This window comes from Silurus meridionalis, chromosome 2, assembly GCF_014805685.1.
Source record: "Silurus meridionalis isolate SWU-2019-XX chromosome 2, ASM1480568v1, whole genome shotgun sequence".
NCBI classification, from domain to species: Eukaryota; Metazoa; Chordata; class Actinopteri; order Siluriformes; family Siluridae; genus Silurus; species Silurus meridionalis.
The window spans coordinates 25,413,215-25,485,303 of record NC_060885.1 but is presented as its reverse complement, the minus strand read 5'-3'; the positions used below and the strand labels follow the sequence as shown (position 1 = coordinate 25,485,303).

At 36.8% G+C, this 72,089-nt stretch overlaps 5 protein-coding genes and 1 long non-coding RNA gene across 9 annotated transcripts in view; 4 read left to right on the top strand and 2 right to left on the bottom strand.

The window, feature by feature from the left end:
- Positions 1–765, top strand: part of mrpl14 (mitochondrial ribosomal protein L14) — a 2,380-nt gene extending 1,615 nt beyond the window's left edge. The window contains exon 3 of the mRNA XM_046874399.1: positions 59–765. Within this exon, the coding sequence (XP_046730355.1) occupies positions 59–425 (367 nt within the window). The 3' untranslated portion in view covers positions 426–765. The remainder of the gene's footprint in view (positions 1–58) is intronic.
- Positions 766–4,311: 3,546 nt separating this feature from the next.
- mgme1 (mitochondrial genome maintenance exonuclease 1) lies at positions 4,312–6,946 on the top strand. The gene is made up of 4 exons (XM_046873510.1): positions 4,312–4,888; positions 5,081–5,303; positions 6,180–6,312; positions 6,410–6,946. Exons 1-4 carry the CDS (start codon positions 4,396–4,398, stop codon positions 6,560–6,562), a joined length of 1,002 nt encoding a protein of 333 aa, XP_046729466.1. The 5' UTR covers positions 4,312–4,395; the 3' UTR covers positions 6,563–6,946.
- A 5,422-nt stretch (positions 6,947–12,368) lies between these two features.
- On the bottom strand, positions 12,369–30,213 carry slc29a3 (solute carrier family 29 member 3). Of its 2 annotated transcripts, XM_046833960.1 has the most exons (7): positions 30,027–30,213; positions 20,465–20,516; positions 17,845–18,148; positions 17,400–17,482; positions 16,759–16,985; positions 15,963–16,125; positions 12,369–13,793 (listed from the first exon to the last, which is right to left on the bottom strand). In XM_046833960.1, the coding sequence occupies exons 3-7, from the start codon at positions 18,079–18,081 to the stop codon at positions 13,154–13,156; spliced, it is 1,350 nt and encodes a 449-aa protein (XP_046689916.1). In that variant the 5' UTR covers positions 18,082–18,148; positions 20,465–20,516; positions 30,027–30,213; the 3' UTR covers positions 12,369–13,153. The 2 variants fall into 2 exon arrangements, with proteins under 2 accessions (XP_046689916.1, XP_046689922.1); XM_046833966.1 differs by lacking the exon at positions 20,465–20,516.
- Positions 30,214–39,273: 9,060 nt separating this feature from the next.
- Positions 39,274–41,115, bottom strand: LOC124375553. Its single transcript, XR_006923708.1, has 3 exons — positions 40,377–41,115; positions 39,502–39,599; positions 39,274–39,359 (listed from the first exon to the last, which is right to left on the bottom strand). It is a non-coding gene; the product is annotated as an uncharacterized LOC124375553 (long non-coding RNA).
- A 6,529-nt stretch (positions 41,116–47,644) lies between these two features.
- On the top strand, positions 47,645–65,448 carry kifc1 (kinesin family member C1). 3 transcript variants are annotated; one of them, XM_046833533.1, is made up of 17 exons: positions 47,645–47,778; positions 47,977–48,072; positions 48,762–48,839; positions 48,984–49,074; positions 49,310–49,363; positions 49,606–49,644; positions 49,769–49,958; positions 50,039–50,204; positions 50,401–50,568; positions 57,178–57,297; positions 57,598–57,882; positions 58,038–58,202; positions 61,090–61,228; positions 63,808–63,947; positions 64,043–64,116; positions 64,907–64,982; positions 65,092–65,448. In XM_046833533.1, exons 2-17 carry the CDS (start codon positions 48,061–48,063, stop codon positions 65,134–65,136), a joined length of 1,842 nt encoding a protein of 613 aa, XP_046689489.1. In that variant the 5' UTR covers positions 47,645–47,778; positions 47,977–48,060; the 3' UTR covers positions 65,137–65,448. The 3 variants fall into 3 exon arrangements, with proteins under 3 accessions (XP_046689489.1, XP_046689498.1, XP_046689509.1); XM_046833542.1 differs by having other exon boundaries at positions 47,697–47,778; positions 47,999–48,072; XM_046833553.1 differs by having other exon boundaries at positions 47,716–47,778; positions 48,030–48,072.
- A 3,248-nt stretch (positions 65,449–68,696) lies between these two features.
- Positions 68,697–72,089, top strand: part of cfl1l (cofilin 1 (non-muscle), like) — a 4,098-nt gene continuing 705 nt past the window's right edge. The window contains exons 1-3 of the mRNA XM_046838098.1: positions 68,697–68,846; positions 69,552–69,850; positions 71,183–71,259. Coding sequence (XP_046694054.1) covers positions 68,844–68,846; positions 69,552–69,850; positions 71,183–71,259 — 379 coding nt within the window. The 5' untranslated portion in view covers positions 68,697–68,843. The remainder of the gene's footprint in view (positions 68,847–69,551; positions 69,851–71,182; positions 71,260–72,089) is intronic.

Sequence of the window (72,089 nt, the reverse complement as noted above, 5' to 3'; positions counted from 1 at the left end):
TATGAAATATTTGAAAGTAAATCAGAAGATTTTAAAATTTGACATTCCGTCTCTTCAGTGTTTCAACAGTTGTGGCAGCTATTCAGAAGCTGACAAGAGTACGGGTGGTCGACAACAGCAGCCTTGGAAACACCCCATATCACCGTGCCCCTAGAGTCATTCATGTATACACCAAAAATGGATTTGGCAAAGTGGGTGACACTGTACTTTTGGCCATTAAAGGACAGAAAAAGAAAGCACTGATTGTGGGTCACAAGATGCCTGGACCAAGAATGTCACCGAGGTTTGATTCAAACAATGTTGTTTTAATTGAAGAAAATGGGAACCCAACAGGAACACGGATTAAAGCTCCTATACCTACACAGCTACGCAAACTGGAGGGTGATTACTCTAAATTACTAGCTATTGCACAACGCTTTGTGTAGGTAGGGTTACTGAGCTGCATGTTTGTCTGAGAGGACCATTTGCTACTAACTGGAGACAAAAAAACAAAAAAAATTATAACTTTGCAAATCAACAACACCTAATAAAATATAATTTAATAATATAGAAAAAAAATCTGTTTTGATTGTAAATTATTAGCATGTATGTTTTTATTTTTATACAATTGCTCTTGGATTTAACAGTTCCGTATGGTATTTGTGAGGTTGCCTGAGGCAATGTTGTGCTGGCTGTTTTCATATATTTCCATCATATTCTGTTTTGTTAAGGAGCTAGTGGAATTTTACAGTTCTTTGCAAAAATAAATAAATCTGAATAAATTCAGTTCTGTTATTATTAACTCCAACAGGAATTGGCATACAAACTTTTGTTTCCACTATTTATTTCATACATGAGCATAAATAATTATGTTTAGGTCAACTTTATTTGTATAGTACTTTTCAATAATGGACATTGCCACAAAGCAGCTTTAGAGATGGAGGTTATGCAATTAAAATGTAGATTTTAGAATGTATATTTTAAGTTTATCCCTAATTGTTTAGCCAGTGGTGACTGGCAAGGAAAAACTTCCTTAGAAGAAACCTTGAGAGGAACCAGACTCAGAAGGGAACCCATCCTCATCTGAGTGGCACCGAATGCCCATATTAAATAAACAGTGTGCTCCATTTATCTTATTTCCACTGAATATAATGTTATGTGTGGTAACCACCAATAAAAATGAATATTACATCACATACCAATATTTCATATCAACTGCACATAAAACGATTTTATTATAGAAGCCCAGATCGATCGGTTAATTTCTGGTTTTCTGAACATCATCATCAGCATGAATACAAAAAAGGTTTCTTAGGGGTGTGTGATGACACTGACAAAACTGTTTGGGATTCATCAGATTTTATGATGCAATTTAAGAAAATGTTACTAAAAAGAAAAAACCCCACAGGTCTACTGTCCATACTTTTACTGTTTAACTGAGTAATAAATAAAACTTCTAAAAAATAGATAACTAACAAACATTTGAGTAGATATTTAATTCTGATGGTTATTGAAGCTGAAGTGATTAAAAAGCCAATGTTTGAATGTAATTCCTTCTAACCGCTATCTTATAGATGCGCACTATTCTGTACCAATGTCTTGAACTCAGCACATTTTAAATAGGAAATAAAAACTTTTTTTTAATTACTTACGAAATTGCTGAATTTAACCAGACTGGTTTTAATGACAATATGCTAAAGTAATGGAAAGTTATTAGCATGTACATAATTTTTCTTATATTTTCTGACCAAAAGGTGACACACGGTAAGTTCTGTAACAGCGGTTGCCAAATGGCCCGAGCCCCAAATGGCCAATAGTTCAGTTGGATGACATTCGATTCCATATTACAAGATGCAAAAATTCATTTCCATGATTTAAAAACAAATTATAAAATTCTGTTAAAGATACACACAATTTTCAAATCTAATTGAAATAGACAATTCAAATAGAATCACTAAAGCAAGCAGACAGTATGTATTATATGTCCACGTTTGTAAAATGAAAAGAGTGATGTGTGATACCACTTATTTTCTTTTCAGTCTGAACAGTAGTTTTTATTAATACTTATACCAATACAAATATTCTTGAAAGCCATCATTATTAATATTATTTAGACTACAATGGACCGCACTTCTGTTTCATTGTTTTAAAAAGTCCCCTGTTGTTTCTTGATGAACTGATGAACTCTTCTGCTTTTGAGAAAAGTCTCTAAGATATATAATATTAAAAAGTACACTCTAAAGCTTTTAATAGTCAGGAAATTATTAAGTAGTAAAGAGTTTGGCTGATGACATTAGAGCAGGGGTGTCAAACTCAAATTCACAGTGGGCCAAAATTAAAAACTGGTCGTGGGCCAAACCCAATATTTATTGAAAAAATTACTGCAATTGTGCATGTTTTCTCTCTAGATGTGTAATGTTAAACCTTTTCATATGGAAACAAACTTTAGTTTTGCATAAACATTAAAATTGGAACAACCTAAGCTTAAAATTATAAACACATGAGAAATTAAACTTGAAATAAAACACAAATCAGTGGTATTCATTTCTTATTATGTCTCTCTCTCTCTCTATGGACTTTCAAATCCCTTTATAATGTAAATCTTTTTTCACAGGCCAACAACAAAACCAAAAATAATAATTTCCTTCAATTAAAAAAAGCAATCTTTCAACGATTAACAGTCTATGCCTTGGAGTAAGAAAAGTGCATAAAGACATCATTCATTCATTGGTTGAAGACAGATACCTGCATCTCTTCTTAGATGCAAGTGCATCATGTCTGGGTTGAGGCTCTGAGCTGAGGAAATCCTCAGGATTGAGTGAAAGTGATCATCAGAGAGACTCCTGAGTGGTGTTTTGATCATCTTCATTAAAGAGAACAGTTGCTCACATAGATATGTGCTGCAGAACACAGAGAGTGTTTGAGCAGCTTGGACACAGAGTTGGAGCAGTGTGTCGGGGAGGAAACATGGAAACTGTGCAGCACACACAGAGTCGTACTTTGACTTGAGCGTGTCTCTACACTGGAGTTCAATCAGCTCCATTTGGAGGTTGGTTGGTGCGCTTTCCACGTCAACCACAAACGGATTACTGAGCAGTTCAAATCTGCATTTCTGTGCTTCAAAGTCGGTAAATCACAGGGTAAATTCAGCGAGTTTTTCAGCGATCTCGACTGACGCGCCAACGCACTAACAAAGCATTCTGGGATTTGTAGTATTAGCTGTATATGCGCTTTATACTGGCGGGCAGCTCTAATACACATTTGATATGACCTCGCAGGCCAAATATAATTACACCCCTGCATTAGAGCATGAATGAGCAGTGTTGGGGGTAACGCTACAAGTAACGTGCGTTACGTAATAATATTTTCCTGGAGTAACGAGTAAAGTAGCGCGTTACTTTATAAATTTACACATTAATATCTGAGTTACTTTTTTAAAAAAGTAATGCGAGTTACTTTTCAGTTAAAATGGAAATGGAGACAGAATTATAGAAAACTTTTGCCGACTTTCCACCACTGCAGCTCTATGGACTGCTCAGAATAAAAGTTTTCCGTGGGAGACACATGTACGATGCCAAGTGCAGTCCACACCCTTAACCTTATATACACTAACGATAGTTACATTCCTGACGGCGAAGGCAGATTGCAAAGCAGTGTACAGAAGAGTGCGATTGGTGTGTTCAGCCTTGTGGTCAAAATTTAGTTGATCATCTTATTGTTCTCTTAGAAGTTATTAAGCATTTTAAATGTTTAAGAAATGTCTTTTGCCCTAATATAACTTATTTCTTAATGACAATGATCTATATTACACCTGTAAGGCGTGAAAGAAATACAAGTAACGCAAAAGTTACGCAAAAGTAATATAACGCGTTACTTTCCATAAAAAGTAACTAAGTAACGTAATTAGTTACTTTTTTTTGGGGAGTAACTCAATATTGTAACGCATTACTTGAATGAGTAGTTACTTGTTCATTAGGAACTGGTGTTCCTAATAAAGTGCACCGTGAGGATAAAACTTGTAGCAGTATATGTTATTGTTGGTATGTCCGTTAAAATATTTACTTTACGTTTTAAATACATAGGCTTTTCTATGATACTAAAAGTAATTTATTTCATGATTGCCGTAAAATAATAAAATATTTACATGGGTTATTGTAAATTAATGTTTGGGGCGGAACATTTGTTTATACAAGTTGTAGAGAGAGACCACATTTTACAGTTACACAGCGTCATTGTGGGAAATGGTGTTTCAAAAGTGGAAGTGAGTGTATTTTGGCTTAATTTTAAACTACATGTCCCGACCCCTTCATTAATCAAATGGAATTTGTGAGTAGTGAAATTTGTTAGATTGGTAATAAATGTAATAGCTCTGGGCGGTATAAGTGGACGTAGTATTTCGCTAAAACGGGAGCCAAAATGCGGGCTTGCAGACTGTGGCTGCAGCCGTGTGGTTTGAGCGCTTTGCTCTCTGGACGCTCGTTTTTCTCCTCCCCTGGCTTGCGCGCGCGTAAGAAGAGCAGTCACTACAGGGATGTCGACTCTGAACACTATTCCTCGCTGGTGAAAGCGGTGGTGTCTATGAGAACCAGCTCTCAGACTCCAGAAAGTATTGAAAACGAAGATCAGTGGCTTTACGGAGCGATCGTGAAATGTAAGCCTCGGGAATGCAGAGCGCTGAGAAACCCGTGGCCTCTGTTGAACGATGTAAAACGTGTCCCTGATGCAGAGAACGTGGAGGGAATCATGACTCAGATAAGATTACACAGAGCTTCAGATCACGCCTCTATACCAAGTGTAACAAAAATACTCCAAAAGACAATGTCAGCCCAGCAAGTATTTTATTTGGAGAGATGGAAGAGAAGGAAGATTGCTGAACTTGGTGTGGAAGGTTTCAAAGAATACAGCAACAGTAGGTTTTCCACCATGGTGTCATCTGCATATTTTATTTTTGTGCCCAAGTAAAGCTGGAACCAGGAATTATCGAAGTGCCAGGAAGTTTGATCTTTGCCTGAATTTGATGGAACCACTCGTTTCTCTTTCAGTAGCAAAGCGAATGTTGTCTATTGTGTCTTTATTTGTGTGTGTTTTTTTTATTTTTTAGATCTTTTCACACAGGGGAAAGTGTTGCATGAAGCTGTTGAAGAAATTTTAACTGGAGAAAAATCCCTAACTGAATACCACGAATGTCTGGAAAACGTCTCTGGATATTTAGGAAGTCTCAGTTATGTGTTGGAGGACATTACAGGAGTCAAAGCCATCGAGAGTGTTGTGCACCATCGGCCCCTGCAGTACCTGGGCATTGTTGATTGTGTTGCCATGTACAAGTGAGAATCAGTTGTTTCAGTCCGGTAGTTTTAAAACTGTAAACATCACTGGATTACAGGTGAAAAAATACATTTCCAGTGGCTATTTTGATTCATTATTTTTAATGGTTATTGCCAAGCAAAATTACACTGCCTGATAAAAAGTCACTTTCATTTTTAATGGCATAATATTGATAATCTGATGTGAACATTAATGTCTATCCAGTTGCTTTAATTTCTTGCCAAGATCTTTTAATTATGATGAGTCTCAGACTGTTGCATAATTTTGTTTCAGAGATTCTCACTAGGGTTACCTTTTTCTACAGGTTTGTACTGTAGGCACTAGGCATTACTTCATATTCTTCTTACCCTGATGTACTTATAACCTGAAACAGGGTAAATCTGGACAGTGACACTGAAGTGGTCTTCTTAGGGCTGCAGTTTAGTCTTTTTGGCAGTTTTAGCAATATCCTTAGTTGTTTCTTTGATTCGTTTTGATGCAGGGCGTTAATTATTTCATCCTTCTAAAACAGTAAAATAATTTCCACAACCACAGTATTTGTCTTCCATCATGTTCGTTAAAGAAATGAGAAGCTACTCACTGCATCAATTAGGGTTAAATAACTTATTGCTAGCTAAAACATAAATTGCTTCAGTAATTATTCCGTAAAAGCCAAGGTGGTAACTTTTTCAGTATATTTTATAGAACACAAATGTCCATAATCCTACCATGAAAAGAAATAGATATGATTGTAACATTAATAAAAAAGGAATTATGTACTATGTAAACTATAAACATTAAACTATGTAAAGTATGACCATGAAATAAACTACACAGCCCTTTTGCTCATTCTATATATTTTGGCTATAACAACTAAAAATGTTCTTAATATACAGGAATTCCCTGTGTGCCATAGAATGGAAGACATCAGAAAAACCAAAGCCTTTACTTTACAACACATATGACAACCCCTTGCAGGTGGCTGCCTACATTGGAGCCTTAAACAGTGATACTAACTATAACTACCAGGTATGTTAATTCATATTTTTGTGAAATATTGTGAAATATTTCCCCCTCATTTGAATGTGCTGATAGTTATGTTCTAAATGTTTTTCTCCATCTGTAGGTGGACAGTGGATTAATTGTTGTTGCCTACAAAGATGGCTCACCAGCCCACTGTCACTTCCTGAATGCAGACCAAGTAGTACAGTACTGGAATAAATGGCTTTTCAGACTGGAGGAATATATGGAGCATGATATGTCAACCAGTTCTAGCTAATAGATCAGAAGCAACGGTGTTCTGTTGCAAAAAATGGTTTACAGACTCCATGGAAAGAAGTGTTTTATTTGATCAACACCTGTCTGGAGTTGTTTTTTTTTTATCTCCACAGATGCTTTATAAAATACTTTATTTACGTATTTTATATAATTTCTGCTATACATTAAAGTAATACTTGAACTAGTTTTTATTGAATGTTGTGGCTAATTTTGTGCAGCAGGAATGATCTCTGATTTATTGCTGGCATGTGGTTTCATCTCAAATAATGTAGTTATATGACCTCCTTTCTTGGCAATCATTTGTCATATTCATAAGCTCTAATTTTAGAATAGTGTTTTTATTTGTTGCATTGTTTGCATTTTAAATAAAATAAAATAAAAAACTTTTTTTCCCCCCCAGCAAGTTACTTGGTCCATAGATACCTATAGAAATGTAGGTAACAAAGTGGTAAAAGAAAATCCTGCCAAAAGAATTTTCTGGAAAGAAATAATATTAATAAATAAAACATTAATTACTGATCATTTTAATTCATATAGAATCATTAGTGATTAATGTGCTGCCTTGCTATTCTGTTTAAGTTAGTACAGACGTTTTAGAAAGATCAAGCAGCAGAGAAACACATGGAAACAATTAGGAAATATTTCATGTTTTCATCTTGGAACAGGGGAACATTTATCTGTAAGACACTTTTAGTGATTCTTCCCATTATAGCATTCTGCATTCTGAGATCATTTTCTTATCACCATAACAGTGCATATGTGCAAAATTATAGTCTTACTGTCAGTTCAGATCAATTTGGTTATTCTTCTCTGTTCTCCTCTGTCAGCAGTGTTTCAGCCCAGCCTACAGACCCTCTGTACACGGTCTATATACATTCACTATCCAGTTTATTTATTTACTAATTTGTGCAATTATTTAGTCAGTCATTTGGCAGCCTCGCCATGTATAAAAGCATTTGGGTACAAGCCAGCAGCTTCTGACAATATTCACATGAACCATCAGACAAGGAAAAACTATGATCTTTGTGACTGTGTTGGTGACATTATTGGTTCCCGGGTGTTTGTTTAGAGTATGAACTTGTGATCTGGGGTTTTCACACATACCCCAATCTCTAGAATTTAGTCAGAAAGCTGCAATAAAAAAAAGACTCCAGTGAGCAGCAGCAGTTCTACAGATGGAAATGCTTTGTTGATGAGGGAGGTCATCAGTAATTCACATAACAAATCGGTAAAATTGTGGTGAGCAGAGCACCCTGCTTTGTGTCGAGTACAGCCTGCAAGCCTGATAACTGATAACTATCGCAGACGGAGTTGTCCGCATTACCTGACATGGTACGTCCCACCTCGGTTTTGCCACGCTTTCCTGTGGTAACTCAGTGATAATATGACCATTAAACTTCAGGGATTGTAGAGAATTTCCTCTGTAAACACTGCTACAGCTTTTTCATCCTGTTTTCTACATGGGGATCATTGAGTATTTGCTAGACATATGGAACATAGTCCAGATAGACAGATAGTATTGATCTTAATCAACCTTAGTGATGTCACTAGTGATGTTCCAACACATTAAGTTTTTCCCAGAGAAAAGAAAAATACAGAAATACTTAGTTTGTAACCAAATTAACATAAATTTTGATCAGTAGTGTGATTTTATATGTAATACCCACTCATAATGATCACAATTTGATCCAATACTTACATTCAGTTAAATATAGTCACAGTAAAACGGTCTGAAAGATCATCACATCTAAAACAAGCCTTAGTCATTATTTATGCATCATGCATTGACGCATCAAATGTACATCTCCAATAATCCCCTGAGTTATCAGCTATGACTGGATCACCATATGACAAAACTTAATCAGACGACTGAATGCTTCGAGTCAACATACTTCAGTCACTTCAGATAATGTGGTTTTAAAAACTACCACTGTGGTATAAAGATCATACAAATACATTAAATTTAACTATTTTAATATTAGAACATAAATGTTGTCCAACCCTGTACTTTACAATATCAGATAACCATGGTTTAATTTAAAATTTCGAGATCAACCTAATTTCACTTAATTTCTTATAAAAATGAGAAATCTCATTCTCATCTACCCATTTCATGTTTCTTTTAACAGGTAAAAATAAACCTCTTCTAAAAAATATTTTTTTTATTCAGAACTGGTAAAGAACTGAAAAATACCAAACTGTCCCTGCTTGTGTTTTTTGACCTCAGTGAAGCTTTTAACACCACTGATACCATTTTCCTAGATGGACTAAAAGTAATGTTGGAGTAAAGGGTACAGCCCTCAATGGCTCAGGTCTTATATGACTTCATTTTCAGTTCGTAGATGCAATTGGTGACTTCCCAACACTTACTAAGTTAAAGTTTGGTGTTCCGCAATAATCCATATTAGACCGGCTGCTTTGCTTCAGCATAGACAGAGAAGACATCGGCTTTATAATGTTGAGGAATGTGTAAAGAACAGTGGATGCTTTATTAACTCAATTCTGACAAGCCAGAAGTATGCACTAAAATAATAAGCAATAACTAATCTTTGTTACTTTTACATTTTCTAATGCTCTCAATCTTTATTTTACAGACTATTGTTATTCTTACAACCATGTAATGTTTAAAGGACTTTAGAAGCACAATCCCAAGATACTATGGATATTCTCTCTCTCTCTCTCTCTCTCTCTCTCCCTCTCCACAGTATAGCTGACGTGTGTACTGCAGTTTCCCTTTTTCCCTGTGTAACATTCACTTTAGTCACAGTCAGCTGAAAAAAAACAGCTCTCAAACAAGTCATGAGACACAACTCATGATACAAATACTCAGGAAGATTTTTTTTTTTAACCATTATTATATTTGACCAAATTCTGAAAGGTACATGACTCACTGCAAACCATTTTGATAACATGTTTATTACTAAACAAAAAGTACAAATGTTTCTTTTTCTATCACAATAAAAATATTCCAATAAAAGTATTTTGTCATATTATTTAATAATTTCACATATATTCTAACTCCTAGTTTGCTCCCAGCCTCTCATAGCAGACAACTCAGCTGTCACTAATACAGTTAAGGAACCATTATAGTTTACACAAAGCTTCAAATCCCACCCCTAACCTACACAATCAAACATTTTCCATCAAATATCTTTTGCATTTTGTCAAAGACAGTATGAGGATGTGGTTTATTCCTTGTCAGCCAAATACAACGTCTATACAACTTTAGTTACCTCTTCTGATTCTTTGTAACTTAGACAATTTAAATTAAATATAAACTCCATTTCCCCAAAGATGCATGGTATTAAACGGATCAGTTTCAATGCATTAAACTTCGTGAACTGTAAAATTTGTGAAGCTGCATCTGGGTCACTCAATTGGAGAGGAAAATGAGAAGCACTTTTTTTTATTTGCAGTTTCTATAAGTTATCTATATTTCTATTTACATAAAATGTGTTTTATATGCTTTAGGGTATATGTATCTTCTGGTTATTCAATTTCAAATTCTAAAGAGAATCTGAAAATAAAAAGGGACATTTTTTTTCTTCTAATTCTCCAGAACTTCAGAACTACAGAAAAACAAGCCATTTACCTGTTTCTTCATGAATGCACGGAAAAGAAAATCAAAGGGAAACTAAAAAGGAAAAAATGCTTAATTATTTATGTTTAATTGCAGAACTGCAGAAGCAATACATCACAGCAGTTTCAGGAGAGTCGCACCAAGCCAGCAGCTTCAGATCAGAAGTAGCTTATGTGCAAATGTAGGTTGGAGATAGAACTCAGTCCTGCATGTTCAGTACAATATCTTCATACATTTCTTGCTGAAAACCCCACTGTTTTCCAATATGTACACACCAAGTTAATTGATATTGAGGAAGATGACATTTCGAAAATCACATTAAGGTCAGAGTTGGCAAAAGTACACACATCCTTCACTCAAGTACAGATACAGTGGTACCCCGCTTATCGACTTTAATCCGTTCCTTAAAACCAGTTGAAATGCGAAAAGGTTGAAGAGCGAATGTAATTATCCAATAAGAAATAATGGAAAACCAATTAATCTGTTCCCAACCTCCATCAATACCCATTTATTAAAATGTTTTGCCCTGTTTTTAGCAGTATTAATACAGGTACATAAATAATACTGTATATAATTGTTATGCAGCGTAATGATTGGAGGCAAAGCCGGAGCACAGTTCGCTTTGGTTTAACGAAAACACGGAGAGTTTAACACAAAAACACACACGGCAGTCCATAGAATCCCGGCAAATGAGAGAGAGATATCCGTGGTACACCCTGGAGGGGCAAGGTCCACGTGCGAATGCACGGTAATCCGTGGTGCGCTTTGGAAAGAAAGCGCAGCCGTGGAGAGTGCGCGGAGTCCGGAAAGGAAGAAACACATAGGAATACGTGTGACGGAAAACACAGACAAACATGCACCAAACACCTTCACATACCAACAGTAACCGACAAGGAGTGTGGCTGAATGAGGGGTTTATATAGGAGCTGGGGATGAGTGAATAATGAGCCCCAGGTTTGCATTATTGAAGCCGGGGGCTTCAGGGAAAGCGGAGGTTTTGACAGCCACCGAAGGGCACGTGGCAGGTGGATTTCTGACAATAATACAGTAAAAAGTATAAATTAAAAACATTACAAAAGTAAAAAAAAAAAAGTAAAAAAAGGTCGATAAGCGGGCATTTGGTGGTTCAGTGGGTGCAAATTTCGGTCGAAAAACTGTGAAAAGGTCGATGTCCGATCTGGTCGATAATGCGGGGTACCACTACTTGTTTTAAAATACTCTGGTAAAAGTTGAAGTACTGACTACACTTAGTTAAAGTGCATGTACTTAAATAAAAAGTAGTCATTACTACTAGCAGCTTTAGTGTCACGCTGGTAACTGGACCTCACATCATATTAATATATTAAAAAAAAAAACAACAACTTTTTTTCGGCTTCTCCCGTTCCTCCTCATGTTTGATTTGGCACATGTTTTTTACGCTGGATGCACTTCCTAACGCAACCCTCCCCATTTATCTGGGCTTGGGACCGGCACTGAAAGTGGCTGGGGTTGGTTCCCTGACCGGGGATCGAACCCGGGCCGCAGCGGTGAGAGCGCCGCATCCTAACCACTAGACCACCAGGGAAAAGCATATTAATATTTTAATAAAACTGAATTTAAAATTTTGTTATCTAATGAATGTAACCAGGCTGAACAACCACCATATAAAGCACAAGCAGAGAAAAGATGATGATGATCAGGTGATCAGGAAACTCTCTGTTCTCAGTCATGTTTACATCACTGACCCCCCTCTGTCTCATCCACGTTAGCCCCATATTTCTTGTTGCCTTCTGCCCTGCTTATTGTTAGCTTCATAAACTAGCCTGCGTCTGTGTTGTGTCAGAGCCAGGAAATGATACACCAGTGGTAGATTGAAAAAAGCAGTGCAATGACAAGAAATAGGTTGATGGTCATTTTGACACTTTCCCTGGTTGCATAAAAAGTCGAATTCCTGTGTCATAAATTGAAATAGTAATTTTTCTGTTTTAGTTTCCCTTTGATTTTCTTTTCTGTGCATCCACAAAGAAAAAGAAAAATTACTTGTTTTGAGATTCTCTTTCTAAAATGAAAATTTAAATTCCAGAATGTACATGGACCCTATATCCCATCAAATTAAAGCTTAAGGATAATTTGATTTGTAAGTTATTTTAATCAAATAATGGTGACAACAACTTTTGTCTGTGGTGCTACCAGTATTTAAAGTAATGTTCTGATTTGTTTTAAATACATAAACACATACACAGACACATTTTGAAGATACTCTGCTTGTTGAATTGAGTCTGAATCTTTTTAACAGCAGTTAATCTTGCCATACCTGAGTAGCGATTAAAAAGTATAATTATAAATGTAATAAGGCAAGATGAAATGTTCTTGTTTGTCTGGAATGTTCCTCCAAAACCAGACTTTTCTCAGATTGAAGCTGCTGTAATGATGATTGCAAGATCAAGGAGAATTTTTAAAATATTGATACATTCTATTTATCATAATTTAGATAACAGCATGTCCAATCTGCAAGTAATCATCTTAAAACCATAGACTCGTGTGCGACTCATGAAAATTCCCAAATTTTCTACCTCTTTGAGGTAGAGCAGGAACATGCAGGTTTGGCTATATCTTGAACCCAATTACATATGTATTTAGCAATGCACAAATTATTTGGAAAACAAATGTGCAAACATTTTACAATATACTAGAATTTACTGCTGCAAGGTAGAAGTACGTCACTTGCCACTTCAAATAAAGAATGAATATTTAAACCTGCACAAACAGCAATACATGGAGTATAAACCTGCTCTTAAAATAAAAAATATCAGTAAACTTGCTATCTAAAATATTTAAAAAAATCCATAAAAAGTGTATTTCATTACTGAGCCTAATTATACCATTTATAAAGTTTAAGACTGAAGATATAAATATTAGTCAAAATTTCCCTCAATTAAAGGTATCAAATAGCAATCATTGAGAATTCAGTGAAGCTACATGTAAACACTTAAAATAAGATCATTTTAAAGAACTACTTAAAGCTTGCTACAGTCATAAAATATAAACAAGCAAAACTGAAACGGCAGAACCTACTGCAAGCCCCGCTGCCAGGAAGAATGACATGATCACACCAGCTGGTTCTGCCATGTTCCGTGGCACAACTTTGGGCCCATACATCATGGTCAGCGTACCCAAATATCCATTGGAGAGCCCCAGCAGGCAAACAAACAACACAGGGAAGATGTCATGGGCGAAAAATACTTGGTGCAAATGATACCGAGGCTGGTAGTTGCAGAACATAAAGAGCGGCACTAACACACTCCTGCAAACCACAAGGATCGGCAAGACAGGGCTGGTCGGGCCAGGAACCTGCAGCCAAACAGTCATTTGTCTACCACAGAAGTCTGCCACGTTGTACAAAAGGAAGCTGGTGAATGGAACAAAGTAGGTGTTGCTCCAGGGGCTACCGGAGTCTTTATCCACTGACTGGATCCCTGAGGAGATCGCTGGAAAGATGGTGATAGAAACAAAGAAGACCCAGAAGACATATAAGCTCAGTTTCCACATTTTTCTCATGATTGGTTTGAGTAGGGGCACAGAGTTGACAGCTGGGCTGCTTGTGGATTCTGGAGTGGATAGAGAGCTATCAGATGTGGTGGCAGTACCTGTACAGGAAGCATCCAGGTAGTATCTGTAGCAGAGGTAGAGAGAAAAGATATTCATATGCACGTGGGCTCATTAATAATTGGACAGTGACACAGTTTTCTTAATTTTGCCTCTGTACATAACCACAGTCCATATGGAATGAAGCAAAATCTGATTGAAATGTAAACTTCCAGGTTTTATTTCAGTTACTAACAAAAACATTACATTATTTTACAGCCATTTTACCATGGTCCCTCCATTTTTACAGGCTTAAAAGTAACTGGACAAAGTAACAATTTCAATTATAAGAATTATTTTTCATACTTAGATGTACAAACCTGATTCCAAAAAAAAGTTGGGACACTGTACAAATTGTGAATAAAAAAGGAATGCAATGATGTAGAAGTTTCAAATTTCAATATTTTATTCAGAATACAACATAGATGACATTTTAAATGTTTAAACTGAGAAAATGTATAATTTCAAGGGAAAAATATGTTGATTTTAAATTTCATTTTCCAACATGACATTTCAAACACCTCAAAAAAGTTGTTTTTTCAACTGTCAGGTCTTCTTTGTCGCATTTTTCTTTTTATGATTCGCCAAATGTTTTCTATGGGTGAAAGATCTGGACTGCAGGCTGGCCATTTCAGTACCCGGATCCTTCTTCTACGCAGCCATGATGTTGTAATTGATGCAGTATGTGATGCAGTATGCAGGCTTCTGAACTGAGCGCTCATAACAACTTGGGTTGTCCTTATCCTCTTTAATTTTCCACTTTGCCACAGTCCATTTTAAATGAGCCGTAACCCAGAGAAAATGGCTGCGCTTTTTTTTTGACCTATAGAGTTTTAGCTGGCAACGGCAAATGGCACGGTGGATTGTGTTCACCGACAATGTTTTCTGGAAGTATTCCTGAGCCCATGTTGTGATTTCCATTACAATAGCATTCCTGTATGTGATGCAGTGCCATCTAAGGGCCCTAAGTTCACGGGTATCCAGTATGGTATTTCGGCCTTTACCCTTACACACAGAGATTGTTCCAGATTCTCTGAATCTTTGGATGATATTATGCATTGTAGATGATGATAGCTTCAAACTCTTGCAATTTTTCTTTGAGAAACTCCTTTCTGAAATTGCTCCACTACCTGTCCCAACTTTTTTGGAATGTGTAGCTCTCATGAAATCCAAAATGAGCCAATATTTGGCATGACATTTCAAAATGTCTCACTTTCAACATTTGATATGTTATCTAAATTGTATTGTGAATAAAAATCTTTTATGAGATTTGTAAATTATTGCATTCCTTTTTATTTACAATTTGTACAACTTTTTTGGAATCGGGTTTGTAAGAAACAAGAAAAATGACAGCGGTTTACAGCCCTAGCACTGCCCAACTGTCACTGCTGGACCCTTGAGCTAGGTCCTTATCTCTGGGTATAGGGCTGACCCTGGGCTCTGACTCATACTTTTAAATGTGACAATTAAAAGCTTCTGTTTCCCACTGTTCAGAAATATGGCAATGAAAAAGGCATATAAATCTTTGTCAAATGAGTGTAGACCCAAAATACCTGGTCTAAATGTTTTACCTGTTAAAACATTTCTATAAATTTCTTTTAAAGAAAGTTTCAAGCTTTACTTCTTTACTACTTCGTACTTAAATATATACACTGTAAATTTCTATCTCTTGCCTGCAAGCATTTAACTGTTGCTCATACATAAATTGTACTTATCGACCTGCATATTTTTATGTCAAAACACATTTTGCATCAAGTGCTGATTGCAAAGCCACATCAGCGTCATGAAACCAAGTCTTTTTGCTGACCGCCTACGGTTGAAACTAGACATAATTCTAAAGCAATGCTTCCTTATTTCACTCTTACTTTAGCAGTCCCCCCCCTCCCATACTTCCCCCTAAAGAGTGTGAACTACATGTACTCACAAGTGACATAATACCTTGTATTATTTTACTGTTATTTGTTGTTACAGATTTTGTGACTTTAATCTGATTTCTGACAACCTTAGGAGATAAGATAGTGCTTTTCAGTTATTAGTTAAATTGTGGTTTTATGAGGAAGTATTTACAATTGACAAGCAGCATGAAAATAAATGGAAATTACTTCTTTCTGAAATGTTTTAGATTGTAAGGTTTCTTTTAAAAAGAAGGCAACATTCTGTTATGTCCTCAGTAGCAGGGTAATGGAGGTTAACACACCTGGAGTAGGCCAGTTTGGGCAGCAGTAGGTACACGATGATGCAGAACAGGATGAAGATGTCAGCAGTTAGGAAGTAAGCCAATGCACTGCTGGTTACATCACTTGCTGCAGCCAGATCCACTATGGAGGCTACTGCACTCAGCGTGCCACCCATTGCTTGACCTGCGTTCACATTTTGGTACAATAATGTCAGCATCAAAAACAAAAAAAGAATTTTTCTGATGTAAAAAAATATCTAGGTATACCTATTTGGGATAGATTTGTATGTAAAATCTCAAAAATATTTAAAGGTAAAAAAAGTACACACAACTTCAAGTTCATAAAATTCATCTCCTCAGCTCATTCATCAAAATTGCCAGATGCATGATACAAGATAAATGACACAAAAATCATCCAATTATCTAATGAAACTATTAGGAAAATTATCTATGATAGCAGCCTCACTCATGTATACAATCGTGACTGTATTTTACTATAGTTACAGTTTTCTACAAATGCATATGAAAGGCCTTCATTTAGAACTGACAGCTAACAGGTTTTGCACAATCCCTGCCCTGAATAAACTTTTGCACATCACAAAAGTACTATATCTATTCAAGCCCTACAATTATAAAGTATTTTATTTATGTATGTTTGTTTCTCCTCCCTGCATGAAATTTACTCAAGTATAAACATTTCTTTTAGTCAGTTCTAATATTTGTTATAAACTGCATGTTTATAAATGACTAATAAATCTATAAATTCTTTAACTGGTAAAAACATGGATTAGAATTTGATCTTTAACTGCAGTTTTACCTGATATGAGAGCTTGTGAAATCCTCATGGGGAAATGTGCACTAATGCCAAACATGCTTCCACTGAAAAAATTGGAGGCTCCACTGACCAGTGCAACACTGGCCAGAGTACCAGCTAGAAACTTCTCTCTACAGTCAGACACATCCACCTTCACCAGCACCGTAGTGACGATGAACACAAGCAGGATCATGGCCAAAGACAAAAGAACTCGAACATCAGAGGACACCCTAGTCACACACAAACACACCGTTTTATGCAAAAAGGGATAAAATGCAGTGTTGCATCATCCACTTTTCAAATAATTTTATTACTTTGATTTCTAAATTTGTTTAAGCTGGTTGATCTAAAGAGCTAATTGCATTTAACCTCTGCAGTGTAACAGACAACTGGCAGTTTCAACATTCCTTTAATGATTGACTTAGCTACAGCTAAGTAAATGCAATCCAAATGTGTTACCTTGCTAAAGTTTGGGCTAAAATTCTCTTCTCAAAAATATCTCAAACACCATATCAAGCAGAAATTAAAAGCTTGTTATATTATCTATGATATATAACCTATTGTATCATTTTTAAATGCAATAGTCAATTTCTCGATAACAGGAGGCTGACACATAGTGGACAGGGACTGAATGTATGGATTACCTGTTTACTAGGAAGTAGTTGAAGACTAGACACAACACAGAAGGAACAGTGGAAGCAATGGTAAGGTAGCTCTCAAAGAAATCCTGAAAAGAAATAGAGACAGAGAAATCTAACAATTTCTAATTTATTAGAAAACAAATATTTAAATATATTAAAAGTAGTGAGGAAATTGCGATTTAAAAGTTAATAATGACAATAGACCACTCATTCATTACCTAGTTTCTTTATGAACAATAATTACCAGTTTACAATGTTGTACAAAGTGTACAGATAAAAAAAAATATTATATTATAATTAATATTAATAAAATAGTATATAAAAAAATAGAAATATGTGAACAAGAATGATTTGTTCAATAAAGATCGGGTCAATAACACTGATTCATACAACAATAAAAAAAAATTAAAAAAAAATCACAAACACACAAGTGCATGGACATACTCACGCTGAGATCAGTGTGGAGCTCTTGGTGGCTGGCCAGGCTGGACCTGTTATTTAGCTTGTAGAGCCAGTAATGCTTGGCTGTGATGAAGAAGTTCCATGGCAGCAGTGAGCCAATGCCCAGGATAAAAAATATGCCATAGACAAGGCAGTAAGAGTCATGTGGCCGGTGGCGTGCAAGCAGGGGTGACATCCCTCCCTCATCCTCAAGGTTGACCTCTGATCTCTCGTCATCAGACATGATGGGGTGAAGTGTTCAAATGTGTAAGCAATTCAGACTGCCTTATAGGTGCTTCATACAGTCCATCCTTGATAGAGAAATCAATTGCAAAGGGTAATGGAAAGAGAGTAAATAAGGAGAACAAAATGTAAATTAAATTAGTGATATGCTCAACCTTGAACAACAATGAAATTGTACACCACCACAGAGGATTTAAAATGAAGCAATCAAGACATGATTTAGGTGGTGTTCAAATAAAGTATTAAATATAAATGTACATTAATAGTGCACAACAGAATTTAAAAACAGTTTAGCTTGTTTCTGATTCTTTATGTCAAGTTCAGTGGACATCATGATTTTCTGCCATTCTGCATTTTCTAAATCACTTTTTTTTATATTGTCCAATCATCATTGACCCAGCCATTAGGGAGGCACAAGCCAGTGCACTCTTTGTGCCGGTCCCAAGCCCGGATAAATGGGGAGGGTTGCGTTAGGAAGGGCATCCAGCATAAAACATGTGCCAAATCAAATATGCGGGTCACGGTTAAGAATTTCATACCGGATCGGTCGAAGGCCGGGTTACCAACGACCGCCACAGGTATCGTTAGCCAACAGGGTACCGATGGAAATTGGGCTACTGTTGGCCGAAGGAGGAGAAGGAGAGGAAGGTGCACACAGGTGGATTATGTTCTTTGTAGGAGATGTACATGTAAATACGTTATGTATTTGTGGATTTAGAGAACGCGTACGAGGAAGTCAGGTGTGTCAGAGAAGTATGTGAGGGTGGTGCAGGACATGTATGAGAACAGTGTGACAGCAGTGAAGTGTGCAGTAGGAATGACAGACTGGTTCAAGGTGAAGGTTAAACTGCATCAAGGATCGGCCCTGAGACCTTTCCTGTTTGCGGTGGTGATGGACAGGTTGACGGACGAGGTCAGACAAGAGTCTCCCTGAACAATGATGTTTGCAGATGATATTGTGATTTGTGGTGAGAGTAGTGAGCAGGTTGAGAAGAGCCTGGAAAGGTGGAGGTACACGCTGGAGAGAAGGGGAATGAAAGTCAGTAGGAGTAAGACAGAGTACATGTGTGTGAATGAGAGGGAGGGCAGTGGAGTGGTGCGGTTACAGGGAGAAGAGGTGGAGAAGGTGGAGGAGTTCAGGTACCTGGGGTCAACAGTGCAAAGTTTTGGTGACAAGGTGAGGAAGGAGAGATTGAGATGGTTTGGACACGTGCAGAGGAGGGACATGAGTTATATTGGTAGAAGAATGCTGAGGATGGAGGAAGGAGAAAAAGAGGAAGGCCAAGGAGGAGGTTCATGGATGTGGTGAGGAAAGACATGCAGGTAGTTGGTGTGAAAGAGGCAGATGTATAGGACAGGGTGGTATGGAGATGGATGATCCACTGCGGCGACCCCTAATGGGAGCAGTCGAAAGAAGAAGAAGATCACTAAATCTGCCATGCTTGCACTGTCAGACCATATGTCACTATCAGTGGTAGCTCAGTAACAGAAAAAAATAAAATAATAAAATAAAAAATCACTGGACTTCTGATCAGAAGGTGGTTGAAAAAAAATTAATTAAAATTAAAATAAAAATAAAAAAAAAAAAAATAAATAAATAAAAACACAAAAACCATTTGGTCTACAAATTTACCAAAAAGGAAGTGACTAATTTGAATTAACCTCACATCACTTGATCTCATATTATTTAATAGAATTTTACAAAAATGTACATGTAAATAAAAAAATCATTGTCTGAAGTAACATCAATTGATGATTCTTTGAAAATTGCTGAGAAATGTAGGTACTGACAGGTACAGACCCTGTATAATACATTTGTAATCTACCAAACAGGAAGTAAGCAATGCTGAAATTCACAAAAAAATGGTCACATATGTAACTTCTGCAACATTCAGCAGAAGTTATGAAACAAGACTTGAAATGAATTGCTACTTGAGAGGGTTGTAAAAACAGGAAGATTATATCAGCAACAGCTCGGTTGTCACTGGTCTTCTAGCAGTGCTAAAAGGTATTTTAGAGCTTTTTAGTATTAGGGACCCCGATGTTTTATCTTTTTATTTTTTTTACTGTCTGAAATGCCCCAAAAGTGTTTTAGATTGGTGTCTTCTGGATGTAATCATGGCAAAAGCTTATGAGGGAAAACCAGGATAAGCTAATATCTAACAACAACAGTAGATTTACTGAGTTCTTCACTTCTCTATGCTGGTTTCTATCAGATTAATGTACTGTATTTGTAAAGGTACATAAATAAAAGTCTTTTTTATAATAAAACTGAAATTGAAACAAACATTTGGCTACAAATTATCTAAAAAAACTTGTTCTTTAATTTCTCAGACCAAAAATAAAAAGCAATGATCAATAACCTGGTTTTAAATGTGTACTACCTGTGGAAAGCTTGTCTTGTCTGACTTCCATCAACCATTCTGTTTGACCTGTCTAAAATAACAAAATGAAAAAACATAAATAAATAATCCAATTAAAGGAAAAGTAAAATTACTATTCAAAAATGTAATAATAGATTTTTCAAAAATTATTACTTGGACAAGATTTATTTCAATTTATAAAATAAATATAGTGCATATTTTTTGTATTGTTAATAGATACAGTTTTATGCATTTTCATAATGACTAGTAATAAATATCAGCTGCTGAACATTTTCAACATGCTAGGTAGAAGTGTAAACATAGCTCCCTGCCATGCTTGCCAGAAAGGCAATGTTAAGCATTTGAAAAGTGCAGCATATTCTTATTTTATCAATGTGCAGGTCTGACAAAAAAACCACCAATGAGGGATCTCAATGTTCTACAAGATTAATGTAACTGAGTATAGGCAAAAACTCCAGAAGATTTACACCTAGAAGCTAGAAGGCAACCCACAACAATATAGGAAGCACACAGAACACCTGTTCTGTGTCTGGTCATCCCAAAGCTTAAGAAAGCTCAACAAATGTTGCAATAGATAAAGGCCACAGTGGTTTTAATCTTGTCAGCGAAGAAAAGAAATGACAGCAAGTGTCTGTGCGCTTCCTTCTTACTTAATCGTTGTTTGCTTTTTTCAGTTCAGTTTTTTCCTTGTGTGCTCATTTGCTAAGCTGAACAGGCAATCTGTTTTTTTTTTTCAACGAGCTCCACCTCTTATTCCATATGCAGAATCAGCCAAAAAACAGCTAATGCCATCTGACTAGAGCTAACTTGGGACCGTGATGGCACTTCCAGCAGAACTTGGGACCGCGTCTTCGCTTCCAGAGGATCCATGTAGCGCAACTGCGCTTCCGGAAGTGTGGTGTCCCCTTCGAAGCCGGGCGGTGGTACAACCTCCTCTTCAAGGCCAGGCGGCGTACGACGTCCCCTTTCGAGGCCGGGCGGCGGAAGACGTCCCCTTCAAAGCCGGGCGGCCGTACGACGTCCCCTTCGAGGCCGGGCGCCGGTTCGACGTCCCCTTCGCGGCCGGCCGGCGCTGCCCTGGAGCGGAGCGGTGCGCTCGGCGGAACACTGGATGAGAGATGCCCTTGTTGCTCCCAGTAACTGCTTCCGATGAAGCCACACCCAGGAGAGAGATGAGGAACACGATCTTGGCTCGTTTGGTGGGGAATTGGGATAATTAATGCTGGGAGCGGTTGAGAGAGAGCCGCGAAGGGGGCATGGCAGGAGGATTCCTGACAGTAGTATGACATGTAGAGAAATGCTTTTTTCGACTGTCCATAAAGAAAACACACACACATATATCTCTCTCTCTCTATTATATATATATATATATATATATATATATATATATATATATATATATATATATATATATATATATATATATACACACACAGTGAAACCCCGTTGTACAAGCAACCTATAGTACGAGCAAACGGAGATACGAGCAAACTCGCTCGCAAAATTTTACCCTGTTTCACGAGCAAATTTTGAAGGCACGAGCAAACCCACGCTGCCGGTTCCCCGTTTTCGGTGGAGGGTCGCATTAGTTGCTTAGTTGATGACGTATCACTCGGTTGCTCTCGTTGTTCAGTGCAGCAAAAACATAACAGTAGCAGCGGGGGAGTGGCCGAGCGGCGGTTTGTGAATGGAGGGCGGGTCCGGGAGCAGATAGGCAGGGGATTGCTTTACCTTGAATTTATTAATGTGACCTAATGACTGTTCTCTCTTTTCAAGTGATCGGATTGTGCATTTAAGGAGGAGAGCGTGTGTGTGTGTGTGTGTGCGTGCGCAGTGGGGCCGTGCTGCGTGGGGCACTAAGTAGACCGACACAAAAAAACAACAAATAAAAGTGGCTCCCGTATTCATACGCTCTCCCACAGTAACTTTTTTTAGTTTTATATTTTTATTTCACTAGAAATCTTGAAAAATGTCTCCCAAGAAAATCAGTGATGGTGCTGTGAAAACGAAAGTAAATAGAATTACCATAGAAACCGAGAAGGTTACGAGCATGGTGCGCGTCTCACACTCGCAATCAAACACTACCACATGAGTAAGTGTTAAATTATGTTTAAATTATGTTTATATTACGGTAATTTGAGGTGTATTTAGTTAAAAAAAAAAAAAAAAAAAAAAGCATTTCCAAAAAAAACTATATTTTGCAGAAAACACTCATCAAAATTTGAGAACAACAATGACTGTAGCATGGAAAAAGATTACAACAAAATTTTCTGAAGGTTACAACAGTCAGCAATTAGTAGGAAGTGTACAGGCCTCTGCTCTGAATGACTTCAGCACATCTGCGGCCACAGGACAGCACTAGTCTCTCACACTGCTCTGGTGTGATTTTGGTCCACTCTTCTTCCAGTCTCCTCCACAGTTCTGGGACTGTAGTGGGTTTCTTGGCCATAACTTTGTCACCAAAGATTTTCCAGAGGTTCTCTATTGGGTTGAGATCAGGACTCTGGGCAGGCCATGTCATTATTTCAATGTTTTCAGTTTCAAGGAACTGCGTTACCTGTTTTGCTGTGTGACATGGAGCGTTGTCCTGCATGAACACTCCTCCACTTTTCACTGACTTCTTTACACACTTTGGGTTCAGTCTTTCTCCAGTTTGTTGCTGAACATAATGTTTCCCATCGGACCCAAATAAATTAAACTTGCTTTCATCACTGAAGTGAACTTTGGATCAGTTCTCCTCTGTCCACACAACATGCTCCTCAGCAAAGCTTAGTCTAGCCTTTTGATTCTTTCTGCTAATGAGAGGTTTGGTCACTGCAGAGTGGGCTTTCAGTCCAAATGCTCTTAAACGTCGAGACACTGTATGACGAGACAGATCCTTACCCTGCTCAGCGCTGAACTGGTAAGCAATTCCAGCTGCAGTGTGGAAACGATTGCCCATTGAGATCCTCCGCAGTATCCTGTCCTCTCTTGTATTTGTCTTCCATGGACGACCAGCCTTCTTGGCGGACTTGAATAAGTTTGTGATGTTGTAAAGATTCAATATTCTTGAAATCACAGATTTGGAACGACCAACTTGTCTTGCTATGGCTGATAGGGTCATCCCTTTGGCCTTCATCTGGACAACCTGCTGCCGGAGGCTTTCAGTCACTTTAGAACGGCCCACCATCTTGCAGAGTCAGTGAAACTGGAAGTTAGGCTGCCAGTTAAATAGGGGTTTACAGATAATCAAGGAAATTAGCACCAGGTACCAGATTAACACCAATAACTGGGAGGTATCTGAAAGCGTTCTCTAATTTTGATCAGTGTGTTTTCTGCAAAATAATGTTTTTTTTTTTTTAAATGCCTTAGTTATTTTGTGGAAAAGGTGTTCTGGTAGCATGGTATATACAGGACAAAAACTCCTTCAACTGTTAAGCAGTGAAGATGACATTATTTCAGAATTGTTCAATTGTTTATAAATTGTTCTCAAATTTTGATCGCCAGTGTGTGTATATATATATATATATATCTCCACAGTGGTGCGCTCCGGGAGCGCGGTCCACGAAGTTCTGTGAAAGCAGAGACAGTTCGTGTAGATCAGTGGTGGCCAACCAGTCAGAGACCAAGAGCCACATTTTTTACTGTGCTACTGCAAAGAGCCACATCATACACATGGGCACACATGAACATCACCCATCCCTTCCTCTGACACACACACACACACACGCCTTTTGCCTTGGCACCATCACTGGAAAACTTTCTTGCCTTTTCAAAAACGTCCTCTACAGACGGAGTGCGCATGCTCGGATTGACTTTACTTTTCCGCGCCGCGTTCTTCTCATATTTAGAATGGCAATCAGGATGTTTGGACTTCAGGTGATAAATTAGACCCGACGTGGAGAAACTCTTTGCAGATACACCCCCTCTTGAAATTTCAGCATTGCATGTTTTTCAAATCTCTATCCGCACACTGCAGACATGTTGGCTCTTATCCAGATAACTGTGTGCTGGCAGCGCTTTTTTATTGCGTCATTACAGTTGTGTTTCGGCCGCGTTGTTTCGGTGATTTAGGTATTTCGGGCAGCAACAGATAAACGTGGTGCAGACAGCGTGAACATGGAAAACACCAGGATCAGGGTAATCTGGGGTGCCGTTGAGAGAATGCGGAGTCTGAGAAGAAGGGTACGTAGCGGGATACGTATACGCGATTACACAGACCGCCATGAACCAACACAACCATGCACAAACAATAACGGACCGCGAGTGTGTGGAGGTGAGGGGCTTAAGTAGGAGATGGGGTGAGTGACTGAATGAGAGTCAGGTGTGTGTGATCAGCAGGACTGCGAGGAGCGCAGGGTGCTTCGGGGAATGCCGAATGCCTGAGGTAGCTCAGTGGTTAAGGTGCTGGGTTACAGATTGGAAGGTCGGGGGGGTCAAGCCCCAGTATCGCCAAGCTGCCACTCTTGGGACCTAAGGACTTTAACCCTCTGTGCTCCGTATCATGGCCGACACTGCGCTCTGACCGCAGCTTCTGAGCAAGCTGGGATATGCGAAGAACGAATTTCATTGTGCTGTAATGTATATGTGACACATAATGGCTATTCTTCTCTAATGGAGGCTTATGCAAACTGGAAAGTTCAAGATTAGGTCCTCGTTTTTTTTTTTTTTTTATATCTATCTATATCTCTATATCTCTATATATCTATATCTATATCTATATCTATATATATATATCTATATATATATATATATATATATCTATATATATATATATCTATATCTATATATCTATATATATATATATAAAATGTAAATAAAACAGAATTTAATTATATGCAAATATCATATACCTGTAGTTTATTCACAATAGAACATATAAACCATATCAAATACAGAAACTGAGTAAATGTACCATTTTAAGGAAAATCTGAAAATTTGTGACAGTGCAACAAAAGCCAGGAAAAGTAAGAAGAATATATTAGAGAGGCAGAGTCTCTGAGAAATAAAATGGGCAGAAATGTACCAATTTCAGTATAATGTTCCTCAACCAAAAATCTACAGTATATAATATGATCAAAAGATTTCAACAATCTGTAGAAATGTCTGGGTGAAAGTGATAAGGGTAAAAATCAATACTGAATGCTCATGATCTTTAAGCGCTCAGGTGACACTGCATTCAATGAAAATGGAATGATAACGGTTAACACTGCATGGGCTCAGAAACACATCCAGGAATCATTGTGAACACAGCTTTCTGTGTCATCCACAAATGCAGGTTAAATCTCTGTCATTCAAAGAAGAAGCCATATATAAACATCCTATTCTGTTCGCCAGTGCACTCTTAGTGCTGGTCCCAAGCCCAGATAAATGGGAAGGGTTGTGTTAGGAAGGGCATCCAACGCAAAACGTGCCAAATCAAATATACGGATCACCAATCACAATTTCATACTGGATCGGTCGAGGCCCGGGTTACCAACGACCACCACAGGTATTGTAAGCCAACAGGGTAGCTATGGAAATTGGGCTACTGTTGTCTGAAAGAGGACAAGGACAGGAGGAAGATGCCTACAGAGACAGCAGGAAAAGGAGAAGTGGAGGAGAGTGGAGGTTAGGGTGGGTACTTTAAGTGTTGTTACTATGACTGGTAAAGGTAGAGAGATAGCTGATATGATGGAGAGGAGAAAGGTAGATATTTTGTGTGTTCAGGAGACCAAGTGGAAAGGGAGTAAGACCAGGAACAGGAACTGTTCTAACATGGTGTGGATGGAAAGAGAAATGGTGTAGGGGTGATTCTGAAGGAAGGGTACAGTAAGAGTGGAGTGGAGTTTCTAAAAGAGTGATGAACGTGAAGCTGGAAGTAGAAGGGGTGATAAATGTCATCAGTGCCTATGCTTCATAAGTGGGTTGTGAAATGGAGGAGAAAGAAACATTCTGGAGTGAGTTATATGAAGTGGTAGATGGTGTACCTAGGAATGAAAGATTGGTGATTGGGGAAGACTTTAATGGGCATGTAGGTGAAGAGAACAGAGGTGATGAGGAGGTGATGGGTAGGTATGGTTTAAAGAAGAGGAATGTGGAAGGGCAGATGGTGGTAGATTTTGCTAAAAGAATGGAAATGGCAGTGGTGAACACTTATTTTATGAAGAAGGAGGATCATATGGTGACATAAGAGTGTAGGAAAGTGCATATAGGTGGACTATGTTGTGTGTGACTAGTGATGAGAAAAGTAGGCAGGAGTACAAGAAGATGTGGCAGCAGGTAAAGACGGATGTGGCGAAAGCCAAGGAAAAGGCATATGAGGAGCTGTATGAGAAGTTGGACACTAAGGAAGGAGAATGGGATTTGTACCGATTGGCCAGGCAGAGCGACCGAGCTGGGAAGGATGTGCTGCAAGTTAGAGCAAATTGAGGATGGAGATGGAAATGTGTTGACTAGCGAGGAGAGTTTGTTGAGGTAGTATTTTGAGCAGCTAAAGAATGAGGAAAATATGGAAGCATTTTATATTGAACGCAAGGCAATGGGAGCATTTTATATAAAAAAATGCAAATTAGCGGAGCTTGTATGGCATGGATGTACCACAGGATGCACAAGCACATGAAAAGAAAACACACTGATCACATCGCATCACATCACATCATTTAAAACTGGTATAGTTTAATGAATTGCTATTGTGTAAACTGTTTGTAACTTCGGGACAGTCGCACTAATCTGTTCTGTTGTGACTCGCGAGCATCAGGTCGGGCAATCAGCTTGCGAGCATCATAGAAATGGATTTAAATAAAACGGTGCGAACAAACACTAAATCTAAAAGCATCAAGTAACAGCAGCATTAAACATTTACATTTTAGTCACTGTTGTGGTTTTCACCGAAAGATTACGCATTTGTACAAAAATGCATAATTTTTTCTTTTGTTTTAATCAAGCCTGTTAGCTTGCTGTCTTTCTCCGTTCCATTCTCTTTTCATAGCATTTGTCAACAGTACAACAGTAACTTGTATTTAAACATGATTTACTGCAGCTTGACTACGTTTAAATGGTTGTTTTCAATGTGTGTATATTTTATTTATAAAAATTATTTATTATATATTCCATATGCTTCAAAACTGAACAAAATGTTTGTGTATTTTTTAAAACAAAAACTGTCAAAATAATGTATAATTTTATATTGATTTTTTTTTTAAGCACAGTTCCTATTTGATACAGCACAGATATTGATTAGCACATATTGCTTCACCTTTCATACTCAAATGCTATTTTTTTTTTTTTTTAACAGAAACGAAGAATGTGGTTCCCTCAGCACTGTTAAAAAAGAGAGTTGTGACACTGCCACAGATTTCCATGATAACTGGGAATGCGAAAAGCTTGCCAAGGGTCAACTGATTATTATTGATGGTAAGTTATTGACGTACATTAACATAATTAGCTCATCTTTAGTGATTACATTTGTTTTTAAAGTTTGCAAGAAACCTACCAGATTAAAACTTTCGTTCGGCTTCTCCCGTTAGGGGTCGCCACAGCGGATCCTCCGCACGTTTGATTTGGCACATGTTTTTACGCTGGATGCCCTTCCTAACACAACCCTCCCCAATTTATCCGGGCTTGGGACCGGCACTGAGAGTGGCTGGGGATGGTTCCCTGACCGGGAATCGAACCCGGGTCGCAGCGGTGGGAGCACTTAACCACTAGACCACCAGGGGAGGAAACCTACCAGATTAATACACTTAATTTCAAAGAATTGTAACCAGCTCAAATAATAACAGGGTAGCTTGTATTTAGCATGGCTGTTCCTTGGTTGATTCAGTCATTGCACACATTTTTGTTATACAGTGCATCAGCTATGGTTGAGAGGATCATTATAAACATGGGGGAAATTGGATTTATTGCTGATACGTTTAACTGTATTTGTTTCAGCTCAGTGTACATAATAACCTGCCAACTGTATATATGCTAATAAGCATAAGGAAATACCAGGAATGTTGTAAGACATGGAGTTAAAACAGCATACCCCACTAACAATTATCTGAATGACCGTCTGACAAACATGTCCAATTAGTTTGAGGTTAAGGGATGTTTACGCATAATTGCTTTAAGATAGGTGTTTTTTTATACTAATTTTGTGTTGAAGAGATGGTCCTAATGCAGTAAAAGAAATAGAAAAATGCCTACTGAGATTGCATAATATTATGGTAAGTCTAAGTCTAGTGAGAGAAAACGTTACTGAAAACAACCATGGCATGTGGAATATGAATATCTTTTCTCTCTTTCACTCTCTTATGCACTGAAGTCATATTGTTAAAAGTGATAAATTTAAACTGCACAAGAGCCTCATGTTTTCTGGTGAAATTGTCATAAATATTTAACAGAAAAAATAGCAGAGAGTTGTAATTTCTCTTAATTTTCCTATATGAAGTCAAATGAGTTTCTATAAAGAATGCCCACACTTTGCAATTGTTATGCATGCCGATGTGTCTTTCCATAGGATAAAATTACGATGCGAGTAATTACTACCAAAAAAGAAGGAGAAAAGCTTGTCAGTGTATTAACTAGGGGTGACCCCAAATAGTCGAGGATTTAAGCTTCGATTTCACAGTCGAATCTTTACAGGTGTTATAAAACAAGCTTGCACAGGCGATTTAGCCGATTCAATGTGATGTGTCGACGTTTTGTCACTTGACAGGAAGTTTTGGTCGCTTTGTTACAAATCTGTGTCTGTGTGTGGTGTGTGAGAAAGAACACACACACACACACACACACACACACACACACGACCTTGACTTGACAGTTCTGATTCGACTATGTAAATCCATAGTCGGGGACACCTTTAATATTAACAGCCATGAGTAATGTCTGATTTTTATACAATAAGTTATAAAATATTGAGATTTTGATGTAAAGACCTGGGTGGATAACGAGCTCCTTGACATTTTAAACTCACGTAGATTCGGGATATAGAGGAAGATAATTTACAGAATGTGGAAATGTATACAGTAGACCACCGATAATTCGCGGCTCGGAAAATTCGCGGATTCTCATTTGGAACATTAACAACAGGCTGAGGATAATCTTAATGTTCAGGAACGTTAGGAATAAGATTTTAAGCTATGTTTTCACTGACAACAACACATTATTGTATTAAAGTGACAATTTCTAGATTAATTCACTAAGGTACCATGCGGGGGTGCGTCGAAAAATGTACGGACCCTCGAGGGGGACCACTGTACATGTTTAAATATACAGGTAAAGTATAGGTAAAAAAAGTGGTATTTCTATGCCTAATTGTCTGGTTTATTGGGTTGTCTTGAATATATCGCTCGATACGAAGAGGAATCGAACCGAACGCGTCGTATGTACATTGTACTGTAAATAGGCATTATTTCTGTAAAACCTATTGCCACTACAAATGACCCTATGGGTAGACTTGTTAGAAGATTTCACAGATACAGGTGAAACCTGAAAAGAATATTATATTAAGTCAGAGCCGAAATTAGGAAATATATTAGAAATTTAAATGAGTAAACAAGGTACTGCGACCGCACGAATTAGTCATTTTACGCTATTAGAGAACAAACTTGGTACTCACACATGGCGTCACTTGGACTTTGCTGCAGAATCATCTTTTCAAGTGATTCAGAAATATTTAAAATGATTAAATGTTGCCAGACACAATATTTAACGCAGATATTAAACTAAACAATCAGTAGAAGACTGTCACAACTGCCCTCTGTCTCCGGAGCGTTGAAAAACTGCTGTTTACTTCTCGCCTCAGTATTCTCATTCTTCTCTGTTAGCGGCAGGTACAGCGGCTTTGTGTGAATTACTGCCACCTACTGAACTGGAGCGGGAACGACATCTGCAATAAATTAGTTCTTTATACCATCATGGTATGGATGGAAAGAGAAATGGTATAGGGGTGATTTTGAAGGAAGAGTTTAGGAAGAGTGTAGTGGAGGTAAAGAGAGTTTATAATAAGTTTATAAAGAGAGGTGATAATAAATGCCGTCAGTGCTTATGCTCCACAAGTGGGTTGTGAGATGAACAGAAAAATTCTGGAGTGAGTTAGATGAAGTGGTGAAGAGCAGTGCTCAAATTGAGTTGGGGGATCCAGGACCCCCATAAGGCATTAGGGACCCCAATGATAAGTAAAAAATAGACTTAGGGGGTCCCCAAGAATATTTTAGCAAAAATATATATATATTATACATCTGATTAAATTCAAGCAGTTAGGAAACGGTTCATTTCATTATTAATAGGCCCGGTTATGCGGGGGTGCTCAGACAAAAGCAACCCTCATATGAAGCTAGTAGCCTATATTTGCGGAAAGAAGTTTAAAAAATACAGTACTTATTTGTGTTTACACTCAAAAGATGGCCATCGGTTGTCAACTGCAACCAAGACAGGAAGGCAAGGAAGGCACAGACAAAACAGACAGACCACTATGGTCTGATATTTGACATCCTTTTGATGTTTTAACTAATAAAAATGTCCTTAAACAGGCCCTTAAACACTTTCACAATGTTTTGGTTACATTGTAAATAGCTGAATCTGACAGAAAGACATAACCCCCCTCCACCCACCCCCAACAACTGGGGACTTGACTCAAACCGAGCACTGGTGGAGAGTGTACCCAGGAATAAATGTTTGGTGATTGGAGCAGACTTTATAAGGCATGTAGGTGAGGGGAACAGAGGTATTGAGGAGGTGATGAGTAGGTATGTTCTTAAAGAGAAGAATGTGGAAGGGCAGATGGTGGTAGATTTTGCTAAAAGGATGGAAATGGCAGTGGTAAATACTTATTTTAAGAAGAAGAAGAAGCATAGGGTGATGTATAAAAGTGGAGGAAGGTGCACACAGGAGGACTATGTTCTATGTAGGAGATGCAACCTAAAGGAGATTGGAGACTGAAAGGTGTTGGCAGGGAACAGGTAATTGGTGTGAAAGAGGCAGATGTAGAAGACAGAGTAGTATGGAGACGGATGACCCCCTGTGGTGACCACAAATGGGAGCAGCCAAAAGAAGAAGAGGAAGCTTGTGTCGCTGATGCATGAAATGGCTTGCCAGCGTCAAGTGCGTTAGTGAGGCAAGGGCGTAAACAATGAAATATTAATAACTATAATATTTTATAATTGATACTTTGCAGCCCGGTACCAAATGATCCATGGACTGGTACTGGACCGGGGGTTGGGGAGCCCTGGAATATTCTTCTTTAGGGGACCATCCATCTCCATACTACTCTGTCCTCTACATCTGCCTCTTTCAAACCAACTACCCACATGTCTTCCCTCACCACTTCCATAACCCTCCTTTTTGGCCTTCCTCTGTTCCTCCTTCCTGGGGGCTCCATCCTCAGCATTCTCCTAACAATACTGTATACCCTGTGTCCCTTCTCTACACTTGTCCAAACCATCCTAATCGGGCCTGTCTCGCTTTGTCCCCATAACATCCTACATGTGCTGTCACTCTAATAAACTAATTTCTAATCTTGTCCATCCTCGTCGATCCCAATGAAAATCTCAACATCTTCAGCTCTGCTAACTCCATCTCCACCTCCTGTCTTTTAGTCAATGCCACTGGCTCTAAACCATACAACATCGCAGGTCTCACCACAGTCCTATAAACTTTCCATTTCACTCTTGCAGATACTCTTCAATCACAAATCACTCCTGCCACTCTTCTCCACCACTCCACCCTGCCTGCACTCTTTTCTTTACTTCTTTAACATACTTTCCATTACTTTGCACTTCTGACCCCAAGTACCTGAACTTCTCCACCTTCTCCACCTCTTCTCCCTGCAAACACACCACTCCACTGCCCTCCCTCTCATTCACACACATGTACTCTATCTTACTCCCACTGATTTATATTTCTCAGCATGAAACCATACTGTTGCTCACAGATGTCACCTCGTCTCTCAGCTTGGCTTCCACTACTCTTTTCCATAACTTCATGGTGTGACTGATCAACTTAATTCCCCTGTAATTACTGCAGGTCTGCACATCTCCCTTATTCTTAAAGATCGGTACCAGCACACTCCTCCTTCATTCCTCAGACATCCTCTCACCTTCCAAAATCTTGTTAATCAATCGGTATGTCATGTGGTCCCACTGACTTTTCACTCTTCATTCTCTTAATTGCTGCTCTCACTTCCTCTTTACTAATTTTATCCACTTTCTGCTTCTCCATCTTCACACAATCCAACCTTCTTTCTCTCTTATTTTCCTCATTCTTTAGCTGCTCAAAATACTCCCTCCATCTTTTTAACAAACTCTCTTTGCTAGTCAACACATTTCCATCTCCATCCTTAATTTGCTCTAACTTGCAGTACATCCTTCCCAGCACGGTCCCTCTGCATGGCCAATTGGTATAGTTCCTTTTTTCCTTTCTTAATGTCCAACTTCTCATACCGCTCATATGCCTTTTCCTTGGCTTTTGCCACATCCCTCTTCACCTGCTGCCGCATCTCCTTGTACTCCTGCCTACTTTTCTCATCACTCCGTCGATCACAATTCTGTTTTGCCAACCAATAGGGTTGGTAATTTAAATTTTGGTACTATGACTGGTAAAGGGACAGAGGGAGCTGGTATCTCTTTTTTGCTTTCCTGCACTTCCTCTTTCCACCACCATGTCTTTTTGTCTTCCTGACTACGTATTTCCAGATGTCACACCAAGTACCTTTCTAGCTGTCTCCCTTATCACTTCAGTCCTCACTCTCCTCTTCGTCTTCATCACCTACAAAGCCATCCTGCAGACCATCATCTGATGCTGTCTAGCTACACTGTCCCCTGCCAACACCTTACAGTCTCCAATCTCCTTCAGCTTGCATCTCCAACAAAGAATATAGTCCACCTGTGTGCACCTGCCTCCACTCTTATAGGTCACCCTATGCTCCTCCTTCTTCTTAAAATAAGTGTTCACCACTGCCATCCTTTTAGCAAAATCTACCATCTGCCCTTCCACATTCCTCTCCCTAAGACCATTCCCTTCACCTACATGGTCAATGAAGTCTGCCCCAATCTAACTCACTCCAGAATCTTTCCCTCTCCTCCATCTCACAACCCACTTGTGGAGCATAGGCACTGATGACATTTATCATCACCCCTTCAACTTCCAGCATCACATTCATCACCCTATTAGAAACTCTCTTCACCTCCACTACACTCTTAATCTACTCTTCCTTCAGTATCACCCCTCCACCATTTCTCTTTTAATCCACACCATGATAAAACAGTTTAAACCCCCCTCCAATGTTCCTGGTCTTACTCCCCTCCCACTTGGTCTCCTGAACACACAACATATCTACCTTTCTATGCTCCGTCATACCAGCTACCTCTGTCCCTTAACCGGTCATAGTACCAACATTTAAATGACCAACCCTATACTTCCACTTTTTTACACTTCTCCTTTCCCTGCTGTCTCTGTAGACGTCTTCCTGCTCTCCTTCTCCTCCTTCGGCCAACAGTAGCCCAATTTCCACCGGTACCCTGTTTGGTAACCCGGGCCTTGACCAATCCGGTATGAATTTCTGATTTGTGATCCGCGTATTTAATTTGGCGCATGTTTTACGCTGGATGCCCTTCCTAACACAACCCTCCCCATTTACCTGGGCTAGGGACTGGCACTAAGTGCACTGGCTTGTGCAACCATAATGGCTGGGTTATCAGCGAGACAAGCTAAGCCTTGAAATAAAATAGCTGAAAACAAAATTCACTTGAGTGCTTTTTTGGGAACCAAATAATTAGACAGCAGAAGGGTCACAGAATGCAAGCAAAAAGAGAGCTGCATTTAAAAGAAAATACCAAGATTACCAGCTAAATTACAGGTTCATCGCAACAGGTGATACACAAGCTCTAAACCCACTATACATAATTTGCTATATAATTCACGGATATATTCAATAAAAATTTGTTCCACAGCACTCAGGTCCTAAGCAACCCTAAGATCCTAAGCACACAGCCAAGACAACACAGGCTTAGGGACAACTCTGTGAATGTCCTAGAGTGGCCCAGTTAAACCCAGGTGAAAAAGAAATATACTTAAGTTGTAATTTTTTGGATGCACTTATTATATTTTTATTATACTATACTTAGTGCATATTAAATGTGTTATTTTGGAACAATTTGAAGTATATTAAATGATAATTAAGCTATGATTAAGATAAATTTAAAGGTAATTGCTAAATTTTTTAATATACTTAGTTGTGTTAAAATGGAACAACTTTATGTATATTTAGTGTAATTTAAGTGTACTTCTTTAAATTATATTTATAATATACTTTAATTCTATACTTGAAGTACAGTTGAAATATATTTTAAGCTTTAAATTAATGTGTTCCCAGTATATTTACATCATAACTAGGATTGTATTAGCAGAACAGATTTGATAAATCATTCAGAATTATATTAATATATTTTTATTGTATAAAAAAATACAGTGCAATATACACCTTTAGTACAAAAACATTCAAAATTGTATCAAATGCACACAGTCTTAGAAAACTCCCAATTTACCAATACTACTAATTTAGTAATCTTCTGCACAAACAGCTAAAATGTACTAAAAAATCTAAGTGCAGAAGCAAAGTGCATTTTCAAAAAACAAGCAAATAACAAAAAAGCAAAAACAGTGGTAGAACGGACTCTATTTAAAACAAACATAAATCAACTATATCCTCCAGGTGCAGGGCCACTTTTCTTTGAACAGGCCTCATTGTTACATTTTCTGTGAATGGGGGCTCGCACCTCAGACACTGTGGTACTTGAAAATTATTTTATTACAGTGTCTGTGAAAAGATAAAAAGAAACTTTTAAATACAAAAGCAAAGTTTACCACTGTATTTTTTTTACTTTGTATTGCAATACAATATGAAGTAATGATATTTCTCTGAATTTTCTCATTTTTCAAGACGATAAAGTGAAATGTTCTACATTGCACACATTTTAATACTTAATTCTAACATGATTAGACATGAAATATAAAATATTCATGTAAATATAGAATAGGAGTTTATATATAATCTTTTGAAAAATAGCAAAAACACTAAGTCTTGCTGAACCATTATGAGGTCTACACAACATTTCAAGGTATGACAAAAAGCTGATAAACTGTGCTTAAGTTCAAGTACCCAGCCCACAATTACTGTATAATAATTTACAAGAATTTTAAATGTTAAATTACTTTACATGTAAGAAGATCAAAGTAATAAAAAAGGGGGATGTTTTACAGGAACTAAACATACCTATGAGCACATTGACCATGTGAGGGTCCAACTGGTCCTTTGAGGTTTGAATACCACATTTCCCTGTGAGTGTGCATCTGACTAAAATTTATTTTTCAAAAATAATGTAAGCAGGTCTTGGGTAAAAAGAGAAACTCATGATTCGTTGAGTCTTTTGAACATCCTCTTTGGGACGGCAACATCAGAATCAGCGAGGGCAATCTGGGTAGAACAAGAAACAATCAAGACTGTTATGAAATACAGAATGAGACAGCTAAAATAAATTATTGCAACTATTACATTTTGATAATGATTACCAATTCTGGGAATGCAGGAAGACATAGCTCTCCAGAACTCGGGCTTTAACTTGAGCTGCAAGATGAGCCTCATTTCATGACCTCTGAGACATTTTTAAGAGATGCTACAATCCAAGGAAGCTCTACAAGAAACAAATTACAGTGGAACCTCGGAACCACCGGTCGCGAGTTCCGAATTTTCGCGACCTTTTGATACGCCCCTTCCAACCCAGTAAAAACCCAAAGAACACTATACGAAATCGATTTAAATGAGTAAATAACACTATTTCACTCCATAACACTTAATTATTAGACTATTTTATCAATACTATTTGTAAATTAACAGCAATTACAATGCTTAATTAAAAAAAATAAAGTACAGGTACAGTAAAGTATGCAGTAGAGAAGTACAGAAAATACAGTACAATACAGTACAGAAAATACAGTAATGGGTACTCACTTTATATAGTATGCTGAAGTGTGTTTTAATGAGATAAACTTTGATTAGAAATGTTAAAACTAGTGTTTTGAGCAGCTCGCGGTTGCTCACGAGCCGATCTGAATGAGAGTCGCCGGTCAGAATGAAAGTCGCGAGCATGCGAGGTCGCGAGCGCTGAGGCCGCGAGCTCCGAGGTTCCACTGTATTTAGTTAATTGAATTTAATTTAAAAATATTTATTTTCTTCAGCACCGTTTTTTGAATAAAGTTCAGTAGCTATTATTTCACATGGATAATTTTGGTTTGTTTTTTATCCGGTATCCAAAACTATCGCTAAATCGGTGCTAAATCGTGCTATCAGGAATTATGATCCAACCTAGCGATCGGTATCCATAAAATCCACTGTTGGCCGACCTTTAGTTATTAACATAATTATTTGATAAATTTACCTTTTTAGGTTACCAGTTGCATTTACATGAGGCCTCATATCAGCTTCCGTTAAATATTTTTGTCTCCCTCATGAAAGTCAAAATTACACCTGGAAGGAATGCTTACAGTGACCAATGACTTACTCCATGTAAGCATAGGCAAGTGCACAATCTAAAAAAATGTAAACCTATGCTTTAACTAACGAACAACAGCAATTTAATTAAAAACATTACTTACAATTAAACATAACTCACAGGTTGGATTAACAATACAAAAGCTAGAATGAGTGGCAGAATAATTTTGTAATCAAAATAAGAGAATAATTTTGTAACACAAAAAAACAAACAAAAAAATAACACTATGTGTTGACCAATGGCTTGAAATATTAAATATATATGTTTCATGTTTACAATTTTAATTCTTGTCAACTTACCTTTCAAAGCTTTGACAACATCTTCATCAAGCACTACATGAGTTTTCTGGGGAGACCCCCTGCAACAGGCTGTTCTCAAAATTCTGTTCGTCCATCTTTATCTTCTTGTTCACCGTCACTACCCAGCACAGCCTGTGTGCGTTACATTAAATAAAAGGTTAGAATACCATTAATTACAAAATTACAGTGCATCTGGAAAGTCTTCACAGTAAGTGTAACGATTCATCGAGTAATTTGATTTATTTCAAAATATGGTACTGTATTTCTAATTGAACTGTCTACTTCGACTCTATGGGTCATGCTAAATTTATAATATTTACCTCTTTTGCAAAAACATAGGAAAACCAGATGTTTATCAAAACATGATATGCAAACAGCAAAGAATCAATGTGAAAAAATCAATGTATTTGAGAATCACAGATCATAAAGAGCTACAATAATGAGCAGTATGTGTAAAATAAATATTTTTTTATTTTTGAACATTAAGGCATGTTCAAAAATCTGAGAGAAATATATATATATATTTCACCTTTCATTATTTGATATAAAATTAAAATATTGCTTACTGCTCTGTTCCTTGATATTCTGATTCGTCTCTGTTCTGAAACAAGTCAATTTCAGTGTCATCCAAGTCATCAGACAATGGAGTGGAGGTAACAGGAGCTGTTTTCTTCCTGTGCAACTTCTGGAGGTCTCTGTTAAGTTCTCCCATTGCAACTTTAGCTGCATTTTGAGATACTTGCAGTTGTGGTTGAGATTTTGAGGTACTTGTGACCTAAAAACATGTGCATTTACAAAATTAACATTTTATCCCACCCCATGTAAGTCAAAAAGGAGGGAGGGAAAAAGGCAAGCAAAATATTGCTGTTAAACAGTACAACAATCCTGAATGAAAGATAATCATAAACATTTACAGCTTCAATAGGTTTTTTCCTTGCTGTGTACTCGTCTTCCAGATGTCTTCTCCTCTCTTGAAAGCATCCCATTTTTACAATTAAGTCTTTGTACACATCTGAAATTATAAATATATTTTAATCAAAAAAAGGCATTATAGTTGTCAGACTGGGCTGAATGAACATAAACACCAATTAAAAGTATATTCCACCCAAAAAATAAGATTCTACCAGCCTTCATTTGCCCTAATGCCAATTCAACATGTATGCATTTATTTGTTCTTATGAACACAAACATTATATTTAGAAAAAATAGTTTTTTTATGTTCAAACAATGGAAATGATATTTAATGGAAGCTAAGAGGTTACATAATGACTTGACATGAGAAGGGAGGCATCCAAATTGTTGTGGAAATAGAGAACATAATACAGCTTCATTTACAATTTCCAATAAAAATAATAAATCTGATTGCGATGCTGCTCAATATTGCCTTTTTAACTTATTAAAGCTTGTGGTGGTTTTGTGGGCGGGGCTAAGGTGCCGGAGAAAAGTACCTCACTACACATCACAGCCTGTGTGCGTTACATTAAATAAAAGGTTAGAATACCATTAATTACAAAATTACAGTGCATCTGGAAAGTCTTCACAGTAAGTGTAACGATTCATCGAGTAATTTGATTTATTTCAAAATATGGTACTGTATTTCTAATTGAACTGTCTACTTGACTCTATGGGTCATGCTAAATTTATAATATTTACCTCTTTTGCAAAAACATAGGAAAACCAGATGTTTATCAAAACATGATATGCAAACAGCAAAGAATCAATGTGAAAAATCAATGTATTTGAGAATCACAGATCATAAAGAGCTACAATAATGAGCAGTATGTGTAAAATAAATATTTTTTATTTTTGAACATTAAGGCATGTTCAAAAATCTGAGAGAAATATATATATATATTTCACCTTTCATTATTTGATATAAAATTAAACTATTGCTTACTGCTCTGTTCCTTGATATTCTGATTTGTCTCTGTTCTGAAACAAGTCAATTTCAGTGTCATCCAAGTCATCAGACATTGGAGTGGAGGTAACAGGAGCTGTTTTCTTCCTATGCATCTTCTGGAGGTCTCTGTTAAGTTCTCCCATTGCAACTTTAGCTGCATTTTGAGATACTTGCAGTTGTGGTTGAGATTTTGAGGTACTTGTGACCTAAAAACAACATGTGCATTTACAAAATTAACATTTTATCCCACCCCAGGTAAGTCAAAAAGGAAGAAGGGAAAAAGGCAAGCAAAATATTGCTGTTAAACAGTACAACAATCCTGAATGAAAGATAATCATAAACATTTACAGCCTCAATAGGTTTTTTCCTTGCTGTGTACTGGTCTTCCAGATGTCTTCTCCTCTCTTGAAAGCATCCCATTTTTACAATTAAGTCTTTGTACACATCTGAAATTATAAAAATATATCAATCAAACAAAGGCATTATAGTTGTCAGACTGGGCTGAATGAACATAAACACCAATTAAAAGTATATTCCACCCAAAAAATAAGATTCTACCAGCCTTCATTTGCCCTAATGCCAATTCAACATGTATGCATTTATTTGTTCTTATGAACACAAACATTATATTTAGAAAAAATAGTTTTTTTATGTTCAAACAATGGAAATGATATTTAATGGAAGCTAAGAGGTTACATAATGACTTGACATGAGAAGGGAGGCATCCAAATTGTTGTGGAAATAGAGAACATAATACAGCTTCATTTACAATTTCCAATAAAAATAATAAATCTGATTGCGATGCTGCTCAATATTGCCTTTTTAACTTATTAAAGCTTGTGGTGGTTTTGTGGGCGGGGCTAAGGTGCCGGAGAAAAGTACCTCACTACACATCACGAGCTGCTCTTCAGGTTGCCTACTAACATGGCAAACATTAGCATATGCACATACTTGTACACAGATCTGACACATAACATGGGTCTGTTCTGTTATACAGTTGCACTTATGACAGCTACAGAAAAGGAGACGACACAAACAGTTTTCTTTATGTTTAGTGTCTGGTCGTTAGCCAACAGTTAGCTAAATTACACGCTAAAACATTAGCATTACATGATATAGCAATTCAGTTGTTGTCCAATTTCTGAGTAGGTACGCAGACATGACAATTTTTATACAGTTAAGCAAACCATAACAACAAAAGACAATAGTTTCTTTACTCTTACCTGATATGAATTGTGCTCTTTTGATGATTGTTTCAGTCCAGTCCGCTCATTTGCTTGTGTTTAAGCACAAGCTGTTATGGTTTTTGTTCTTCTGGCAGCAGGTATGAGATAACATTTAAAATGAGATCCTGTACTCCAGCACAAGATGATGTTCGTGTTCCTTGTGAATCGAATGCTGGTTTGAATTTTTCCCTGTGCTGGTTTGTATTGGCCGCCTCCTGCTGGCGCCGTGACGTCATCATGCCGTCGGCACTAAAATAGTCTATGAGAGGTACTTTATTTCATATACTTTATATGCCAGCACGCGATTGGACAATTACCTGTCGATTTGAAAAGCTTGTCTCTGATTGGTGAAATTGAATGAACCGCAACATTTAGTTTGAACTACAAAAGAAATATGACTATGTCATGATTGCAATTGGGCACTAAAGTGACAAAATGAAGAAATACAAATTATATCTTGAATTTTATCTTTTTGACGCTTGAAGAAGCTGAACAAAAATAATGATGTAACACTAACTTTTCTTTTACTTTTTTAGAGGAAAAATTAAGCAAAATGTTTCCACAGTGTTTGAAGACTGTAGCCACCTGTAAATCTGCAGTAAATTCTTTATATCACTACCCGACTGTGTATAGTCCATAATGTAATGCACTGCTGTACAAAGAATGTGAAATATGTTTGCCAATTTCTTTCTTTCTTACACAATTCAAGTGTATTTTTGGCAAATTGACTGATTAATGTTATATTATTAAGATTAGAAGTTAGGTACTAATTAGAAGTAGATTGCTTAATATATTTAATATTAAAATATGTATAATGTATTTATGTATGAGTAAATTAATACACTTTGTAATACAGTTTGTTTTTCAAGATCATGTAAAGCAGGCTGAAGCACATTTTTATTATGTTAATATTTATATAAAATAATACACATACTGCAATATACAGTCATGTGAAAATTAGGACGATTCATATTTAATGTACATTTTAATAATACTCAAGTAATATAACTAAACAATTAAACAATTAATAGTAATATAATGAAACAATTAATATTTAAGTAATACAGTGGAACCCGGTTATCTCGACCTCGGTTATCTCGCCAACCCTATTAAGTCGACGTTTTTGAAGTGGAACCGCCAAATTCTCGCTTTTTCTAAGCATTTTTTATCGGTTATGTCGACTTTTTTTATGTCGCCGAACCCTAATATCTCGAGCACTAGGGGGGAAAAATTAGAAATTTTAACGTCAGTTATGTCGATCGGCGCTGTGCAGCCGCAGAAGAACTCGCGAAAGTGGTGGAAAAATCAAACCTTACAGATACTACAGGTGTTTGTATTGTATACTGGTGAATCTCTGCTGTTAGTAAGTGCACATATGCATTTTTTTTGTTAAATGTTATGCGATGAACGGGAGCGTGGCGCTCCCGGCTTCAACTCCTTACCGAGCGCGCGCCCGGCTTCAACTCCTTACCGAGCGCGCGCGCGAGCAGGGTAAGGAGCACGGCTCTCTCGGTAAGGAGCGACACACGCGCGCTCGGTAAGGAGCACGGCTCTCTCGGTAAGGAGCGACACACGCGCGCTCGGTAAGGAGCACGGCTCTCTCGGTAAGGAGTTGTAGCCGGGAGCTTCAGAGAAAGCGGCCGAGAAAGCACCTGCCACGCCTTCGCCGCTCACGCCTGAGACTTTTCTGTCCCTCGTTTTGGTTTCGGGTTCGGTATTGGATCTTCGGGGTTTTCGGCTTCGCCGTGCCGCCGGTCGCGGTATTTTTTAATTTCCCTATTTTTCCATTCACAAACTCTCTCTCTCTCTCTCTCTCTCTCTCTCTCTCGCCGGCTTATCTCCCCTCGGCATCGCAGACGTAAGTTTTTGGACACTTTGCTTTGTGTGTTTGTGCGGATTACTTCAGCCTGATGGTCATAAGTTTTCAGAAACTTAGTTACTGTTTATTTTTCTTTTTTTTCCCCATGTGGACTAAATGTGAGACGGCACTGTTTGCCGCTGTTTGTTTTTTATGAGCGATCTGTGTGTTTATAATGTTGGAGAATATAATAAAGGTTTGTATGGAGAATGGACGGTGGTTTGTATTGTATACTGGTAAATCTCTGCTGTTTGTAGGTGCACTTATGCCTTTTGTTGTTAACAAACGTATGTACATTTTTTTAGCATGCCTTCATTAAACAAATTGCAGCAACGCTGTTGTGTAAAAACCCCTCCAAAAACAGGTGCATGCACATTCTTATTTATTAACGCACATCATGTACATGAAATTTCAAGGACGTTAATATACTGCCGCCATTTTGTTTTCGTTTATCTCGATCATCGGTTACCTCGACGCTTTTTGGCAACCCCCTAGGACATCGACATAACCGGGTTCCACTGTATAACTAAACAATTAAACAATTAATAGTAATATAATGAAACAATTAATATTCAAGTAATATAACTAAACAATTAAAACTGAAGAAAAAATATATATTTTTTTACTTTCTGCAAAATGCATTGGTGGGCCGTCAGGGCCAGCAAATCCTTCTCTGCTGGTCTAAACACTATCAGAAGCACTGACCTACATTTACAACCTAAATTCTAATATTTGTTCCATGAAATATTATTAATTTATTCCTTACAGTTTATTCTCATCATTTCGTAGCGTTTCTCTTGGCTGCACTGCTTTCAGTACATGTATGTGGCTGTTAGATTTTTTTGTCCAATCAGATTTCAGCCTCTTTGTGCTGCAATGTTAATCTAATCTGCCCAGGGCCCTCAAAGTCAGTACTGCTGGCCTTTTTACCATAGAGAATATTAGCAATGGATCCATTTCTTTAACCAATCACATTTCAAATTCGCCTCACAAAATAGCATCAGCATTTTTCCGTCCTCTGACTGGTGTTCGACTGGCAAAACACGTCTGTAAGAAGGAAGAGAAATTGATTTAGTCTTGAACATACTAAAAAAATCCAATTTCAAGAAAAGCTAGACATGGTGAGGAGGTTGGCCAACCCCAAAGCTAGCTAGCATGTCTCAGCCCGGAAAAAGGTTTGTTCTCCACTTCCAGACCAGTGAATACGAGTGGTACCACTGGATTACAGCCTCTGAGGAGCACTGCAAATTATGAGTCTGCATCAAATTTTTTATGCTTTTGTCAGGTTATTAGACAAATATTGATTCTGAACTGCTACAGATGATGTAGGTGGCATAGTTGCGGTTGTAGTGTAGAGGTTTGGAGTCTTAACTGGGTTTTTTGCTTTAGTAAAATGGTTTTCACCTCCATATGTGAAATAACTCTCTCTGTTTAATTCCGCACGTTGTTATATTTTATTTTTGTATTGTATTGATGGTTTCTATAAGTACCAAATGAACGGCCCACCATTGGTAAAATTTCATTAAAAAACAAACAATTCTTGGTGAGGAATAAAATGAATAAAGGACATCCCCACATTTATTCACACTTAAAATGGCTAAAATCACACACAGGTTTATCACATCAGGACACATTGTTAGAACATCGTTATAAAATATTTTTGAAAGAAGCTTGCCCTATTTGACACTCGGACATTTAGTTTGTTGTGCTTCTGACTTTTGAAGTGAAAGTGAACACCATGGTGAGATTGAAAGAGCTGTCTGAGGCCTTTAGAAAGAACACTGGAATGGCTTATGAGTCTGGAAAAGGATTTAAAAAGATATCCAAAGAATTTTGAATCAGGAAAATAGTCTACAAGTGGTGAACATTCAAAACAACTGCCAACATGCCCATGTCTGGCAAGTTCAAGCAAGTTCGTCCCGAGAGCAGACCGGAAGATTCTAAAAGTAGTCACCAAAAACATTAAAATATCATCACAGGACCTAGAGCAGGCTCTTGCTACTTTTGATGTGAAAGTGCATGCCTCTACAATCAGAAAGAGACTACACACATTTAGTCACAAATCACAAGTGTAGCCACCTTTGTGGGAGGTGTGCAAGAAGGAAACATTTGCTCTCTATGAAAAACATGAGGGCCAGACTGAAGTTTGCCAAAGAGAACATAGACAAAGTGTTGGACTTCTGGAATGATGTTCTTTGGACAAATGAGTTAATGTAATTATTTGGACACAGGAACAAAGGACATGTTTGGCATAAACTAGGTCTTCAACTGAAAATCCTTGAGGTCCAGTAATTGAACCCTCCTCGCCAGCTGAGCACAATTATATACCTAAAAACATGAACTGATGATGTTTGGCAGACTAAAGAAATATATATATACATATATGTGTATATATATATATATATATATATATATATATATATATATATATATATATATATACACAGTATGTCTATGGATACATTAAACGCAAAAATTATTGTACTGCACAAAGTAAACATAAAGCATATTTTAAGTAACAAAAAAATATGTATGCTTTCTGTGTAAATACACTAAAGTGTCATTAAAAGTATGAGTGTTTTAGCATATTTCTTAAAAGTGCAACTAAGTATATATTTACTACCTAAGAACGTCTAGTATACTTTTTAATAATACATTCAAATGCAAAACAGTACATTTTAACACACTTGAAGTAAGCATGTTAGGAGTACAATTGTGCTATAAATATACTATCTGAATTTCAAGTATATTTTTAATACATTAAAGAGTACTTCTTTTTCACCTGGGAAGCTCTGACCTGAACCCCACACACACACACACACACACACACACACACACACACACACACACAGAGAGAGAGAGAGAGAGAGAGAGAGAGAGAGAGAGATTATGAGTTCCCCATATATATCTATTGTTGTTGTAAGTTGTAAACTGCTGCTGTTTACTTAATTAAACACTTAATTGTTGTAATTACTGTTTACTGTTTGAAAACTGTTCTGATTGTTTACTTATTAAACACTTAATTATTTGTCTACCTTTTTTGCTTTCAGCAAGGTGTATTGTGTGTGCATATAAAGCATACCTAATTATTTAGATTTTTTACTTGTTGTTTGTTTTTGTATTAAAGCTTTATCTTTTAATTAGGGTGAAATATGGTGTGATGCTTTTGCATAAGTACAGTCCTTCTGCTGTTCTTTTATTTTAAAAGAATATGAATGGATTTAGGATTATGGCTTTTGATATTTCGGTGTTGATTACCTTTAGCACTACTGCATATGTGAGACAATGTTAATCCATTTTTTATTATTTCGTATAATTTCCTCATTAGGACACATGAAGGGGTTGCGATTAAATACAAAAGAAATGGTTACATAGTTTGTGGGACTTTGTTTTGCTTCTATTTGGTTAATTAATACAGTATTGATACAAGAGGCTTCCCTTGAGTACATCAACCTAAATATTTAGGTTGAAACTAGCTGTAAACTTATTTTTTTAGGGTATCACCAAGCCACTCTCTTCTCTGTCTTTATTATCTATTTAGCATAGATACTAGCACCACATTGTATGCCACATTGTTTGAGTTCACATGTGAGCTTCCCTCAGCTTTGGGATTCCCTCTCTGTCTTGACAACATGGATCGTGTACCACTCACAGACTTTGTGCTACCACTATTTTACATGACATGGAACGATATAGAAAGAAATATTTGGATTGCAGCTTTATAATTTTCCTCTTGTGACTGAATCAGTGTTTTTGAATAAGAATTAGGGATGACACTGTCACAGTTGTTGCTTACAATTTAGAAGCTCATGGCTTAGCAGGTTTTACTGACAGTTTATCAGGGCAGTTTATTTGTTGGTTGTGTACATACAATCAATCTATATTTAACCACCTATCACTGCACACTTCAAGAATGGAAATGCAATGAATGGACATTCGGTGTCACCCAGATAAGGATGGGTTTCCTTTTGAATCCGGTTCCTCTCAAGGTTTCTTCCTCATGCCATCTTAGGGAGTTTTTCCTTGCCACTGGTTCAGACATTAAGGATAAACAATTATAGGGAACAAATTTATAGGCAATAAAATTGTAAATCTTTATAAAAGATTTTTTATACAACCTTATAATCGCTTTATCTCCGTAAAGCTGCTATGAGACAATGTCCATTGTAAAAAGCACTATATAAATAAAAATAAATTGAATTGAATCGCAGGATGTAAGAACAAAAGCTTTCATTCTCAGAAAAAAAGAGCTCAATTTTGCTCATGTTAGGACAGCTATATGTTGTATAGTGCTAAGCCTTCTCTAACTAAAGCTCTTTCTCACATTAATGTCATTACTGGCTACCCTTCTACCCATATATCTGAGGATATTTTATCTTTGATCTTAGTGTCATACATGCATAACTGAAAGAGGATATTACTCTGGAACAAAGCAACATTTCCCATATAACTGGAGCCCAATAGGGCAAATTTTTGCCTCAAAATATGTCAAGCAGGAAAACCATAGGAGGCAACGTTCACAAAAACCAGAGCTTGTTATACTTTCTTCTAATTGGCCACTGGATTCCTGAACATGACCCCGTATCTAAGAATAGAACAGCCTTTATTTGTCACATATACATTACAGCACAGTGAAATACTTTCTTCACATATCCCAGCTTGTTTGAAGGATGGGTTTAGACATTGTACCGCACAGAGGTTAAAGGCCTTGCTCAAGGGCCTGAGTGGCAGCTAGGCAATACCGGGCTTGAACTCCTATCCTTCCAATCACTAACCCAGTGCCTTAACCGCTGAGCTACTGATCATTTTTGAGTATGCCATTTTTTTTGATGATGGAAATGCATGTCATAAAAATGTGTATGCAAGTGTATATTTTTTATGAAATTATTGACAACAGCAAGATTTCAACATATAAAATTATATAAAAATGTAAAACTATTAAAACAAAACATTAATATTTATTTACTCCTTTAAAAACCAATGTTTATATGCGTGATTAACCGTTTACGACGTTACCTGTCATTGATTTAATTGTCTAAAAACATGAAAGCTATAAAACCCCTAGCTGTTTGTAAATCTTTAATTAATTTTTTTTCATGTTTTTTTTTTTACCTTTGTTGTTGTCATTGTTTACCATTTTTATTTGTTTATTGTTGCATCACTGTTTGTATACAGTTTATTTAAGTATTAATAAAAATAAATAAACATTCGAAATCCTTCGAATCCTTCTGTGCATGCGTGTTACAGCATCCGCAACATGTCCCGCGCATGCGTGTTATAACGTCCACAACATGTCCCGCGCATGCGTGTTAGAGCATCCACAACATACCACGCGCATGCGTGTTACAGCATCAAGTTTGAGAAAACTGCCATTTTGTCCGCCTATCATAATCCATGTGGGCGGGACCTTACGATGAGATTGGTTATGATTTGGCCAATGGGGACATTTCCTTTAAAGGCGGGATCCAGATTTAAATTCAAACAACGTTGAATAGATTTCGGGTACAGTTTGGTCACTTTTACGCTGCTGTGTGGCGTGTGGTAAGGCGATTATTGAAATTATTTGTGCACTGTATATTTAATCATCTTGTCTAAAATTATATATAGCTTGTATTTAGCGTGGAAGCTGCCAATACACGCATTGTGATCAAACCCTGACGTCTTATAAGCGCTTGTTAGCATCACTAACAAGAATTATTTCATGTCAACATTTCAGCCTGAATGATTTTGTCTCTCCAGACTCTTAATCTGTTATCCACAGCTTCACTTTTCATCGGTTCTGTTTTGTTCAGCGGTTTGGTGAACTCCAATCTGGCAGGATAAATGAGCAAAGAGGTATGTGGTGTGTATATATTTACCACCTTTTTTATTTTGAGCGCCTGTACCGCTGCTTATAAATTTACATTTATAGTATTTGGTACTCTTTATTCTCCAGTGTGACCTGCAGAAATGCTTTATAATTTCATACTAACCCTACTTTTAGGTCAGGGAGTACCATTTATTACCATTAAATAATAAGTGGCATAGTATGTACTTTTAATTAATCAAATTTTTGATAAGCAGAACATACAGCAGCAGAGCAATGTGTTAATTAATGCAGTTAAAGTTCAAGAGCTTTAGGTTAGTGTGGAAAACTGATTCTGGTGACTTTGGTAGGCTTTAAGCAGCCTGGCATGTTTATGGGAAAAGTCCCAAGAAAACTTTTTTTGTAAGGCACCCCTGTCTGGTGCCAACACTCTGGGTGAAGTCTGAGATGTCAGATAAAGAAAAATCATGCAAATCCAGATTTATATGCATCACACAGCTGTCACATGATTTAAAAAAAAAAAAAAAATTGTATTGTATAAATGCAAAATATTCAAGAGGCTGACCGTTACATTTTACTGTTTACTGTTTTTTTTTTTTTTACAACAGTTTAAAAAAACATTGACATCTGACCTTAATTGCTGAGCATGTCACATAAATCAATTAGCTGTAACATTAACTTTTAAGCAGTCAACTAATCTTTTTTTTCTCTCTCGCAGAATACGTCACGTTTACCAGTCATGTCGAAGAGGCCTCTCTCCGGCAGTAATGATGGAGACCTTCAACAGCCCGCACTGGTGAGTGTGTGTGCGGTGCGCTTTTTTTTTTTTTTTTTTTATATTATATAAAAGTATGCAATTCTTTTAGCCTGTATATGTAAACAGGTCTGTTCATTAATCTTTGTAAACTTCCATTCTCATTTTTTTTTTAATTGTATCTAGAAAAGGATACGAAAAGTTGAAACAGGTCTTCAGAGGCTTAAACCTGCTAGTGTGGTCCCTCCAAAACGTACTGAGCCAGTAAAAGCAACCAGTAAGTAATGTTAAACAAACACAAATGAATAAATAAGGGTCGGGGGAATCATGCTTGCTTATTTATTTAAATAACGGTACAATATGTAGTATTTTGACACTTTGCTTGGATCACTTTTAAGATGTGCCATTAATATACTTGGTAGGATAAATTAAGTATTGGGTTTGTTTGTTTATTTTTATTTATTTATTTTTTATGTAGGATTTAATTTGGCTCTTAATTCTGTGTTTCATAGATAAAGTGCTTCCTCCAGCCAGAGCTGCAACTGTGGTGGCAGCTCCATCAAGAGGTACAGTTTTAGTCTTGCTTACTGTTGTGTATTTTTATTTTATTAATCATTATTCAAGATTATTGCACACCTACATAATGACTATATTAAAAAACCTATTTTAATTGTAAATGCATTGTGCTGAGGGGAAATTGTCTATGCATTGTATCTATGCTACTTAACTCAAGTGTGTAAGTGTCTTGTCATGGCTTTAGACAAAGTTTGTAATGCACATTACAATGACCAGTTAATTTTACTTTTAGGTGATGCAAAAAAGCCTGCATATGCACCAACTGCTAAAGGTAAGTAGAGAAACTACTGTTCTAACAGTGTATCTGAACATGCATTGCTACCAGTCTGGCAAAACCAATAATAAGACACCTAAAGACTCTTCTCTTGTAGCCACTGAATTCTTTTGTACTTTAGGAGCATCCAAGAGACCAGGGTGGGACTTGAAGGGAAAAGTTACTGACCTGGAGAGCAAAATTCAAAGTTACCAGAGTCGTTTGAAGACTTTTAACCAAGAAAATGAGGACCTTAAAATGTCAAATGCAGAAGTCCAGAAAAACAAGGCAAATGCCATAGAGGAAAACAAGCATTTAAAACAGCATCTTGGGTAAACTACAAACTATATTTGTATTGAAATATCAAGGCTTGGGTTGTATGATCAGCTTTTGCTTTACACATTATTTGCAGGTCACTTGAAGCAAGATTAACTAGTCTGGTGTCTGTGAAAGAGGACCTGGAGAGAACTCTTGCAGAAAAAGAAAGCCTTCAAAAAGATCTGAAAAAGCTAATAGATGAAAATGGAATTTTGCTCAAGTTAAAAGATGACCAAACTACAGAAATCTGCAACATAAAGGCATGCCTATGTACTCGATATAAAAAAACTAGCATATACTGTACTTTTATTTATTTTCTTAATTACTGTTTAGCATGAGTGAAGTCTCTGCTCTACTTTCTAGTACGTACTATTTTGCAGTTAAGCCCTGACTCTTGCATGGTAATACTTGCTAATTTTGTACACCTTGTTCACCTCCTTCTTCCTAAAATTTCAGAATCAGCTTTCTATTCAGAATACATCTCTGACCCAGTATCAGGAGCAACTGAGAATGTGTCAGGAAATGGTAACAAGCTTGCAGGAATTGGTAGACAAGCAGAAGGATAAGCTTCATTGTGGAGAAATGGAACGCAGAAAACTCCATAACACGATTCAGGAGCTGAAGGTAAGCTTAATGTGTGTTATACATTTATTTTAGAATTCTCCACCATCTACATGTCTCCTCTACAAGAACTGGAATACACCAAAGGATGTTTTGGTGGTAGACCACCAATTGTCTGGTGTGCAGTAGTATTGGAATTAATTAATGAAAATCAAACTTTAATATTTGGTTGCAAAGCCATTGTTTGCAGCAACAGGGCTGGTGACCCAGTAAGCTTACTAAACTATTTGTATTCTGTTGTAATCCTTTTCTAAGTTCGTATTGCAGATTTCAGCTAGTGGTTTGTTTAAGTGTTCCTTCAGAAACTAAAATTCATGCTTATTTGGATTAGGGTCTAGATCAATAAATATTTGTAAAGCTATAACTACCTCTACCAAACTTGTATGATTTTCATAATTGTTCATTTTTTCCTCTATAACCTCTACCAAAGTGATCCAAACAAGTATAATCAGGCAATAAACTCACTATCTTAATCTTGGGGTGAAATTCACATGGCTTATATCTACTTTTTGATTTTCATTTGGTTTATGAGTCCTAACAAGCAGTCTTTGTACTCCCACCCCTGCTTGGTGGAGGTGTTGGAGTTCATTGACCTTGTTACAGTTTTTTAAAGCGCTCATGGTATTGGTCTTCAGCTGCTGTTGTCTTCTATGTTGGTACACCAAAGATTTTCTTTCTCAGGACAACTATCTGTTCTTGATGTTGGTTTATAATCTCTAAAAAAGGGACACTGTGCTATTTGTTTAAACAATCCATGTAATTGGATCTGCCTTAGCAACAAGAAATGCCTTTCAGCCCATTGTTTCAATATTTCTGATGACTTGAAGAATCATTCATTCAGGAAAAAAGTGCCGGGGTCGAATTTTGGCACATACAAAATTAGTATGTGCCAAAATGTGCCCCACACACACACACACCTTAATTTTTCTTTGCTTCTATATATTTACTTAATTAATTAAATGGGGATGGGCAAAATTTAATAAAATATTTGTAAAGGAATACAATATTGACAGATGATACTACATAAATGGTGTGGGTTCAGAAAGGTTTAACCAGTGGTTCCTTTTGTATGTTTCTCTGGACAAGGGCACTGGTATTTTGTACAGTGTATATATGCATGTATATATTATTGGTGTAACGATGCACAAAATTCATGGTTCAGTTTGTGCTTGGCTTTTAAGTCACGGTTCAATTTCAGTATGATTGTGGGGGAAAATGCAAAGCATAAAATTGCTTGTTTGTTCTATATTAACTCAGTTTATTATTAACATTTGTAAACAACATTTGAAGAGTTTATTTTAAATAAAATGCCAGCTAAAACATTATTCCATTTTTTTTTTAAATAAAAAAATCAATGCAATACACCTTTTATTATTATTATTATTATTATTATTATTATTATTATTATTATTATTATTATTATTTTTTTTTTTTTTTTTTAATATTGATTTAAATTCAGATTGTTTAACCAGATTCTGGAAGGTGAGCGGATGCCTGAGTAATGGAGAAGGAGTGTGCTGGTACTGATTTTTAAGAATCAGAGAGATGTGCAGACCTGCAGTAACTACAGGGGAGTAAAGTTGATCAGTCACACCTTGAGGTTATGGTAAATAGAAGTGGAAGCCAGGCTAAGGGAAGAGGTGACCATCTGTGAGCAACAGTATGGTTTCATGCCAAGAAAGAGAGCACTTCAGATGAACTATTTGCTTTGAGAGTGTTGATGGAGAAGTATAGCGAAGGTCAGAAGGCGTTGCATAGTGTTTGTGGATTTAAAGAAAGCGTGCGACAGAGTGGCAAGAGAGGAGTTGTGGTATTGTATGAGGAAGTCTGGTGTGGCAGAGAAGTATGTGAGGGTGGTGCAGGACATGTATGAGGACAGTGTGACGGTAGTGAAGTGTGCATTAGGAACGACAGACTGGTTCAAGGTTGGCTTTAAGCCCTTTCTGGTTTGCATTGGTAATGGACAGGTTGACTGTTGAGGTCAGACAGGAGTCTCCATGGATGTTTTGTGGATTATATTGTGATTTGTGGTGAGAGTAGGGAGCAGGTTGTGAAGAGTCTGAAAGGGTGGAGGTACATGTTGGACAGAAGGGGAATGAAAGTCAGTAGGAGTAAGACGGCGTGTGTGTGTGTGTGTGTGTGTGTGTGTGTGTGTGTGTGTGTGTGAGAGGGAGGGTAGTAGAGTAGTGTGGTTGCAGGGAGAAGAGGTGAAGAAGGTGAAGGAGTTTTAAGTACCTGGGGTCAAAAGTGTAAAGTAATGGAGAGTGTTAGAAGTGAAGAAAAGAGTGCAGGCTGGGTGGAGAAGAGTGGCAGGAGTGATTTGTGATCTGTATTTGTGAAGGGCATCTTCAAGAGATACAGATACAGATGGTTTGTTTGAAGGAGGCAATGTATAGGTGGTAAGGAGACCAATGAGCCACTGTGGTGACCCCTAATGGGAGAAGCAGAAGAAGAAATTGAGTAATCATTTAAATTTGGCACTAATTAAATAGATGGAAAATATTTTTATATTTTCCTTTTACTTTGTTAATGAGTAGCCACAAACACAGCAATGCTAGGTGTATTAAAAAGAAACTGGTTAGCACTGTGTCAAAGTTTAATTTATTTATTTATCTCTACCCTGAACAAAACTGTAAATGCAACACTTGTTTTTGCCCCCATTTTTTCATGAGCTGAACTCAAGATCTAAGACTTTTTCTATGTGCACAAACTATTTTTCTTAAATATTGTTCACAAATCTGTCTAAATATGTTAGTGAGCACTTCTCCTTTGCTGAGATAATCCATCCACCTCACAGGTGTGGCATATCAAGATGCTGATTAAACAGCATGATTATTGCTCAGCTGCATGCTTGTCGTCCTCATAGTCATATACGACAGCGTTTTCCAGTTCCTGCCAATATCCAGCAACTTTGCACAGCCGTTGAAGAGGAGTGGACCAACATTCCACAGGCCACAATTAACAACCTGATCAACTCCATGCGAAGGAGATGTGTTGCACGGTGTGACGCAAATGGTGGTCACACCCGATACTGACTAGTTTTCGGACCCCCATTACAGTAAAACTTCAGAGTGGGCTCCGTCCATGGCACAGTGGGGCTGCTGCTCTAGTTGCTACTGGCTTGGCTCCCTCCTTGATGAAGGTGAACATTTTTCTCATGGCTTTATTTTATTTTTATTTATTTATTTATTTTTTTAACGCCTCTCTCCCTTGGCTATATCAAGCGAGGGACAAGAGCACCATGTCGTAGTGGCCCTGGGTTAAAGATATTTTGCACCATGCCAATATTTGTGCTGTCGGTCATCCCTTAGTCCCCATGTGTACAAATGAGATGGTGAGAGATGTCTATATATCTATCTTTTATTGTGAGCCAGCTTTAGAAGAGGCTTCCTTCTGGGACAACAGCCATGCAAACCGACTTGTTGCAGTGTGTGGCGTATGGTCTGAGCACCGACAAGCGTTTAGTCTACTTTTTCCAACTCGAGTGCTGGCAGCATTGCTTTAGTGTGTGGGGTTTTTTTTTTTTTTTTTTGTGTAATCCAGTTTCTGCACCTGACCTACAGCAAGAGGACTCAACTTCTTTGATTGACCCTTGCGAGGCTTTTTCCGAGTCGAACTCGTCTAGGAAAACCTCTATATGTCCCTGGCCACTGTACTGTAACTCAGTTTCAGGCTCTTACCAATTCTCTTCTAACCTAACCCATCTTTTGTTGAATTCTATTTCTCAAATTCTCTTTGCCATTGAGTTCTTTGCTATGCGGTGCCATGTTCAACATCCAGAGGTCCGTATGGAAAAAAAAAAAATCACTCAAAGTGAAGTAAATGTGAATCTTTTAATTTTTCACTCCTCTTACAATGTCATTCTGTGCACAAAATATTGCTCATTGTTGAATCAGCCCGCCTCACACCATTTCTAGCTTATATATGAGCTCTGAATATGTTGGTCTAGCTTGTATCATATTAATTTGCTCAGATACTGTGGACATTTCTTCCTAAAATACTGCTAATGAAATTAATTTTTTACTTGCAGGTTAGATGGAAAGACACTTAAGACATTGATCATATTTGGTATTATAAGATTAGTAGCAGTATTTTTCATTGCATGATGTTTTCAGTTTGTGAAAGGTGTGGACTGCAGGCAGACAGGTTCAGCACCTTGACTCTTTATGAAACCATGCTCTTGTAATAGATGCAGTTTATCAATGTCTTTTTGAAATATGCATGGCTTTCCCCGAAAAAAGATGTTTAAATGAAAGCACATGTTGCTGTAAAACTTGTAAATACCATTAAGCATTGATGCTTTCCAGATGTGCAAGTTGCTCATTACATTGGCACTAATGCACTCCAATATCATCAGAGATGCAGCTTTTAAACTGAGTGCTGATAACAAGCCAAATGGTATCTCTCCTCGTCAGACATTTTTATATATATATATATATATAATTTTTTTTTTTTTTTTTTTTTTGGTCTGACCACAGATCAGTTTTTTGCCCTGTTACCCTTTAAACTAGCTTTTGCCCAGAGTAGACTGCAGTGTTTGGATCATGTTCTCATATGGCTTATTTTACATGAGATTTAACCTACGTTTGTGAATGACATGGGAAACAGTTTAGAGACAATGATTTCTGGAGGTGTTACCGAGCCCATGCAGTGATTTCAGTTACAGAATTATTAACTGACTGGTTTTTAAAAGGTGCTTAAAAAAATGCAGCACTAACCTTGGAAGCACACAATTAGCAGATCTAGGAACAATGGGATAAGCTGCAAATTGCAATGCTTAATCAATCAAATGTTATTTATAAAGCGCATTACAACCACCAAAAGGAGCACAAGGTGCTTTCCAGTAAAGCAAAAAATAGACGATAAAAAAATTGAATAAAAATTCTGAATAAAAGAGATTTTAACTGCGATTTAAAAATACTCAGCACAGTGATGCATCATATGTGTGCTGGAAGTGCGTTCCACAGCTTTGGACAGCAAATGACTGGCCTCCAAACTTTTTATAGTTGCATTTAGGAGTGACCAGAGAGGTATGTCCAGCGGAGCGGAGAGTTCTGGCTGGTTGGTAGACCTTTTAATAAATCGGCGAGGTACGGCGGGGCCAGACCATTGATTGCCTTGAACACAAACAGCAGGACCTTATACTCCACCCTAAACCGCACCGGAGGAAGCCAATGAAGCAAGCGGAGGACAGGGGTGATGTGTGAGCGTTTGGAGGTGTTGGTGAGAAGACGTGCTGCCGCCTTTTGTACCATTTTTGTTTAAGTCCAGTGTAAAGGGCATTACAATAGTCAATCCTTGAGCTGATAAAGGCATGTATAGCTTTTTCAAGGTTAGCTTGGGACAAGAATGATTTGACCTTGCTGAGTAGTCTTAGCTGGTAAAAGTTCGGCCTTCACTACTGTACTGATCTGCTTATCGATGTGCATACTTTGGTCAAAAATAACACCCAATTTACGCACGGTAGGTGCAAACTGGGGTGTTGGAGGACACAACTCGGAGAACTGCTGGGTGGGTCAGAGCTAAACAGGATGTACTCAGTCTTTTCTTCATTCAGATGAAGGAAGTTCTGGGAAAGCCACTGTTTAATATCCTGAAGGCAATTATGGAGAGGGTCCAAAGCAGAACGATTACTCTGAATCACAGGAAGATAGATCTGGAGGTCGTCAGCATAGAAATTAAATTGAACGTTGTGATTGGAGATGAGTTGACTAAGTGGCAGCATATAGAGTGAGAACAGAATAGGACCAAGAATAGATCCTTGAGGCACACCAGATGACCGAGAAGCAAACGAGGAAGAATGATCATCCAGCATTACTGAAAAAGTTCTGTTAGTGAGGTATGACGAGAACCAATTTAGTACTGCACCCTGCAGACCAACATGTTGAAGACGAGAGATGAGGATGGCATGATCCACGGTGTCAAATGCAGCGGTAAGGTCCAGTAGCACCAAAACCACAGAGCTTTTACCATCCAAGGCTTCAAGAATGTCATTATGGATTGTGGTTAACTGTGGTAGGTTAGAAATTTTGAAAAACTGACTTGTTCAGATTGGTGTTGATGAAATGGCCAATTCCAATAACTGAAAGTTACTGGGAGTGACTGCAGAATTATTTTTTTCAATGTAAATTTAGCTTCACGTTACAAAGAATGTATGATCATTTCAAAAATTTAACTCTTATTGTGTTTTTCCATAATACCCAAGCCTAAATTTCACCGAGTATGGAATGTCATTATATTATAGGTATGCGTTACTGGGGTGTAAGGCCTGTTTGTATTCGCACTGAAATACTGTTTTTATAAATCTTGTACATCTTGTTTAAAAGATTGAGTAAAAAAAAAAAAAAGACAAATTTGTCACTTCATTATATTTATTCAAAATGATTTAAAACCTTATTTGAATTGTGAATTGTCTACAGTATGTGCTACAGAAAATGTTGAAATGTAAAACGTGTTTTTCAACTAAAATGGGTGTGGTGTTAGACTAAACCCTAGGATTCAAGCTAATAAAAGTGGATTTAAACCTATTGATCATTCCAAATGTCTGCCTAATAAACAAAATGCATATAAATGTCCTTTCTTTTTCCCTCTTTTATCTGTTCTGTTTCTCAGGGAAACATCAGAGTATATTGCAGGGTACGTCCTCTCCTTTCTAACATGGAGGCAACCATTCCCCACATTCAACTCCCTGTTAATGACAACAAGGCTATAACTCTTGCAAAAACAGAAGAGGTAAGGCTGGTAATAATGAGAGTTGAATTGCAAATATTTTATTTTAAATTGTATCAGTCTGTGTGAAAGGCAGCTTCATTACCCATGAATTGTCCATCTGTCCTGCACTTCGTGTTTTCTCTTCTCTAGCATACCATCTTTTATCTTAGCTTATTAGTCTGTCTTTAGATAATCAGGTCGTTGGCTGATTATTTTAGTTGGGAACATACTGAAATGTGCAGCACTTATGACATTCCAGGACTACGATTGGGAGCCTGTGATGTAGGGAAACTAATGTACATCTCTGTCTCTTACTTTTAGTCACATGTGGGACGTGCTGCAGAAACTCAGAAAAATTACATCTTCAGTTTTGATTGCGTGTTTGGGCCTCGCAGCACTCAGAGTGAGGTGTTCGAGGAGATCTCTCTCTTGGTGCAGTCAGCTCTTGATGGCTACAATGTCTGCTGCTTTGCATATGGCCAGACTGGTAGTGGTAAAACATTTACAATGGAAGGTGGTGACATGGAGGACATGCGGGGAGTCATTCCACGAGCTGTTCAGCAGATTTTCGAGTCTGCCAGCTTGCTTCGAGAGCAAGGATGGCAGGTAAAGTATTCATACTGAATTACTGTTTTTATAAATGGATGATTAATTGCACACATTGAAATGCAAGATCTATTGAAATACCAAAATTATACCTGGATAAAAATGTGCTATTGAAACCAATGTTGTGGTATTGTATTACTTTTGTTTTACTGCAGTACACATTTACAGCCAGCTTTGTTGAAATTTACAATGAAACTCTGCGGGACCTGCTTTATGTGGGGAAACCTAACAAGCGGCCAGAGCATGAAATCAAAAAGACCACAAATAATGAAGTCACAGTCACCAATCTGAATTACCAGAGGGTCACCACTGAGGATGAGGTATTTGCAATATATTTAAATCTATCACTTGTATTTTGTTTATCTTTAATACTTTATATGGTAACTATAATGGTTAATTGGTATTTGACAAACAAACAAAAATGTATTGTACTGTACTGGACATATAAATCCATGATTTTCAAATCAGTCCTGTACCTCTATCAAATTAGCTCCTAGATTGGATGAATTTGTGCTAAGACCTGATTATCATTTATGACACACAGCCATTTTTCATTTAGGGTCCTCTAACATGGGGCATGTATTGTGCATGCCACATGAATCATGCACAATCAGAATAGGACTTATACAATCAGATTAGGACTAAAATAGTAGGACTTTTTTTTTTCATAGTTCCTCCAATATCAATCTAACCCTTTTTATTTAAACCTGTATGCGATTAAATTAAATCTATCGTGGTGTGGTGCTCAGGGGCAAAAACATATGCACCTGACTGTATAGTATCAACTTATAGAATACAAAATGTACAAATGCAAATATAAAATATAGGTGCAAAAAGCAAGAGCAGCCTCCAGTGGCTAGTTTTTGCCACTACAAAAAATAAAAAGGTGCCCATGTATTGACCCTTGGTTGCTGTGTTTACACTAAATCTGTGAAGAGGAGCCAAAACATTATAAAACTAACTAAACATGTGGAGCTAAAAGGCTCTTGGAGCTTTTTTCTGTGATTGTTGTTCATTGGACTTTAAGATGATTTAAAAAATAATACTTGTATTCTCCTGTCACCATTGGGCCATTTGTACTACCTGTTAATTTTTCATGTCTTTGGTCTGCATCACTTGTTTTAAGGCCAAAAAATATAGAAAGAAAAAAGGGAAAATAGTGTCCCAGCATCTTTAGAAAAGAGCTTCACATGCAGCTAGTTCTCACTAACTTGCAAAGTACACAAAAACAAGAATACAGTATATTAGCATTAAGCGATTAAAAATCAGCAATGAGTTACAGGTGTAAAATTTTGTGAAGTCAAGTAGAAATATAACAACACAGTGCACATATGCAAAAAACTTGAGACAGGGAGACAACCCTGGGACACTGTAGTGCTGACCAGGACATAGTATGTACATGCATGGTAATGTGTGAAGTAACATGGATAACCGTACAAGAGATTTTAGCATGATTGGATTAATGGCCTAAGAAACAAATATTTGAATATAATCCAATCCCACTATTAAAAACTAGCAATTCACTTTTTTGTATAATAATAATTAGATTTGTGGGAGTGCATCACAACACACAAAAAAAAATGTAAAACTTGTTCAAACATGTCAGTTTGCCCAAGAGGCACATTTTTTGCATGCTTTGTCTCCTTCCTACTAATGTTTCACCATACATCTTTACTTTACGTCATGAGTTTTTGCTCATATGGGTGTGATAGTCAGGTTAGAAATGTTTAGCCATATAGTGTAAGTATAGGTGGGTGGTGTACATGGTGAGTAAGCATTGTGCAAACTTGATCGTCTCCTCCAAAAGTATTTCAACATCAAGCCATGTGTGGGGTTTTTTTATTTATTATTTATTTATTTATTTTTTTAACTATATGCAGAGTGGATTTGAGTTGAATGATGAAATGAGTCTGAAATTAGATCAGTTTGTTTTTTTTTTTGTTGCTAAGGTATGCTCAGTTATACTGATTTGTTTAAACAATTTTTTTTTTTTTTTAAGGCTTTTGCATATGAATAGTGCAGTTGTTAAAAAGGATGATCCAATTCAATACCAGTTCATCTGTTAAGAAATGTCATGAATTGTCCTCGTGTGGCTGCTTCTGGAAAAAGCTTAATGATAGTTGCATGCTAAGCTCCCATATCATTTAGCTAATGTTGTGGTTGGGACTAAATTTGGGTGGCTGTCCTGCTGCTTTAAAATCCATGTCAATGCTCAAGAAATAAGAAAAGCTCAATATTTTGAAGGTGTATCTGGCGTCATGGTCTAAACTGCACTGCAGAACAAGCTTAATGATGTTTTTTATTTATATTGTTCACTGAATGACCAGAATGTCCTGCCAATTTATAGAGAAATGCACATATATTACAAATATGGATATGTAACCAATTTATTATTATTATTATTATTCATTTATTATTTTAAGAATAATTTATTGATCCCACAGGATTTTTTATTTGTATTTTTATTTATTTATTTATTTTTTGCATAAGAAGCTTGGGCGGACAGAGCACGGAGGGTTAAGGGCCTTGCTCAAGGATCCATAGAGTGGCAGCTTAGCAATACCTGGGCTTGAACCCTTAACCATCTGATCAGTAGCTTTGCTTTTTGCTTAGCTAATGTTTTGGTGGTCTGTCACAAAAAATGCCATGCTCTTTACTAGAGGTAAACATCAGTACATGAAAAGTGAAATATAGTCTCATCTTTTTATTTCCAACACAAATCTTTTCATAGGAAAAACAAAAGAACTGGCCTTGCTGACCCACTACATGTATGCTGTAATATATTGTTTTAAATAATATGAAAAATGGACCCAAAAGGTTAAAAAAAATGTTGTGCACATTATTTAGACATTCAGTTTAATAGTTAATCTTGGGCAATATCAGGTGCCAATGTTAAGACCAAAAAGCCTACTTTATTTATATAATTTAAAAGGAATAACAGGAGACTCCATGCCTGGTTGGTGTACCAGGTTTCTGCCCCGAAGCAGGTTTTTTTTTTTTTTTTTAAGTTGCTCTAACCCTAATTGCCTTATTAAATGCACATTGTGTGGATTTCACTTATTTTTTTTTTTTTAAGTGTCCTGAGTGCACTAATATCATAATGTCAATTTTATGGTCATATTGTCCAGCTCTAAACATGGCACATTTTTGTACTATACAAATGGTCACAGTTAAATGATTTCTGTTATATTGACCTTTTAATTTCAGGTTTACAAGTTGATCATCTTGGCAAACCAAAACAGGTCTACTGCTCGAACAAAAATGAATGATCAATCATCTCGTTCCCATTCCGTATTCCAGCTGGACATTGAGGGAGAAAACGTTGGCAGAGCTACCAAGTGCAAATGTAAGTGTTCTTAATATTCCAATGGAAAATAGGGAACTTGTTTTTGAAGCCTACCAAAGTAGAATACTGTGGGTTTATTTTTTATTTATTTATTTTTACCTTTTGCTGATAAGTGGGTTTTTTTTATTTAACTACTTTGTGAAAAGCGATTTACCCATCTATAATGTAGGGCTGCAGCTATAGATTATTTGAGTAATTGTGAATTCTATCGATTATTTCATTGTTTAAACGAGTAATCTGAAGTCGTTTTTCTTTATCATTAAGTAGCAGTACTAAATATACAAGAGAAAATAAGACATGTCTCTTAAAATAAACAAGTTATTGTTTTTTTTGTTTGTTTGTTTTTAAATAAAAAAAAAAATTTTGTTGCTGAAAATGCATACAAGAAAATCAGTGAAAACTACTCATTTAATGCATTTAATTGTTACTTTAAAATGCAAATACAAATATATAAAGAAATCATTAAAATATATAAATCTATTCCAAATTACTCTTGTACCTTTTTTATTTTTTTAAGTTAAATGGACTAAACAAAGCATCGGGACATATATAATTATATATATGGTGGATCAATTTTTGCATTAAAATTACTTGTTACTTGAGGAAATGTTTAAGCCCTGATGTGATTGCCTCACTATTACACCGCCCTTAAAACTCCAGCCTGTACTTTTATAAAAATAATGTAAAACAAACTTACTTTCGGCTTCTCCCATTAGGGTTCGCCACAGCGGATCATCCGTATTCATGGTCCAAGCTTGAAGGATATTGTCACAGGATTTGAATACATCTGAATCTATACAGTGGAACCCGGTTATCTCGCCCTCGGTTATCTCGACAACCCTATTAAGTCGACGTTTTTGAAGTGGAACCGCCAAATTCTCGCTTTTTCTACACATTTTTTATCGGTTATGTCGACTTTTTTTATGTCGCCGAACCCTGATATCTCGAGCACAAGGGGGGAAAAATTAGAAATTTTAACGTCAGTTATGTCGATCGGCACTGTGCAGCCGCAGAAGAACTCGCGAAAGTGGTGGAAAAATCAAACCTTACAGATACTACAGGTGTTTGTATTGTATACTGGTGAATCTCTGCTGTTAGTAAGTGCACATATGCATTTTTTTGTTAAATGTTATGCGATGAAGGGGAGCGCGGCGCTCCCGGCTTCAACTCCTTACCGAGAGCCGTGCTCCTTACCGAGCGGGCGAGCAGGGTAAAGGAGCACGGCTCTCTCGGTCAGGAGCGGCGCGCGCTCGGTAAGGAGTTGAAACCGTGAGCTTCAGAGAAAGCACCTGCCACGCCCCCTTCGGCCGTTCACGTTTGAGACTTTTCTGTCGTTTTTGGTTTCGGGTTCGGTTTTGGATCTTCCGGGGTTTTTTTTCAGCTTCTTGCCGTGCCGCAGGTCGCGGTATTTTATAATTTCCCTATTTTTCCATTTACAAACTCCCTCCCTCTCTCCCTCTCTCTCTCTCTCTCTCTCTCTCTCTCTCTCCTCTCTCTCTCTCTCTCTCGCTCGGCTTATCTCCCCCTCGGCATCGCGGACGTAAGTTTTCTTGGACACTTTGCTTTGTGTGTTTGTGCGGATTACTTCAGCCTGATGGTCATAAGTTTTCAGAAACCTATTTACTGTTTATTTTTCTTTTTTTTCCACATGTGGACTAAATGTGAGATGGCACAGCCGCTGTTTTTTTTTTTTTTTTTTTTTTTTTTTTTTTGAGCGATCTGTGTGTTTATAATGTTGGAGAATATAATAAAGGTTTGTATGGAGAATGGACGGTGGTTTGTATTGTATACTGGTAAATCTCTGCTGTTTGTAGGTGCACTTATGCCTTTTGTTGTTAACAAACGTATGTACATTTTTATAGCATGCCTTCATCAAACAAATCGCGGCAACGCTGTTGTGTAAAAACCCCTCCAAAACACGTGCATGCACATTCTTATTTATTAACGCACATCATGTACATAAAGAAATTTCAAGCACGTTAATATATTGCCGCCATTTTGTTTTTGTTTATCTCGATCATCGGTTACCTCGATGCTTTTTGGCAACCCCTAGGACATCGACATAACCGGGTTCCACTGTATTTGGTAGCATGCAAGAACAGTTTAACTGTTAATTCAGCTGTGATGCAAACTCCAGTGTTTAAAATTGCACAACAAATAGATCATGGTTTGACTCTTTGCTTTGGTGACTTGGTCGATTAAACTGCACTTGTCATAACTAATGTAAAAGCAGAAACCATTTAATCGACCAAGTCACCAGAGAGATGTTGTTTAATTCTTTGAGGTGAATGGAAAATATGCACTGGTGCTCAGAATTAAACAGCCACTAATACACAGCTGTTCGACAGCAAATATTTTTCAACAATGTGCTTATTTATAAAATGTATATACTTAAATTTTAAATTCAGCCGTTTGCTTAATCTGCAAAAATTCTTGGAGTTATAAAGTTAAACATCAAACTTTTTTTAATGGTTAATGCTGTTGATCATACCCATGAAGGCTTTGCAACAACCTTCTTTATCCCCCCCCCACTTCCCTGTCAGCTGTGATTTTTCTTCTTGCACCATTTTTCTCCCCAGCCTCCCTTTGTTTGGTTGATTTGGCTGGCAGTGAAAGGATCCAAAAAAGCCAGTCTCAAGGAGAAAGATTTAAGGAAATGACTGCCATAAACTCTTCGCTCACCAATTTGGGAATTGTCATCACTGCTTTAGCCAATAAGGTGTGTTTAAATAACTAATTATTAATGTGTTTTTAAGCAGGTTAGATTTTGAAATCTATAAATCTCATCACTTTTCTCCCCACTCTTATGTTTAGGAGACCTTTGTGCCCTATCGCAATTCAAAACTTACCTACCTACTCCAGGGGTGCCTGGGTGGCAACAGCAAAACGTAAGTTGGAATTGCACCCATAGGAGATTAAATGTTAAATTATACTAAAGTAACAGTAAAGCACTATTCTGGTTTTACAATGAATGGCAGTACATACTTGCTTCAGCAGCAAATTCTAGGAGGAAATGGTGCTATAAGTAAAAAATAAAAAGTATGTAGGTTCACAATGTTGAGGAATTTTGGAAAAGAATGATCTTGAACAGTGGTGTCCTTTCTTTTCTGCAAAAAGTTGTTGAGGATAAGATTGGACACCCAAGGTCTTGATTAATGTTAAAAATTGTTACAAACTACCATTAGAAAATGATTTCAATAATGTGGCTTTGTTTTACCCAAATTAAGTAACTGTAATACTGTGCCTTATTTATCAATCCAGGTAAAAAATAGATTTTTTTTAAAGTTGTTGTTTTTTACAGGCAAATATTTGTGGCCATTACATTAAATGCAAATGGGGTACAGACATTAGGAAATTATTAAGTAACTAATGTTGCTAGCTCATTAGACTGTGTAAGGCTATGACCAACCACAAATCAGTTAACCAATAGATTAAATTCTTGCAACTGAATGAATGAATATTGAATTATTACTTTGTAATAAATAAGGAAGGTGAGAATGTGAGCAAGAAACATCAATTGATACTGACATCACATTTATGTCTACCTTTGACACATGAGCTTTTATGTCATTTTAAGTGACTTGTTAATCTACTGTAAATGTTTATTGTAAATAATAATTTGAACTATAAAGAGGTGAATTATGTTTTTGACTTTACTGGTTTCTTTTTGGTGTGTAGTTTGATGTTTGTAAACATTTCACCTGAAGAAGAGAGTTTTGGTGAATCACTTAATTCGCTGCGCTTCGCCAGCAAGGTCAGTCTTTATTTTCCAGTGGCTTGTGTTGAATGTAATTTTGATTATGCCTGTGTGATACATTTGTTGAAGCATTTTTGCTTTGTTTGACCATTGTGTACTGTTGCAGGTGAACGACTGTGTTATTGGAACTGCCACAGCCAATAGGAAGTAGAATCTTTTTTCTTGATTTTGATCAGCTAAAGGCACCATTACATATACACTTATTTTTTTTTTATTACGCATCTTTGAACTATTAAATGTTTTTAATCAATTTTTATTACTTTTCTTGATATTTTAATGCTCATTAGACTTTATACTACAGCTTTATTTTGTTTGCTATCTAAAATTGCCTGGATGTGAGATCAAAACCCAATAATCACAAGGATTCATTTTTATCAGTGCATTCATTGTAAAAAGTTAGTATTGTTTTATTGATATGATTTGAAATACTTTTATTGATTGATTAAACAATGACTAAACAATTGATAACAATGTTCTATGTGGTTATTCTGCTCATGACTGTGTGTGTGTGTGTGTGTGTGTGTGTGTGTGTGTGTGTGTGTGTGTGTGTGTGTGTGTATATATATATATATATATATATATATATATATATATATATATATATATATATATATATATATATATATATATATATTTTTTTTTTTTAATTGGGGCTGGGCGATATGGCCTAAAAAAAAAAATCCGATTTGCGATTTAAATCGATTTTTTTCCCGCCTGCTTCAAATCAATCTGCATATGACAAATTATTATTATTTTTTTAAGTTTTAACTTTATTAAATAAAGTTTATTTACCCTTCTGGGATTATAACCCACTTTGGGTTAAAGTGCAAAACTCCAAAACTCCACAGTAAAATGAGATAAAATTTAAGAGAGTAATAGACAGGGACACTGTAAATAAAAATAATTTGAAAGATTGAGCAAACCTATAAAGAAAAATTTGAGTGTTTAAATGTGGAACGTGATTGAAAATGCACCTGAGGTTTTGAGTGATTTTGCCTTTACTTTTCTTAAAAACTCCACAGTAAAATGACTGTTTATGACTGTTTGAATATGGTGATTTAAATGATCTGATTTTTCTGTTTCTTAACGGAAACGCCGTTCTGAAGCGTCTTTACATGTATTTTGGTCGCTTCCACCACCTGTACCGTAAGTGTACGATTAGACGCGCAACACTAAACAAAGTGCGGCTGCTTAACCGTGTATTTTCAACATGCGGCTGCTTAACTTTACTTGGGAACGAGTTCTTCTCTGCTCGCTGCCATGTTGTTTGTGTATGTCTATGGCAAACGGGCGGGGGCGGTTAGTTCGTTCGAAACTATGGAAGCCCAGAGGGGAGCGTCGGCGGACATTAAAGAGAAAACCGATTTTTATTAAAACAGATCGATGTAAACTACACATTCGAGTTAATCGATAAAATCGATTTATATAGATATCTATCTATCTATCTAGAGATATAGATAGATAGATAGATAGATATCTCAAAGCAGAGACCAAGCAAAAAAAATTTAGTCTGATCTTTAAGAAGCATTAGAAGGATAAAGTTTTACATGTGCCACTTAAAAATTTTGGAAGACAGCACAGTCTATGAAAATCTTGCCTTAATGTGTTTACATGTTGAGTGATATATTTTATTCTGTTATTTGTAAAATTTATTGTTTAAGACTTGATTGTGAATGTCTTGGTTGTGCTAAATTCTTCACCTAGCTCTGTTTCTCAACAGCCACTCCACCCTGATACTCATCACGTTAACAGAAAACGTAAGAGTTGGAAAAACAGTAATGATCACTAGTATGAAGTCGCACCAAAACCTCACTTATCATCTATTGTTTGTCTTTTAAGGTCTTTGTTTAATGCTTTTTAAAATTTAAGTTTGTGGTTTTGTGTATTTTATTTTATTTTTTTCTGTGTTCATAAATAAATAGGGTCTGAACTTCAACTCAAGCTTTCATTCTTTCACATGCACAAAATAACAAAATGTCGAACTCACATCTGTATTTATGAGTGTAAGCAATCCTTTTGTACTTCAGCTAGCATCTTGGCTATTAGTAGAAATGATGGTACTGTTAACTTAATGCAAAATGTGTCTACCAAAGGTGGTGGACAAAATCCAGGCGTTTTACTTTTTAAATATTTCTTCGCAATACATATGTTTGATTCTCCTTACAGACACAAATTGTTTTTAAATTGTTTAAACACATTTAAGGTCTTACTTTAAACCCTTCATTGATTATTTCTTGCAAGTGTATCTTAAAACATCTACACTTCCACCCAAAGATACTTTGTCAGGAATGTACATGCATGCATTCTTTCAGTCAAAGAGAACTAGTCCTGGTGGCTTACTTGAACACGACACACCCTTGATCATGAGCCAAAAGATTTTCATGACCATAAGATATGTATACATTTTAGAACATTTAATTAGTAAGGCAAAGTCTGAAACTAAATGTTTATACAGATTAAAAGCACTCTGATGCATATTTTCAGACATTTCCATTTAATAAAAAGAGATTTGTTTTATCTCTTGTAAAAATATATTTTTTTTCTTTTGCATTATTGTAATTATTATAAATTATTTGTAATTGCTTAATTAGAATCAAATGTTTGTTAGCCTTCCACAAAATCAGTCTCTGGGTTTATGTATATATTTAAAACCTGGACTGCCTCAGTTATGATGATAAAGTCGAAGTTTTTCTCTTATCTATTCAAAAGCTTGAGAAATGTATTTCAATTAGCTAAAATCTTCATCCAATATGACACATTATACAGGACCCAACAGCTGCAGCTTGGTTGTACTGTACTGAGAAACCCATTGCTGACAATGAGTTAGTAATGAGTTTCTACTAATGAGTTGTTACTTCAAGCCCACTACAAATGTTCACTCTTAATGGTATCGGTCATTGTGAACTTTTTAAAAAGTTAGTATTGGCTGTATTTATATGCCAGTTTCCAGTGGAATTTTTACTTGACAATACACTCTCCTCCCTTGAATGCAAACAGAAATGTCTATTTTTGCTAGAAAAAAAATAATTTTCTAGTAAGAGTTATAAAGTTAATGTTCAATGCTGATAAGTCATGGTGTTTTTAATAATGCTACACTAGGAGTTGTCTGACAAGAATGCACATGCACAAAGACCTAGTCACAGAACAAGTTTGAGCATGCTTACCTGCACACGCCACACCCTTGAACTGAGCAAACAGCCGAACACAACTTGCATTATATAAATTAGACAATGTTGTTACCAAATACGATTACACTGTTTCATTTATAGTTGCTGTAACACAAATATAACTTCTAAAGTTACAAAACAAACTCTTTTAATTCAACAATATATTGAACTTTGCAGAAATGCTTTAGATATAGACACCAGTGTTCCATGTAAATCATGATAATAGATCTTTGTTGTTTAAACATCTCAGAATACCAATCATAAGCATTTAGATTTTCCCTACTTCCTTGATTAGCACCTTTGTGTTGGTCTCTGTTGCCTTAAAAGGATGTGTGTGTTTCTCTTGTCTACACCCTACCTGTATTTGGCTTTCCTTTTATGGAAGGTGGCTTTATTTCATGCACTTTACCCTGGTTTTCATTTCCTGTAAACTGTAAAAACTGTTATTAAATTATATATTTAACCTTTGTCATACACAATGTTCAAAGAATGATTCAGATAGAATATTAGATATGATTTGGATTTATTTAGAAAAATGTATTCAAAAAGCACAGAAGTTAAATGTCCCCAGGCTATCAGCCATTTACAGGCATAAAGGAGGAGTGTCCATTTCTTTGCTTTAGCTCTTAGTTTTTCAGTTTGCTGGAGCCAGATTTTCCAGTACTTTCCTCCAACGGAACAAGTCTACGTTATGGTGAGCATTGTAATTTTTTTAATTATAAACATAAATTTGCTTTTAACAAGAAAAACCTAAACAAAAACCAGCAGTTTATGTGGTCATAAAAGCGGTTGTAAGCTAAATAAAAATGTCATGTTTGCATGGTATAAAATAAGGTATAAGGTGAACTGCATCTGCATGTTTGTGTTAAGGTGTGCTAGTGTCTACTAGTGCTGACTTGTTCTCTGTGGAAAGGAATGTAAAACTACAAATGTTTCACACTTCTACTCAATTCAAGTATGTTTTTAAAACAGAAATAGCAGTTTACATTTACATTGGATTTTCAAATCCAGTTTGATCTTTTTCAATTTGTTTTTGTTTTCAGAAATATTTTTGTAAAATTGTCATATTTACAAACATGACACATCTTTTATTCTTATTGCATAACTTTTTCATGTGTGAAAATTGTAATTCTTAATAAGCAGATTAAGTTTTTCCTTGTGTTGTGGTGAAGACTGTATACTGTGTGCTTAAGGAAAGTTAACACAAAGAACTGACACACAAAGAAAGAGCTGTATGTTTTCATTTTATTGTTTTCAGTTTGTATATATTTAGATTACATTTTGTGAAATGTGCTATATAGAAAGACTTTACATTGTTGTCATGAACTTTATTTTTGTTTGAAGTTTTCCACATGATCCTACTTTTCACATGATTCAAGCTTCTTTCCCTTCTGTCCAGGCTTCTGGTGTGGCTATAAGTGATGAGGTGGTCTTAGCCTATAACCAAATTAAAATCCGCCGTCAGGGCGATGATGAAAAGGAAAGGTACAAATTAGTTATGTTCTGCATAAGTGAAAATGGAAAGAACATCGTCATCAATCACGATTTATCACTAAAAAACAAACATATTGAAAATGAAGAAAATGTCTTCAAAAAGATTGCCAGCATGATACCATTAAAGGACTGTTGCTACGGCTTATATGACTGCAACTATGCTACCACAGAAAGCCAGAAGCAGACGCTGATCTTCATCATGAGGTACATAAAATAACATAAGATAAGACAAGTAGACAAATATATGGATCTAAGCAACTATGACAAGGGCAAAAAAACATCCTGTGAGCAGCAGTTCTTTGGGTGGAAATGTCCTATTGATAAGAGAGATTGTAATAAAATGGCCTTGATTGGTTTGTGTTGCCAGAAACCATAACTTACACAATCACTAGTTACAACTGTGGTGAGAAGAAAAGCATCTCAAGCATACACAAAACATTGAACCTTTAGGTGGGTGGCTCACAACAGCAAAAGGGCAGGTTAGGTTTCACTCCTGTCAGTCAAAACCCGGAATCGAAAGCTCATGAGCACAGGCCAACCCAATGTACGGTTTTGTTAAAGCTGTGCCCATGTAAAAGCAGATTTCAGAGATTTTTCTTTTTGCCAACGGGAATGGAACCTGGTGTGGTCTTCTGCTGTTCTAACCTATTAATACAAAGATCTGCTCTGTTGTACATGTAGATTGCTTATTTAAGTCAGTTTAGATTTCCTGTCAGCCCAGACCTGTCTGGTCATTCAGTCATTCTTCTCTCTTATCAAGATGCATATTTTTTTTCACACCATTGTGTGTAAAATTTGTGTGAGAAATATTAAGGAGACCAGCCATTTCTCAAATACAAACCCAGGTGGCACCATGGCATAATGCCATGGTTAAAGTCACAGAAATTATTTTCTCAATTCTGATGTTATGTGAACATTAACTGGAGTTCTTGATCGTTATCTGTATGATTTTATTTTATTTCATTTCGATGCTGCTATTTATTGATTAATATCTTCAGAAATGAGCAGGTACACATGTTTTACTTATAATGTAGTTGGTGAGTGTATAAATTGAGTACATTATAAAAACTTGCATATGTACATATACAATACTGTGTAATAGTTTTAGGCATGTGTGGGAAAAATGCTCCAACATAAGAATGCTTTAAAAAAAATAAGGAATTTTATCAATAAGAAAAATGGAAAGTAACTTAACAGAAGAGAAATCCAAATCAATATTTGGTGTTCCCACACATCATCAATTCTTCTTGCTGTTTTTGCAAGTCTTGCTGCTGTTGCAGTTTTTGAAAGAACTTGGCAGGTAGGTTGTTTGAAACATCTTGAGAACTTAACCACACATCTGTGGATGTAGGCTTACCAAATCATTCTGTCTCTTAATGTAATCCCAGACACAGGACACTGTATGTGGCCATTTCTAAAGCATTCTTACTTGTTAGCATTTTTTCACAACTGCCTAAAACTTTTGCACAGTACTGTACATGTGAATTTTCCTGAGTTAAATGTTTAAGCACAGTAAAAAGTATTTCTTTTTTGTAGTGCTCCAGACAATGCACCCTTAAAAAAGAAAATGCTCTACGCAAGCTCCAAGGCAGCTTTGAAGCAGAAATTAGAAGGTTTGTTTTGTTGATTTAATTTTAACACAAAACGTATAAATGAAATGTAATTTCCAACACAAAGAAAAAAATTTACTGTCACACTGGCATAAGTCTTCAGACTATTTGTCATCACACTTCAAATTTAGCTCTTCTGTATTACATTTTTCTGGATAATTTCTACACTTTGATTGAAGACTACCAAATTTAATTGATTAGACAAGATTTGAAAATGCACACACCCATCTATATAAGGTTGTACAACTTAAAGTGCAAAAACCAAGTCATTAGAACAAACAAACTGCCACAGAACTTAGATTTATGATTTATGCATAATAAATATATGATGTGGTGTAGACTACAAAAGATTCTGTAGCATTAAGGGTTCCCAAGAACATGGTGTCCTCCTTTAATTATGTATTGCACAACAACCTGGACTATTCCAGCAAAGGGGAGAGGGGCCTTGTTGTGAAAGGTAACCATGAACCCAGTAGTCACTCTGATTGAGCTTCAGAGATCATGCGTGGAGATGGGAGAAACTTGCTGAAAGCTGACCATTACTCAAACACTTCTCAGATGTTTGCTTTATGGCAGAATGGCTAGACAGAAATGTCTGCTCAGTGCAAGACACATGAAACCCTTTTCTTGCAGCTACCTTGCATGCTTTCATGTGTCTGAATCCACATTGCCATAGATAGCCTAGATAGCTGGACTGTTGGACTGATGCTTTACCTTCTGTAAGTGTCATAACACAGGGTCTGAATACTTTAGTCAATGTGATCTTTTTCTTTTTAATAAATTTGTGAAGTTACCACAAAAAAAAAAATTTTTCTTTGCTTTGTCATGATCGG

Coding starts and splice junctions, on each gene's coding strand:
- mgme1 (XM_046873510.1), top strand. CDS start 4,396: ATGCGGGCTTGCAGACTGTGGCTGCAGCCGTGTGGTTTGAGCGCTTTG. Junction 4,889..5,080: donor TTTCAAAGAATACAGCAACA/GTAGGTTTTCCA, acceptor TTTATTTTTTAG/ATCTTTTCACACAGGGGAAA. Junction 6,313..6,409: donor ATACTAACTATAACTACCAG/GTATGTTAATTC, acceptor CTCCATCTGTAG/GTGGACAGTGGATTAATTGT.
- slc29a3 (XM_046833960.1), bottom strand. CDS start 18,081: ATGTCTGATGACGAGAGATCAGAGGTCAACCTTGAGGATGAGGGAGGG. Junction 17,483..17,844: donor AGCTCCACACTGATCTCAGC/GTGAGTATGTCC, acceptor ATTTCTTTTCAG/GATTTCTTTGAGAGCTACCT. Junction 13,794..15,962: donor CCCAAACTGGCCTACTCCAG/GTGTGTTAACCT, acceptor CCTCTGCTACAG/ATACTACCTGGATGCTTCCT.
- kifc1 (XM_046833533.1), top strand. Junction 49,364..49,605: donor GGTGGCAGCTCCATCAAGAG/GTACAGTTTTAG, acceptor TTTTACTTTTAG/GTGATGCAAAAAAGCCTGCA. Junction 49,645..49,768: donor ATATGCACCAACTGCTAAAG/GTAAGTAGAGAA, acceptor TTTGTACTTTAG/GAGCATCCAAGAGACCAGGG.